Below are 71,098 nucleotides of genomic sequence, written 5' to 3' on the forward strand. Positions count from 1 at the left end.
TCTTCTTCTTCTTCTTCTTCTTCTTCTTCTTCTTCTTTAGATCAGCTTGGTTGCCAAAGGCTGCTGTTTTCACTGTTGCAAAGCCACCCCTCTGCCATTTTACGCTGCTGTTTACCACACTTGTGTGTCACTCTGGGGAAGATAAAAGCCTTCATTGCAAGGGGCAAAGTTGGGGTCAAGAACTGACTGTCGACTTGGCAACAAGCCCACTGAGCAGAGGAAATGCCTGACTTTTAAGTCATCCTTCCCCACACACAACACAACGAAACCTGATCTCTGAATGGGCAGCTTCCTTCTCATCAGTTTCAGCTTCTCAAATCAGGCTTCGCTCCTGCAAGCCTTGCGAATCCTAAACTGCAGTTCCTCCTTTTTTCCGCTTACTCAGGCTGCCTACTCACTCTTTTTGCAACCATAACCCACCACAACCTTGGCCGCAATCCATATCTATCCTGTATCTTTCCTATCGCGTCTTATGAAATATTGCATTTTGATGCATCCTCCCCTTCCAGATCTTTGAACTGACTTGAGACAAAGAATGACCTACACAAAACATACGTAAGGAGTCATGTTGGTGCATAATGAAAAAGAAAATGAAATCCAAAATCTGGGCAATACTTGTGTTAGGCCAACCAGAATGTCACAAAACACTGTACAGTATAAGCTTTCAGATTCTCCAAAACACTTAATCAGCACTCGAGTACCCTTTTTGGGGAATATATTTTTTTATTTAAAAAATTCAAACATTTTCATAATAGTCTTCCAATCAGATAGTAACATTGTTTCATAAATTGACTTCCCACCCCCCACTTCTGCAGTGGTTTTGCTCAAACTGCATTGTGTCTTTATCTATTACACAAAGCTTCTCTGTTACAATTATCATTTTTCTTCTGTTGCTGTTATCTCAAATCCTGCCCACGATTTCATTCAACCGTAATTTTTTTTAAATTCATTTTTTTATTGGCTTTAAATACAAGTTATGCACCATTAACATAACATTTTCACACATTAAGAAAAGGGTTCTTTTGAACCTCCTTCCTTGCCTCCATGGGTTCCAATTCTAAATTTTAGTCCTGCACATTTTACTGTAATCTATCTGTTATATAATCATAGTATCCAAAATCCATGTTACAAGGGTCATTGTATTCCTGCCAATGGTTCCTGCTGTTTACAGTGATCTCTTAGATGTGTTAGAAAGTTATTCCAGTCTTTTAAAAATACTTGGTCTTCCTGATTTCTGATCTTTCCCGTCACTCTTGCCATTTCTACATATTCCATCAGCTTGTTGTTGTTTAGTCGTTTAGTCATGTCCGACTCTTTGTGACCCCATGGACCATAGCACGCCAGGCACTCCTGTCTTGCACTGCCTCCCGCAGTTTGGTCAGACTCATGTTTGTAGCTTCGAGAACACTGTCCAACCACCTCGTCCTCTGTCGTCCCCTTCTCCTAGTGCCCTCTATCTTTCCCAACATCAGGGTCTTTTCCAGGGAGTCTTCTCTTCTCATGAGGTGGCCAAAGTATTGGAGCCTCAGCTTCAGGATCTGTCCTTCCAGTGAGCACTCAGGGCTGATTTCCTTCAGAATGGATAGGCTTGATCTTCTTGCAGTCCATGGGACTCTCAAGAGTCTCCTCCAGCACCATAATTCAAAAGCATCAATTCTTCGGCGATCAGCCTTCTTTATGGTCCAGCTCTCACTTCCATACATCACTACTGGGAAAACCATAGCTTTAACTATACAGACCTGTGTCGGCAAGGTGATGTCTCTGCTTTTTAAGATGCTGTCTAGGTTTGTCATTGCTTTTCTCCCAAGAAGCAGGCGTCTTTTAATTTCGTGACTGCTGTCACCATCTGCAGTGATCAAGGAGCCCAAGAAAGTAAAATCTCTCATTGCCTCCATTTCTTCCCCTTCTATTTGCCAGGAGGTGATGGGACCAGTGGTCCATAAATTACCATACAGCATATATTCAACACAAAAAACAGTGACAATTTGTTGTTGACAAAGGACAGCCGGACATATAAAAAGGTAAAGGGACTCCTGACAGTTAGGTCCAGTCGCGAACTACTCCGGGGTTGCGGCGCTCACCTCGCTTTACAGGCCGAGGGACACGGTGTTTGTCCGCAGACATTTTTTCCGGGTCACGTGGCCAGCATGACTAAGCCGCTTCTGGCGCAATGGAACACCGGCACCAGAGCAGCGCATGGAAACACCATTTACCTTCCCGCTGGAGCGGTACCTATTAATCTACTTGCACTTTTGGCGTGCTTTGGAACTGCTAGGTTGGCAGGAGCTGGGACTGAGACATGGGCCCATTACTGTCAGTAGCTTAGGGCCTCATCAAACTGAAATCCGGCCCTGTCTGCAAGTTTCCCGACCAGAGCAGTGGAAGAGCAGGTTTTTTCCCCTTTGGGGGGGGGCCAAGGGAGTGGGGCCCTAAACTATAGTTTGTTTAGCTGATATGTAAATCTGGCACTGTTTGCAGAACTAGTTCCTGAGCATGTTGATAGGTTGCCTGCATAATCAATTTCCTTCCATTTTTTAAAAAATTTGTTTCGACTGTGGCAGACCAACACGGCTGCCTACCGGTACCTGCATAATCAATGGCACATTTAAGATATCTCTTCTTTTTCTCCCTGCCGTGGAGAACGACAACATTGCCGTTTCTCCAGCGCCAGGGGAGTCCCGGTTCTGCGTCTTATCTGGAGGAGCGGCGGAAGCAAAGTGTCTTTTGCTGGAACTCACAGGCTGCTGGAACAAATTCCAAGATTTTGGCTGCTTGCCAGAGGAGGGCCTCAGAGCTGCTGCTGCTGCTGTTTCAAGGGCGTTTCCTCATGAGCTTAGACTGAGGCCTGGGGATCCGCACGACACTGGAAGAAGGGGGACACATATCCAAAGGGTGGGGTCGCTCTGGGAAAAAGAACCAATCTTCTGGCCCATCCAGTTCAGCGTTAAAGCCAAGAATGTGCCGTCGCAAGGAGTTTTGAAGCAGGAAGGGAGTGGTGGTATTCTATCTGGAGAACAAGGCTGCAAGCCTAACCCGGCTTCCTTCTCTGAGTAGGCATGGTTCAGGATTGCCCTGTTAAGTAAACCAAGAAGTGGAACTTCTGCAAGAAAAAGTGCCAGTGCTCAAGACTGCTTGCAAACAGCAGCATCTAACCCAAAAGCCCTTCTTTGCAACCCCAGACGTGAGGAAAGATGCTTGCTGTTGCTCTTTGGCAGTTAAGGAGAGGCGGGGGGGGGGCAGTGGTCCGCAAAGCTAAGCTCACTCACCCACCCCGGTCACCTGAGTATCTTGCTATGCTGCTGCGTTCCAGGGAACTCCATACCCTCCAACATTTCTCTGATGACAATAGGGACATCCTATAGGGAAATAATAGGGACCCAGGTGGCGCTGTGGGTTAAACCACTGAGCCTAGGGCTTGCTGATCAGAAGGTCGGCGGTTCGAATCCCTGTGACGGGGTGAGCTCCCGTTGCTCGGTCCCAGCTCCTGCCAACCTAGCAGTTCGAAGGCACGTCAAAGTGCAAGTAGATAAATAGGTACCGCTACAGTGGGAAGGTAAACGGCGTTTCCGTGTGCTGCTCTGGTTCGCCAGAAGCGGCTTTGTCATGCTGGCCACATGACCTGGAAGCTATACGCCGGCTCCCTCGGCCAATAATGCGAGATGAGCGCGCAACCCCAGAGTCGGTCACGACTGGACCTAATGGTCAGGGGTCCCTTTCCCTTTCCCTTTATAGGGAAATAATAATAATAATAATAATAATAATAATAATAATAATAATTGTACCCCACCCACCTGACTGGGTTGCCGCAGCCACTCTGGGGGGCTTCTAACATATATAAAAACATAAGAAAACAAACATTTTTAAAAAAAAACTTCCCTGCCTTCAGATGTCTTCTAAAGGTATATACAGTCAAACCTCGGCTCCCAAACAACTCCGTTTTTGAATGTTTCGGCTCCTGAACGCCGAAAACCCGGAAGTAATGCTCCGGTTTTCAAACGTTTTTCGGAAGCCAAGCATCTGACGTGGCTTCCACTTGAATGCAGGAAGGTGTTGCAACCAATTGGAAGCCACACCTTGGTTTTCAAACGGTTTCGGGAGTCTAATGGACTTCCAGAGCGGATTACGTTCGACCACTGAGGTTTGACTGTAGTTACTTGGCTCAGGGGTCGTGTAACTCCATACCTCTCCAATGTTTCTCTGAAGAAAATAGGGAAAAGTGGAACATTCCGGGATCAAATCAGAAACTGGAATGGCTTATGTAAATCCAGAACTGTCCCTGGAAAACAGGGACACTTGGGGCCTCTGTGGTCTGCTCCTTAAAACAGAAGTGGGGAACCTCTGGCCTGTAGGCCAAATTTGTCCCACCAAGGCATTACCCCAAACCACAGCCCCCTACTCCACACAAGGCTTTGTACGTGACATCAGATGTGGAACAGATAGAAATGCCAAAGGTAACATCAGTTTGGGACTGTCAGAGCTGCACAGAAAGCAGGATTGAACTCCCCGTTGAACGGCGATAACATTGCAATGTTCAGCTGGGGAGTTATCGCGATGTTGAAAACACAATATCGCCTGGCCCTTACACACATTGTGATTCACGATTAATTATTGCCAGCTTAAATATTATGAAACAATTATCATGGTGTGAACTTCAAACCAGTTTTGGACGATATATTGATCTATCGCCCAGCCCTAGTTTGCTTGGTTCCTGCACACCAGCAAATCACGCACAGAGAAGAAGAGTTTGGATTTGGAGAACATGCTGGCGCACCCAAACCCTGCAAAAAGCAGGAATGAGCTCCCCACGCCATCAGCTAACTGAGGAAAATTCAGTCCAGCTTGGTTCGGGTGTGGGAATGCCTAGAGTAGACCGTCTTGTGTTTGGGCAGATGGCTTTGTGGGATGTAAACAGGTGCAGTCAACTCACAACAGTTCCTAGAGTGTCCACATGGAGGACCACATGGAGGAACACCCGACCAGGTCGGTTTCCTGTTCCTCCACACATGCAAATGAGATGGGAAAGGTGGCAGATAAATTCACTGGGCAGTAGCCATTTTCCCTCTCTTGAACCACACACTTCGAGCAAGCAACATCTTAGTGAAGAGACTCTCTCTAGGCTTCCAGCCAAGAGAGAGAGAGGAAATGGAGTCTCACTTCATATAAGTGAACTTCACATGTATATACTGCTTTTACCTAAGCTAGTCTGCCTCTTGAGTTGTGCTGTATCTCAAGAAGCTTGTAAGTAAACTCTTTTTATACTTTTAAAAGAGCACTGTGTCGTGTCTTTTCTTTTAAGAGGGATAAAGGGGAAATATACCAGGAAATATACTTTATTCTAGAGGTTTAAGCAAACCTGCAAGCCGTTTTCTGCTGTGCATTGAAAGGGAATGTTACTCTGCTAAGTTTGGAGCTTGTTAACACAAGCTGGGAGAGGATATATTTAAGAATATTTCCTCGTCCACATTCCTGAACATTCCCACAGGCTTAAATATTGCTAGATGGTTTGGGTTCCTTATAGAGTTGCTTCGGCTCACCTGCCGGTCTTCCTCCTTGCTGCTTGGATTGCACAGATGACAGAAACAAACGTGATCATGGCATGTGTTAATTTGACCTTTCTCCGATGAAAACATTCCCCAACTTTTGCACAGATGCTCCGTAAAGGCGGCACTGACAACAGAGCCAGCTTCTTTCCACCTCCAGATATGATGGTGCAATGTTTTCTACCCAAAATATTGAGTTCTGCGTTAATCCTTTTAAAAAAAAAAGCAACACTTGGTTTACAAGACTGGTGTATAACAGCAGCATTGGGCTGCACCGTTGGCTGAGGAAGTGACTAATCAGCTGAGGAAATCCAGAAACTCAGTGCTTGCTGATGATTTTTATACACCGTGAAATTGTTTGATTGCATATGTAAACAGCTGCTCAGATACAGACTCCTCTAGCGTCTCGTGGTTCTCTATGGGTGAACCGATTAGGAAAATCGGCGTCCTGTATACAACTAGCAAACTGATCCGTATCGCAAAGCTCAGGAGCATTTAAGTACAGAGATGGCCTGGCATTTTAAGGCTGTACTTAGGAGGTCGGACTTGGTTACGTGCAAATGGACTAAAATTTTTTGCTATTGTTGTTGTCTTTTAACATAAACGTGGGTAGGTTTTCATCCAAATGAAGGGCTGTGTGTTGAATGATTGTGTAAAAGTGTCATTATTGTTTCACTGTACCTTTAAGAGTCAGGAAAGATTTAATGACCGGGGCTCTGCAGCTGTGGAGCAGCTCTACAGGTGTTGCTGTGAAGCTGATGATGCAGGGTATATCAGGGGTGTTGTGTGTTGCCTCTGTGCTGGGCATTTTCCCAGTGTGCTCTTGGTGGGTGGTTTGGTTGTGTGGGTATTTTGTATAAGCCTGATTTAATTTTTGTTAAATTTACTTTCTCCATTAAACCAAGCATTTGTTTAAGTCTTGGTCTCTATGTGTAAGTTCCTCAACCAGTTTCTGCTGATTTTGCTTTTAACCCTAACACTGTGATTTAATGCAGATCAGCTACTGTGCAATTTTAAATCCGAATTAAGTATCCTATCCAAAGTAAGTGTAACTTTTTTTTACAAACAGTATTTTTAAAAAGGGAATACAGTATTAAGCCTTCAGAGAGAGGGGGGGAGGGAGAGGGAGAGGGAGCAAGAAGCCTCCTTCGTAGAGGACTCTAAGGTTGCGGCGCTCATCTCGCTTTATTGGCCGAGTACAGCTGCTATGGTCTGAAGCTCAACATCAAAAAAACTAAGATCAAGGCCACTGGTCCCATCACCTCCTGGCAAATAGAAGGGGAACAAATGGAGGCAGTGAGAGATTTTACTTTCTTGGGCTCCTTGAGCACTGCAGATGGTGACAGCAGTCACGAAATTAAAAGACACCTGCTTCTTGGGAGAAAAGCAATGACAAACCTAGACAGCATCTTAAAAAGCAGAGACATCACCTTGCCGACAAAGGTCCGTATAGTTAAAGTATGGTTTTCCCAGTAGTGATGTATGGAAGTGAGAGCTGGACCATGAAGAAGGCTGATCGCCGAAGAATTGATGCTTTTGAATTATGGTGCTGGAGGAGACTCTTGAGAGTCCCATGGACTGCAAGAAGATCAAGCCTATCCATTCTTAAGGAAATAAGCCCTGAGTGCTCACTGGAAGGACAGATCCTGAAGCTGAGTCTCCAATACTTTGGCCACCTCATGAGAAGAGAAGACTCCCTGGAAAAGACCCTGATGTTGGGAAAGATTGAGGGCACTAGAAGAAGGGGACGACAGAGGACGAGATGGTTGGACAGTGTTCTCGAAGCTATGAACATGAGTTTGACCAAACTGCGGGAGGTAGTGGAAGACAGGAGTGCCTGGCGTGCTATGGTCCATGGGGTCACGAAGAGTCGGACATGACTAAACGACTCAACAACAACAACAACAACAGCTGGGTCATGTGGCTAGCGTGACTAAGCCGTTTCTGGTGAAACCAGAGCAGCACACGGAAACACCGTTTACCTTCCCGCTGGAGCGGTACCTATTTATCTACTTGCACTTTGACGTGCTTTTGAACTGCTAGCTTGGCAGGAGCAGGGACCGAGCAACGGGAGCTCACCCCGTCACTGGGATTTGAACCGCCGACCCTCTGATCGGCAAACCCTAGGCTCTGTGGTTTAACCCACAGCACCACCCGCGTCCCTACACAGAAGTATAATACCCAGTTAACATACTACAGTTCCCAGGATTCTTTTGTGTTGGGGAAACATGCTTTGAAGGTGCTTTTACTGTGTACAGCGCCTACAGCAGGCATCCCCAAACTTCAGACCTCCAGATGTTTTGTACTACAATTCCCATCTTCCCTGACCACTGGTCCTGTTAGCTAGGGATCATGGGAGTTGTAGGCCAAAACATCTGGAGGGCCGCAGTTTGGGGATGCCTGGCCTACAGTTGTGTCGACAGTAAAGCTTAAAGGTGTTTCCTTTGCCTTGAGGAATTCTGGGCACTCCCAGAGTTAAGAATTCCCAGCAATCCTTAAACTACAAGGGCCAGAATTCTTTTTTTTCTTATTTTTTAGAATTTTATTTGCAATATATGTATTACATACATACAAAAAAAGAAAGAAAACAATTGTATAATGGGGGCAACTGGGACAGCAAGTTACATTGACTTAACCTACGGCAAGACTAACATGTACCGAAAAGCGAAAAATAAAAAGGAAATTAGAAGAAAGAAAAAGAACCACAAAATTTAAAAAAGGAAAAAAAGAGGAAGAGAAAATAGAAAAGGAAAAGAAACCCTGTCTCATAAACTCATCTTTTTAAGAAATACAGCCAACCTTATTCCTAATATAAACCCCTATTTGGCCCATATCTCTGGGTTTATATTAGAGATATGAGCCAGAATTCTTTGAAGGGAAAGAATGTGCTTGAACGTGCTTTAAAGGGAAAGTGTGCACATAGCTGCGGTCTCATCCTGGGGGCAGCTGAGGTCAGATTGAATGAGGGGGTGGGAGAGGGACCCCTACCTAGCAACATCGAGTGACAAAGAAACACCTGAGGCAAAGTGGACGCTTTGATCAAACAGCATCAGGAACAGAGCGAGTTCTGAAAGGGAAAAAGACATTTGTCGCCAGCTAGGCATCCCGGCAGGGAGTCTGGATCGTACAGCAGAGCAGCAGGTGTGTTCTCAAGGTGGAACATTTCCATGTTAGTTGCAACATTGCTTATGCATCACTGGGGGATGGGGGAATAGGCAATGCATCGTGGAGGGGGAGAAAGGACAGGGTTTGCTTTTAAAAAATGGGTATCCTAATTTCTATGTATGGATGCCAATTTAGAGAGGACAATTGTTTATTATTATGGGGTTGTTCTTGTTCTCATTTCTATTCAGTATTTTGAGTTTCTGTATTTTATTTTGACATTGTGAACCACCCTGAGACCTTGTATAGGGCAGTATACAAACTTAATGAACAACAACAGCATTTAAAAAATTTAAACAACAACCAAGCCGTATGAAGAATGGTTGAAGGAGCTGGGTGTGCTTAGCCTGGAAAACAGGAGACTGAGAGGAGATATGATAGCCGTCTTCAAATATCTCAAGGGCTGTTCCATGGAAGATGGAGCAAGCTTGTTTTCTCCTGCTCTGGAGGGCAGGACTCGAACCAAGGGCTTCAAGCTCTATAGGCCGAGGGAGCCGGTGTTTGTCCGCAGACAGCTTCCGGGTCATGTGGCCAGCATGACAAAGCTGCTTCTGGTGAACCAGAGCAGCGCACGGAAACGCCGTTTACCTTCCCGCCGGAGCGGTCCCTATTTATCTACTTGCACTTTGACATGCTTTTGAACTGCTAGGTGGGCAGGAGCAGGGACCAAACAACGGGAGCTCACCCCGTCGCGGGGATTTGAACCACCGACCTTCTGATCGGCAAGCCCTAGGCTCTGTGGTTTAACCCACAGCGCCACCTGGGTCCCAATTTACGGTATGCCTTGTAGAATTAATTAATATTTATTTCCCAGAGCATTGTAGTATATTCCCCCCTTTATTAGAGGTTTTTTGTTGTTGTTTAGTCGTTTAGTCATGTCCGACTCTTCGTGACCCCATGGACCATAGAGCGAGATGAGCGCCGCAACCCCAGAGTCGGACAGGACTGGACCTGATGGTCAGGGGCACCTTTACCTTTACCTTTTATACCGTAAATTACGGAGTTGAAAAATAAGCAGAATTAGAACTATTGTTCTAGTTCTAGAATTGATGCTTTTGAATTAAGGTGCTGGAGGAGACTCTTGAGAGTCCCATGGACTGCAAGATCAAACCTATCCATTCTGAAGGAAATCAGCCCTGAGTGCTCACTGGAAGGACAGGTCCTGAAGCTGAGGCTCCAATACTTTGACCACCTCATGAGAAGAGAAGAATCCTTGGAAAAGACCCTGATGTTGGGAAAGATTGAGGGCACTAGGAGAAGGGGACGACAGAGGACGAGATGGTTGGACAGCGTTCTCGAAGCTACGAACATGAGTTTGACCAAACTGCGGGAGGCAGTGGAAGACAGGAGTGCCTGGCGTGCTATGGTCCATGGGGTCATGAAGAGTCGGACACGACTAAACGACTAAACAACAACAACAACAGAACTATTGTATTTTAATATTTTGTTGGAAGCCGCCCAGAGTGGCTGGGGAAACCCAGCCAGATGGGAGGGGTATAAATTATTATTATTACTACTACTACTACTACTACTACAAAATATTTTGAAATGTTCTCCTTTTTGCATTAAGGGTTTTTTATTTTATTTTATTTTATTTTCTCAATTGTGCAATTTTATATCTCAGTATCTATATGTGGCACTATGTTATGAATTGCAGTTATTCCCCAATCAGTAATTAAAATAAAATAAAAACACACTATATAATTTGCATACAGAAGAAGCAGCTTTTGGCTCAAACTCGGATCTGGAGAAAAGCACAGCTTCGCCCTCTTGTGGCTGCAGCTGGGAACTGTTTTCGCCCGGCTTCTGGGATGGCCTGCCCTCTTCTGGTGAAACAGGGAACTTTGTGAAATGACTCGAAGCAAATGATTATTAAATCCAGCCTCTACGAGGAAGTGACCAAACATTGCCAGCCTGCAAAACAAATAAATGAAAAGCTCTTGGGGGCCTCGTGGGCCTCGTGAAGCAGCCCACTGGATTTCTTTGCTTCTGAACACAGAGAGCTACTTAACCTACTCAATTTCAGCTAGCTCACACTAGGGGTGGCCAATATATTCATATATCATCCAAAACCGGTTTGAAGTTCACATTGTGATAATTGTTTCATAATAGTTGAGCTGGCAATGTATCGTGAATCACAATGGGTGTAAGCCATGCCGCATTTACATATAAGCCTAAACAAGCTGTAGCTTAGGACCCCACTCTCTTGGGGGCCGGCAAAAAAAATGAAAGGGGAAAAAAAAACTGGATTTACATTTCCAAAATATAAGATAAGTTCAATAATTACTTTGATAAAATGCATATTTTGTTATGTGCAAATGGCTTTACCGGTAGATACCTATTAGGTCCATAAGTCCCTGACCATTAGGTCCAGTCGTGACCGACTCTGGGGTTGCGGCGCTCATCTCGCGTTATTGGCCGAAGGAGCCGACGTACAGCTTCTGGGTCATGTGGCTAGCATGACAAAGCCGCTTCTGACGAACCAGAGCAGCACACGGAAACACCGTTTACCTTCCCGCTGTATTTATCTACTTGCACTTTGACGTTCTTTCGAACTACTAGGTAGGCAGGAGCTGGGACAGAGCAACGGGAGCTCACCCCGTCGCGGGGATTCGAAGCGCCGACCTTCTGATTGGCAAGCCCTAGGCTCAGTGGTTTAACCCACAGTGCCACCCGCGTCAGTAGCTTAGGGCCTTATTAAACCTAAATCCTGCCCTGTGTGTAGGCGATATCTGGTTTTCAACATCGCGATAACTCCCCAGCTAAGCAATGCAATGTTATCAGCAGCTAAACCTCACAATATCACCTGCTAAACACTGCAATGTTGTCACCAGCTGAATATTGCAATCTACCACAATGTCTGAAATATGGGCCGAACTACTGTATACAGAGGCGAACATGACAATGTCCGGATGACTGCGATTCCTAAGGGATCTTAAATGGTTACATGACAACATTATCAATCATCACACACTCTAGTTTCATCAGCAGGCAAGCCAAAATGCACCCCAACATGGACTTTTGGGTTTGGGCTTGGCTACCTAACGGTGGTATTCAAAACAATCCAAAGTACGGCGATGTGTCTTTGTGAATACAAATAATCTGGGATTGCCAGACTGCCAGCAGGAATGATGGAGGCAGAAGCAGCAGTGGCTGAAACAGCTTGCCATGACCATGGTACGTGTCGGCAGTAGCAGCGACAACCGCGACAACAAGCAAAGACTTGCGGTGGCGGCTCAATCAGTGGTAGCCTGCCAGTCTTTGTGGTGGTGGTGGGAGGGGCGGCGGCGGCGGCCATAGCTGCCAAGTTTTCCCTTTTCTTGCGAGGAAGCCTATTCAGCATAAGGGGAAATCCCTTTTAAAAAGGGATAACTTGGCAGCTATGGTGGCGGCGAAATCAGTGGCGACTGGCGAAGCCTCGCAGTGGCGACGGGAGCTGGCAGCAGTAGCGGTGGCAGCCTGCGAGGCCTTGTGGCTGCAACGAGAGGTGGTGGCAATAATGGCGGCAGCCTGCAAGTGAGTAACGGCAGCAGCAGCAGAGTGCATGGCTTTGCAGCAGTGACGGGAAGTGGTGGCAGTAGCGGTGGTGGCTTGTGAGGCCTCACGGCAGTGACAAAAAGTGGCGACAGTAACGGCGGCAGCCTGCAAGGCTGTGAGAGCAGTGGTCGTGGACTGCAAGGCCTCGCAGCTGTGACAGGGAATCACGGCAGTGATAACACCCTGCAAGGCTTCACGGCGGTGACAGGAGGTGGCATCAGTATGGTGGCAGCCTGGAAGGCCTTGCCGCGAGGACAAAACAGTGGTGGCCTGCGAGGCCTTGCAGCGGCGATAGGGATGGCAGTAACGGCGGTTGACTGCAAGGACTCACAGCAGTGGCAGGAGGTGGCGGCAGTAGCGGTGGCGGCTGTGAGACCTCATGGCGGTGATGGAAAGTGGTGGCAGCAATGGCAGCAGCCTGCGAGGCCTCGTGGTGGCGATGGGAAGTGGCAGCAGTCATGGCATTGGCCTGCGAGGCCTAGCCGTCATAGCTGTCAAGTCCGGGTCGTAAAGATCCGGGATCGGCAGCGCGCGCATGACCGGAAGTTGCGTGACGCAACTTCTGGTGGCGCTTTGCCCTTCTATGGGCACCAGAAAATGGTGGCGCCGGCGCCGGCAGTCGCTTCCGTGCATGACCGGAAACGCGTAAAAGCGACTTCCGGCGCCAGCAGCGCCATTTTCTGATGCCCATAGAAGGGCAAGCGCTACCGGAAGTCGCGTCACGCAACTTCCGGTCATGCGCGGAAGCGACTTCTGGCGCCGGCGCCGCCATTTTCTGGTGCCCGTAGAAGGGCAAAGCGGCCCCAGAAAAATGGCCACCGGGCAGAAGCCAATTAAAGGGAAAATACCGGGATTTTCCACCAAACGGGAGACCGCCGGGAAACGGTAAGAAAAAAGGGGTTTTCCCGGCGGATACAGGATACTTGGCAGCTATGCTAGCCGTGGCGACAGGATTTGGCAGCAGAAGCAGTGGTAGCCTGTGAGTCCTTGTGGCAGGGGCCTGCGGGGACTTGCAGCACTGACAAGAGATGACAGCAGTAGAGGCGTCCAACGCAGGGCCTTGACTGCGAGGGTCATCTAGTCCAACCCCCTGAAATCCTGGGTTTATTTTTAGGTCTCATACTGAACAGCTTTGATTTATTTTATGCCAAGAAAGTCGAAGGAGGATGAATTTCTATATATAGGATATTTTAGGATATATATTCATTGAAATATGGGGAAGCAGTATTGAAACATAGTACTTGTCGAACCTGAGAGAGAGATGAGTGGAAGTCAAATAGGAGGGGAGGAGATAAAGGGAAACAATTAAAGGGGATTAGAGGTGGAGAGTACTTGGAGTACCATGTTTATAACAATTTTGGGTTTGAATGACTGAAGGATTTTTGTGTGTATTTTCTTTTTCTTTTTTTCTCTTTTTCTTTTCTCTTTTGTTTTTTTCCTTTTATTTTGTTTTTACTCGTAATTCTTTTAGGGTTACGGGTATTATAATTTAAGTTGGATTTAAGTTGAATGTATGATTCAAGTTATATCCTTATTGTCAGTATGGTTATTATTTGATTCTTTTTTATTATATATGATTTTGTGTGTTATTATTGTTATTTCAAGTGTGTGTATGTGTTTATGTGTGTGTTTATTTTAATTTGAATTTCAATAAAGTTTATTTAAATAAAAAAAATAAAAAATGATTTTTTTGCCCAACATGGGGTTCTAACCCATGACCCTGAGATTAAGAACTGCATGTTCTAATGTCTGAGTTATGCAACATGCCCGCATTTAGACACATATGCTTTGCACATGATTAGAGGCACTCTAGCCAAAGCTACAAATACATCCAGAATATTTCTGTGGATGACGACTATTGTCTGTCCTCGTGTATATGTGCTATAACCTGCAATTTGGATTTTCTATCTGGGGCACAGCTGTAGTTTCAGTGAGCCAATCTGCACATCCTTATCTCATTTAGCACTGGTGATAAATTTTGCAGGGGCTGTTTGCATGGGGACCAATGCCAATAGATGTGTCTGCTTCCAGTTGGGAAAACACTAACATTTATTCATGAAAGATGAACCTGCTTGGAGAAATAAGAAACTAGACCCGACTGCTCATCCATTAATAAAAGTCCCAATGACTCTGCCAACAACATTTTAATCTCTCTCTCTCTCTCTTTCTCTCTCTCTCTCTCATATTTTGCCCTATTCTTGACAAATTAAAATTTCCCATTACAGAAAATCTTTGGACTTCTCTTGTCTTTGGCTCCATGACTCAGGCTGGCGGATATTAGCTGAGAGTTAACCATCTTAGCTCCGTTTCAATAAATAAATAACTCAGCTAATTGAAATACATAATATTATTAATTTATTATTTAGACCCCGCCCATCCGGCTGGGTTTCCCCAGCCACTCTGGGCGGCTTCCAACAGAAAAATGAAATGAAATAATCTATTAAACATTAAAAGCCTCCCTAAACAGGTCTGCCTTCAGATGTCTTCTAAAAATCTGGTAGCTGTTTTTCTATTTGACATCTGATGGGAGGGCGTTCCACAGGGCGGGCGCCACCACCGAGAAGGCCCTCTGCCTGGTTCCCTGCAGCTTGGCTTCTCGCAACGAGGGAACCGCCAGAAGGCCCTCAGTACTGGACCTCAGTGTCCGGGCAGAACGATGGGGGTGGAGACGCTCCTTCAGGACCGAGGGCTATATGTCACGGATAGACATTTTTAGGACATTTGAGTGGCAAGGCTGACATGATGCACCCCTCTTGACATGGAGTGGCAGGTGCCAGTAGGAGAGAGAGAGGCTGAGATCTGGCTTTAAGTGGAAACGTGTCTAAGGATGTCACAGGTGTTGTCTCAATCCTGCCTGGAGTTTTGCGCAGGTTGTGAGTAGAAATGCATTCTCCTACCCTCATTGCTCGAGTTCCCAAGGCTTGCCCTTGCGCCTGAGCTATGAACCCAGCCCCGCTCATCTTGCAAATTGGCTGTGCCTTCTTCGGAGCAGATAGTCTGCCTTCCCCACTGCAGAGGTGAAGGGCTGTGGGGAAGAATCTTCAGTAAATACTCAAAAACACATAATTGCTACTGCCCAGAGGCAGAGGGTGAGAGATAGGAGCAAACCAGCAGTAAATCGCACCAGGCAAGTTGGAGTTAACCCTTCATAATAAATAATAATAAAATATACCAGTGGCCTGTTATACAGTACTGAGTTGGGCGGGTTTCAGTTTGTTATTATGGGACGTATTTTGTGTTTTCCTATTGTAAACCATCCTGTGATCTTTGGTTGGAGATGCATACCCTCCAACATTTCTCAGATGAAAATAGGGACGTCCTATTCCATAATAATAATAATAATAATAATAATAATAATAATAATAATAATACAGTGGTACCTCTACTTACAAATAACTACTTATGAATGTTTCTACTTACGAATGGAGCTCCGTCCGCCATCTTGGATGCGGTTTAGATAGGATTTTTTCTACTTACGAATTTTTAGATAGGGTTGCTTCGACTTACGAATTTTTTCTCACAATGCATTCCTATGGGATTCGACTTACATTTTTTTTCGACTTACAAATGTGTGTTCGGAACGCATTAAATTCGTAAGTAGAGGTACCACTGTAATAATTTATACCCTGCCCATCTGACTGGGTTGCTACAGCCACACTGGACAGCTTCCAACCTATATAAAAACATAATAAAACACCAAACATTTAATAACTTCCCTATACAGGGCTACCTTCAGATGTCTTCTAAAGGTTGCCTATTTACTTATCTCCTTGGGTTGCATAACTGCACACCCTCCAACATTTCTCTGATGAAAACTGTGACGTCCTAAGGAAAAGCAGGACATTCCGGGATCAAATCAGAAAGCGGGACGGCTTCTGTAAATCTGGGACTGTCCCTGGAATATAGGGACCCTGACCTGTTTTCCAGGCTGCAAAATGGCAATAAAGAGCAGCATCCCAGCACAAGGCTGTTGAGAGGGTGGAAACAACAGAGGGTGAGAGATAGGAGCAAACCAGCAGTAAATCCCAGCAGGCAAGTTGGAGTTAACCCTTTATTAGCAAAAATGGGGATCTGCACAGGAGTGTCAGGTCAAATGAGCACAGCAACTCATCCATGGCAGGTCTTGCCCCCATGAAGGAGTTGCGGAGGCTGAAGGTCCCTGCCTCCCCATAGCTGCTGAGGTTCCCTCCTCTCCAGGGTTTATCCCAAGCAATCGGAGACCGTGCCTGCATGAAACCAACCTCTCCTCTGCCCTTTTTATGCCTCTCCTGGTCTGGGAGACCAGGGGAGACGGGAGCTTGTCGCACTAGGAAACGGAGCCCCACATGATTCTTCACCAGCCTGACTTCTCTATGCCTCTTGGCCTCCCCACTCTCCTCCTTCCACTTCTACTTCCAATTCTCAACTGCTCTCTGCCACAGACTCTCCCAGCTCACTCAGCCCTGTTACCCCTTCAGCTTCCGACACCTCCTCCTCCCTCTCTTCTCCCTCAGACCACATCCCCCAGGATCTGAGCCTTCTTCCCTTGGGGGGGGGGCGTCCCCCAGCTGGTTCCTCCCACCGTTCCTCTGCATCCAAGTTCCAACCGGTGCGTAGCAGCAAGGCATGCTGAGAATTTAAAAGTGTTGGAAAAACAAAACTCTATGCATGGCGACTGGAACACTCCTGCCACCACCACTACACCCCCCCCCCCGGTTCCTTCTCCATGTATCCTAGTAGGAATAGCTCTTTGGCACTTGGTGTTTTTTTTTAAAGCCGTTATTTGCAACCATAATGCATCCGGCTGCACTTAGAGTGCTTTTAAAGAGGGTGATTAGCAGCAAACGCTGCACTTCCTTAATGAACATCATTTCAAAGCCCTGAAAGAAGGAAGGCCAGTTCTGGCAGACATATAGGCTTGACTCTGCTGGGATGTGGCCCCGTTTTGACTTCTATGGGGCAGGTTAAGTTGAGAAGTCAAAGCTGTTCCCAGGGTGTGGCCGCTGTCACATGCTGACAGCTTCCAGGAGCCGCAGGGGAGACCTGAGTACAGGGCAGGGACCAAAGGTGGACAAACCACCCCAGAAGGAGCAGGATGTGTTCCCCACCAAGGGACTACCCCAGCCCTAGCACCCCACCCCACCCCACCCCAGGAACCTGAGTACTACCAAGATATTAGTAGCCATTTTTAAAGATCTCTCCTCCTGCTAGCTGTTCTTCCCACCTTTCTGACAGCCAAGGCAGACTCCCCAACCCAACCGATGCTAGAACAGTTACTCGTTCAGAGAGGCACCGGGCAGTTTCTTCTGAGGGCTGGCGATTCTGCACTGCATTGTTTGACCATGCCCAGCGTCATGAGCGATGCAGTAAAACTACCCACCTCCTCCTGGAAGGAGAGGAAGAGGCACAACCAGAGCAGTGACTCATGCAGAGACACAGCGGGCAGCCTCCTTTGAGATACAAATGTCCTCGGCATGTTTCCCATACCTATGCAGCACTGTATTTGTTTTTCTCACCAACAGCCGGGCTAATGGCAGCGAAAGGGGTTGCGAATTTTCAGATAATGCTCTAAATCAGAAAAAGGTAACATTTTCTGCGGGGGCCGAGGGCCTGCCGAGCGAGCACAATATATAGGATAATTAAATATTTTTAGGCTCGCCCAGCTCTCATGATTAGTTGCGTTAATTACAACCGTTTCCTCCCCCTCCTCCTCCGCTCAACGCTTTGAGAGAAGAGCGGCGCCCCCCGGTGGCCGAAGGAGGAAACGAGCGGAGGAGAAGTGATGGCGCCGCCGACCGGGAGCCTAGCGCGTGTGTTTTGCTCTTTTCTTTTCTGCAAATGTTTTGAGGATTTCTCTCTCAGTCTTTCTTTCTCTGCATCACTACGGCAGCTCTGTCTTGGGAGTGGCATCTCCCCCTTCCTTTTTTTTTTTTAAACACTCCACCTCCACCCAAATTCGGTGCTAGGGAAAAGGGAAAAAAACCTACTTTGCCTCTTAATTTCTCATTAAGGGGAAAGGAAGCACGTTGAGAGAGAGAGAGAGCACTTATTCCGGGGGGGGGGGGAGGCGGTAAAACAACAGGATTTTTTTTTTTTTTAAAGTGGGGTTTAGCAATAAATCCACATAAATGCTGGGGAGCCAGAAACTGATGTGCGTTTGCCCGTTAAAGCAGTTGCATTTTTTCTTTCCCCCACGTGGTGGCCCCGAACAGGGAGATACTGGGGGCAAAAAGAAGTACTAAAGGCCCCTGCAAGTTTCCCCCTTTCTTCTTTCCATGATCAAGCAGGGTTTTTTTTTTTAAAAAAAGAGGGGGGCATGGCGATTTTTTTTTCGGGGAGGGGGGCGGTTCTGCACTTTGGATGGAAGCCTCTGCGGGATAATTCCTAAACTGGGGCTGTCGAAGAAGCCTCATATATCCGAGATGCAGCGAGGCGGATGGAGTGGGGGGGGCGGGGGCGCGGAGAGATAGGAGCAACTCCTGGGGCTGAGGCCACTTCAGCGCCCCCCCGCCCTCCCCAAATATTTGAGGGTCCGCCTCCCCCAATTGATGGACATTGCCATTCAAATAGTGCGTTTTGTGATCAATTGCTTGGGGTCCGCCACCCCCCAATATTTTATTCCAAGCTGGCATCCCGGGGGGTGGGAGACATAGCTGCCAAGTTTCCCCCCTTTTTAAAAGGGAAATTCCCTTATGCTGAGTAGGCTTCCTCGTGAGAAAAGGGAAAACTTGGCATCTATGCAGTGGGAGAGAGCTAGCCCCGCTCCCCCGGTTGCGCATCAGCAAAAGGGACCCTCTGGACGCGCCGGCGGGGCTGGTCTGGTCTGGAGGACGCCTGCTCCAGGGCGCCGCCTGCTGGAGACGCGAGGGTAGGAGCGCCGCGAGGGGACCGCCGGCGAGACGGGGGCTCCGGAGGGCGGAGCAGGGGGTGCGGCATCGGGAGCCGGGAAGCCGCGGCAGGAGCTTGTCTGCCAGCGCGGAGAGGCAGGCGCGCGGGCGGAGACGGCGGCGATGTTGCTCCTGCTCTTCTCCCGGTGCGGGGACTGAGCGGCGGCCCGCGCCGTCTTGCCTGCCGGCCTTGGAGGACGCCATGGAGAGCCAGCTGGCGCGCTGCAAGATCGTGGTGGTGGGCGACAGCCAGTGCGGCAAGACGGCGCTGCTGCACGTCTTCGCCAAGGACACCTACCCCGAGGTACGCAGGGGGGGGGGGGAGCGAGCCGCCCGCAGAGGCAGCCACATCCGACGGGGCGGGGAAGCGGGGGTGAAACCGGGAGGGGAAGAGGCCGGATGCGCGGACGGACGGGGACCCCCGACGGTCGCGGTGGGTGGGTATTGTGGGTTCGGGAGCTGCAGCCGGAGAGCGGCGTCCAGGCAAGCCGAGCAGGGCTGCCGGTTGGCTAGCGGGGTCTCCGGTTCCTCCGAGGGGGCGGCCGGCAAGGACGTCGAAGGGCCGCAGCTCGGCGGGGTTAGCGCCCGCTTTGCGCTGCCGGGAGGTCCCAGGTGTCGATCCCCGACGGCAGCATCGTCCCTGAGGGCTGAGAGCCTGTGTTTTTTAGACGGTGCCCACTGGGTATGACGTTCCCTCGGATGTGACAGGAGACTGCGGGTTTGGGGGGTGTCTTCGGAAGGGATACTGCTCGTGTCACCTGTTGGGAGAGCCAGGGGCTAGATGGGAGAGGCAAAACACACAGAACCGAAAAACTCTGGAAGTGGAGGGTCAAAATGCAAGGGTTTGTGTGTGTCATGTGGGGTGTAAAATAGGTTTTTTTTTGGGGGGGCTGAAGGGACCTCGAGGGGACTCTCCGCACAGGGGTGCGGTTCAAGGCGCTCCCCCGGTTCTGCCATAATCGATTCCTTCATCTTCCAAGGTGCCACAAAAATCCTCTTTTTCAGTTAAGACTGACTTAGCAGGTTAGGTTAGAAAGAGAGTTTGGGGGTCTGGGTGGGGGGACAATTTTGAGAGGGGTGAAGGAGATCGAGGAGGTTCAAGTGAGGAGGCTGGTTCAGGCAAAGCTGGGAGGGAGATTTAGGGTTCTGTAGGGGGACTATGGAACTGAGGAACCGCTGGAACTTTAGGCGAAATGTCAGAAACCCGGAACAACCTGCCTTTCTGCCTATGTGAGGTAGCTGGATTTAGGGCAGAGAAGCTGGTTCCCTCTAGCTGAGGGTAATAATAATGATGACGATAATAATAATAATAATAATAATAATAATAATAATAATAATAATAATAATATGGGTAGCTTGCTACTAAGAAGCTACGTAAGAAACCAACTCTACCAAAAGGAATTATTGTGAAAATCAGAAATATTCTTTTGTGGGGGGCACCAAATTTTGTCCTTGCACAAAGTCGGCTTCCGCTGGGACTGAGGGTTGCAGAACTCAATAAAAGACTTAGTGCCTTTTCTCAGTGCCTTGGCTGAGTCCTGAGACACAACTTCATCTAAGCACCCAGGGAGGACTTCTCTTTTGCTTTTACTGGAACATAGCCAGGATCCCACACAAACCACAAATTAGGACGAAAGGACTTCCAGGCAGAGAGGCGTGCACCGTAAATATTTGCTTTCAGAAACAGAGCATTGCTTCTGGGGTCGAGGGGTCCGGCCGCGAGATCTGGGTTGGGGGTGCTTGGAGTAGGGGGAAAATGTTTCTCCCAGTCAGCAGGATGGCCCCTGATTCTGTGGTTTCATGCGTTCTGTTGTCTCCGCTGCCCCTCCCTTGCAGAACTACGTCCCCACTGTGTTCGAGAACTACACAGCCAGTTTTGAGATCGAAAAGCAGCGCATCGAACTCAACATGTGGGACACATCAGGTGAGTGAGGAGCAGGGGGGGGAGGGATTTGCGCTCGGGAAGGTCTGGGTTGAAACTTGGGTGGGGGCAGGGAGTGCTCTGGAAATGATCGCTGGGGTGGATTTTGCCTGTCCCAGTTGAGGTTTTTTTTTGACATATCCCTGTTTACCTAATGAGTGATTCCAGGAGTTTTAGCACCACTGCCATCCAAGGGACGGTTGATTTGTTTCCTTGTTTTTCGTGACCATTCTTAACCTCGCTTGGAAGAGCTTTCTTTCCTGGCTGCAGCCGCCTGGCTTAGAAGATTTGTGCTTTGAATGTGTTCGGGTAGATACTTTCCTTCCTTATTGTTTTAACTATTATTTATTTATTATTGGAGCATTAGTTAAAGCAGTGTTCCCCAAATTTAGGTCTCCAGCTGTTGTTTTTTTTGGACTACAACTCCCATCACCAAGTTGCTAGCTAGTCCAAAAACAGCTGGAGGGCCAAGTTTGGGAAACACCGAGTTAAACCACCGGCAGCCTTTTTAAATTTCTCCCACTGACTTCTACAAAGGATTATCAGATTCCCTTTTTCTCTTGGCTCCAGAAATCGCCGTCAACACTCGCACAGTGTTTTCCAGCATTCTCCTTGCATCCGTGTTTAGGATTACAGTATTATAATTTTACCCCAAGGCACAAGCCTGTGCTGTTCTCTGGAAAACCCTTTCCCTTAATCTCAAATGCGGTAAGGGGGAAACCTCTCTCTCTCTTGTATGACTTCGTATGTTTCAGCTAAGCACTGGTACTGCGCTCTAGTAAAACCTAGTTAAACATCAGGCCCTTTGGTGAGGGAGGGGGGAGCAGTTGTGATGAACTGGTGGTGAGAGAAAGACTCCTTGTATATGAAACAAAAAATAAAAAAACTCCTTCCAGTAGCACCTTAGAGACCAGCTAAATTTGTCATAGGTATATGCTCAGAGTTTGCTTCTCCCAGAGAAGTTTGCATCAGCATTACAAGGAGATTCTGCTGCTGAGACCTGCTTCAAATCCCATCTTGGATATCCCTTATATAAAATCCCCACCCACCCCTTAACTATAACACCGCTCATAAATCTCTCTAGATGATGTGGGCCTAGCCTGCTTTACCTACCTTTTTGAAAAGGTTATAGGGGGGGTAACATGATCTGGCTAAAATTGGGTGGAAATCATGATGTTGGAGCTTTCCAATTTCATTTAGGGACCCCTCCCTGCCTCTCCCCCCCCCCCCACCTCCAGTAATTATAGTACTGCCTTCCTATCCACTCTGTGGCCTCTTTATTTTTTGGTGTCCTGTTTCCTGGTCGCACCTGCCTAGCAGTCCCTGTGAGAAGGTACAGAATGAATTCTGAGATTCAGGGTGAGGCCAAGAATGAATGAGGCACAAAAAGCTCCGGATCCAAGGGCAGGCCTCGCCCCTGGGAGGAATGTAAGGGGAGAAGGGCCCGTTTTCTTACTCTTGTTGCCTGCAAAGAGGGAACGTTTAGTTCTTGCCAGCATTTTAGAAGCAGCTGGATCCTGGAAGCGATTCTGGGGGTTGTCTGGCTCAGCCTGGCTGCCTTTTTTATGCTTTTTGCCTTTTATTTGTAACCCCTTCCCCCCCAAACCCCCCTTTCTTTGTGGTTTTCCATATGCCAGAGAGGGATGCTGTGCTTCAGCCTTGATGCTAGAGGAGGAGGAGATGCAATGCTTTGGCCATGAAGTGTAGGAGAAATGTCCCCATTTTTTTGTTTTGTTTTGAGAGGGATGGAGAGAAGGATCATCCAAACTACTGGGGCTTCTTCTTTCCTCTGCCTCGGCTCCAGCTTTCGCATTTATTAACTTCGCAGCCTCGCGATTGGCACCGTCAGAGCCTTCCCCTTGGCACGGCACCCCCTCGCCTGCTTTTGTTGACTTGCGTAAAGGGCTCTCCTGTGTGCAGTGCAGCTGTGGCGAAATTGCCGGTGGCTCATTGGGAGGCTGCAGAAAGGCTCCTCTGTCTGGGTAGAGAAAAGAGCGTCTCTTCCTTGGGCTGTGGGAGGAGGAAGCCAGCAAACAATCCTCCTGCTGTGGGAGGCCAGAGCGCGGCGCACAAAACGATCACAAAGCCAACGCCGCAGATACGCAAGCGTTGTTTGGAGCTGGCGAACGCCCCATGGCTAACAGGCGAGCGAGATGCAGCCACAGACTCTGCAGTCTGGCCAAGTGAGGAGAGTCGCAGAAATGCTTCGTAATGGTTCAGCTAGGCTCGTGGCAAATGAACGGAGGAGGGTTGGTCTATCGGTGTCCTGTTAAGTTGTGTGCGCTAATGACTGAAAACTGCACTTGGAGATGAGAGGCGGCTTCTTTTGGCCAGGTGTTAGGGATGGTGTCCTCCATCAGCTTGGAAAGGGGTGGCCAACATCGATAGATTCCCAACTCCTAGCCACATGTGTCTGGCCCCAGGGTCCCCATCCCTGAGATATGAGCCAGGGTCGAAAGGGCTTCTTAATGTCACAGGAGGGGTGGCGCTGTGGTCCAAAACACTGAGCCTCTTGGACTCGCCGATCAGAAGGTCGGTGGTTCGAATCCCCACGACGGGGTGAGCTCCCGTTGCTCTGCCCCAGCTCCTGCCAACCTAGCAGTTCGAAAGCACGCCAGTGCAAGTAGGTAAATAGGTGCGGCGGGAAGGTGAACAGCATTTTCGTGCGCTCTGGCTTCCGTCACGGTGTCCCGTTGCGCCAGAAGTTGTTTAATCATGAACCACATGACCCAGAAAGCTGTCTGCGGACAAATGCCGGCTCCCTTGGCCTTAAAACGAGATGAGCACCGCAACCCCAGCCGCCTTAACCCTCCAGGGGTCCTTTATCTTTACCTTACTTCTGTAGTGGGATTTTTGCCTTTGAACGCTGACGGACACCCCAGACCCTCCAAGTATCCCTATTTTCCAGGGACAGTCCTGGATTTACAGAAGCCGTCTCGGTTTCTGATCTGACCCTGGAATGTCCCGCTTTTCCTTAGGACGTCCCTATTTTCATCGGAGAAATGTTGGAGGGTATGGAGTTATGTGACCCCCACGAGCCAAGGAGATAAGGATCTATACAACCTTTAGAAGGCATTTGAAGGCAGCCCTGTATAAGGAAGTTTTTCAGTGTTTAATGATGTTTTTATAGATGTTGGAAGCTGCCCAGAGTGGCTGGGACAGCCCAGTCAGATGGGCGGGGTATAAATAATAAATTTTTTGTTGTTGTTGTTATGATTATTATAATCATGGAATAAAGGTAAAGGTAAAGGGACCCCTGACCGTTAGGTCCAGTTGTGGACGACTCTGGGGTTGCGGTGCTCATCTCACTTTACTGGCCGAGGGAGCTGGCGTACAGCTTCTGGGTCATTAAGCCACTTCTGGCGAACCAGAGCAGCGCACTGAAACGCCGTTTACCTTCCCGCCGGAGCAGTACCTATTTATCTACTTTGACGTGCTTTCAAACTGCTAGGCTGGCAGGAGCTGGGACAGAGCAACGGGAACTCACCCCGTCGCGGGGATTCGAACCGCCAACCTTCTGATCGGCAAGCCCTAGGCTCTGTGGTTTACACCACAGCACCACCTGCGTCCCAGTCATGGAATAGGAAGCCCCTATTTTCATCAGAGAAATGTAGTGGGGTATGACACCCACGCTTGCCACATCCCAAAGGACTTTTCAAATTAGAAAAGGACTTTTCCTGTTTCATATGCGCTTTGCTGTGCAGCAAGGAAGGGGTTATGCTTCTGGTGGGATGAATGAAGCCTCTCGTTCCACCCAGGGCTCAGACATTCGTTCTAGAGCCCCTGCAATCCTGCTCCAGAATGGGTGGGTTTTCAGTCTGGTCCGGCAAAGCAGATTTGAATGCCCTTGGCTGGCTTGGAGCAGAAACCCTCTGAGATTTGAGCACTTGGATAATGGTGCTCACATACCCAAAGTAATTGATTAGGAACATTTCTGAGCACAGAAACTGTCTGCAAAGGAGAATAGGAGCTACAGCTGCTTAATTTATTGCATTGTAAGTGCTGCAAGTCTGGAGGGAGGGTGGCGAGAATGTAAAGGAACGTTAAGCCTTTATGCCAGGAACAGCAGTGGATGTTCTAATTCATGAGTAGGCAAACTAAGGCCCGGGGCCTGGATCTGGCCCAATCACCTTCTAAATCCGGCCTGCGGACAGTCTGGGAATCAGCATGTTTTTACATGAGTAGAATGTGTGCTTTTATTTAAAATGGATCCCTGGGTTATTTGGGAGGCATAGGAATTAGCTCATTTTTTCCCTCAAAAAAATCCCCCCCCCCAAAATAGACCAGCCCCCCACAAGGTCTGAGGGACAGTGGACCGACCCCCTGCTGAAAAAGTTTGCTGACCCCTGTTCTAATTCTCTGCCACTGTCTCTTGTTAAGGTAAAGGTAAAGGGACCCCTGACCATTAGGTCCAGTCGTGACTGACTCTGGGGTTGCGCGCTCATCTCGCATTATTGGCCGAGGGAGCCGGCGTATAGCTTCCAGGTCATGTGGCCAGCATGGCAAACCAGAGCAGCGCACGGAAACGCCGTTTACCTTCCCGCCGGAGCGGTACCTATTTATCTACTTGCACTTTGACGTGCTTTCGAATTGCTAGGCTGGCAGGAGCTGGGACCAAGCAACGGGAGCTCACCCCGTCCCAGGGATTTGAACCGCCGACCTTCTGATCAGCAAGCCCTAGGCTCAGTGGTTTAACCACAGCGCCACCTGGGTCCCTTGTTAGCGTTTTTTTAAAAGAAGGATTCTCGGTTACATCGCTGCTTTTATCCTGAAACTATTTTAAAGCGAATAGCGAGGAGGAAACAAGTGTAACCATTTAAATCCGTCCCCTCTTGGAGTTAGTTTTTCAACTCTTCCTTCCCAAATGCCTCCTTTGAGAAAGAAGCGAGAAGCTCCGGTCTGTTTGGAAGTTGTAGCGAATCCATAATCCCCAATAATGAAGGGGTCAGTTGCTGCTGCCTAGGGGCTCGCTCTTTTGTTAATGCTGAGGTTATTTCCGGGTTGAGTCCTGGCAAGTGCAGTCAAGTTTTGTGGCTCACCTTAAGCCTCCCTATTCATTCCTTCTTAAAATCTTGTTCCAGAGGCAAAACTGAGGACCGCGAATGGGTTTTGGAGCCACCCCAAGTGAAGCCCTTCTGGGCTTGGGTCTCTGCAAAAGTCCTCTCCCAGCCTTTATAAACACCACCACCACAACAACTGTCACTATTTCCATAAGGAAACTTTGATAGCCTTCTTCCTTCCCTGGCAATATGTAATTTGACATCCTTTGTGTGTTTGCTTGTGTGTTATATCACTGCATCACAGCTAGGGACGAGGGCGGATTTTGTTTGGTCTGCATTTTTAAGCAAGCCCACCGAATTCGTGTCTCCCAGACTAAAAGACACAGATCGGAACAGAATGATTCTCCCACTCCAGCGCTTCCCTGAATTTGATTTCTTTATTCCCCCTTTTTTTCAGCTGAGAAGTGTATTTTAGGATAAAATGCATTTAGAAATGTGTGCTTTGAGATAAAAAGATGAATTTAAATACGGCGGGGTTTTATTGGCACCGTTTTTTTAAAATGTTAACATTAAAGTGGAAACAGGCATGCAGATAAACTCATGCAAACTAGACCGATCCATTGGTCACTTCCTAATTAAAATCCCCCCCCCACCTCCTGGTAGCGTGTTATCTCTCCAAAGGCTTGGTCTTCTGGGAAGTGGCTTGCAGAGCTTCTCCCCCCCCCCCATCCCTGACCATATAAAGAACTGATGAGTAGCTTTGAATAGGTACCCGTGGTTTTTCTTTCCTTGCAAAGGAGGAATGCCATCTGTACTGTTGTTCTGTTCCGTTTATTCTCTCGCTCCTGATAGTGCCTTTACAGCCATCCTTCTCTAGAGACTCTGGTGAACAGTAGTCCTTGGAGGGGGGGGAGGGGGAGGATGACAGCACTGGTGGGGCTACAAATGGTTTCAGAGTCTTACGTGGGTTGTCTCGTACCAGTTCAGCCTCTTTCTTGCACCTCTTTCTGTCTAGCTCGGATCTCGTGAGCTGCTGTATGTGAGGCAAAGATTGGTTCCTGGTTCCTTATTCAGCACACCAGCCTGAAGAAGGGACTGATGTTCGCATGACCCTGTAACCCCAAAATAAGCTTAAGACCACCCCATATCATGCACCCTCCAGGACTGGGAATCAGAACCCTTTGATATGCATGCACACTAGGGCTGGGCGATATCTGGCTTACAGCATTGTAATATATCTCCAGCTAAAAAATGCAATATACTGCTGTTTTTTGTTTTTTTGTTTTTTGCATAGCGCACATATTGTATACCATGATTCACTATATATTGCCAGGTCAAAAATTATGAAATAGATTGTCACGATATGAACCAGTTTTGGACGATATATCGCCCAGCCCTAACACGCATCATGATTAGTGATATAAATTGCAAAACTGATATCACAATATGAACTTCAAACCAGTTTTGGACAATATATTTATATACCGTGGACCCAGGTGGTGCTGTGGGTTAAATCACAGGGTCTAGGGCTTGCTGATCAGAAGGTCGGCGGTTCGAATCCCTGCAACGGGGTGAGCTCCCGTTGCTTGGTCCCAGCTCCTGCCCACCTAGCAGTTTGAAAGCACCTCAAAGTGCAAGTAGATAAATAGGGACCACTCTGGTGGGAAGGTAAACGGCGTTTCTGTGTGCTGCTCTGGTTCACCAGAAGCAGCTTTGTCATGCTGGCCACATGACCCGGAAGCTGTCTGCGGACAAACGCCAGCTCCCTCGGCCTATAGAGCAAGATGAGCGTCGCAACCCCAGAGTCGGACACGACTGGACCTGATGGTCAGGGGCCCCTTTACCATTACCCTTTATTGATATACCGACCAGTCCACACACACACACACACACACTGTCCTAAAGGACTGCATTGAAGCAAGTTTCTCAAATGCATTGTGCCCCTAGGCCACACTGAGGAATAAGGGAACGTTTGTACCTTGAAATAAAGTCTTGGCCCACCCAAAATTAGACATCCCTCCCTCCAGAATACTGCTTCCCGCAAGGCTACCCAGAGTCATGTCCAGTGCTTTGGTTTTGCCCAGATTCCTGCCAGCTATGCTGCTCGTGTGCTGACAATTCCCAGTATGCCTATAAACGAATAAAAGATTGGTGTCTCTCTCTGCTCCAAAGAGGCTTTGGGCTATCCTGAATCATGCAGGCTTCTCCGAGATGCCTTGGCATCATGTCTGGCCCAGAGCTTCATTTTGTGCAAGTCACTTGTGATGTCCCTTCCATTTATTTCTCCTCCTTGCAAGCGCGCTGACAAATGCGTCCCTCCAGGAACGAGGCTCTGCTCCAGCTGCTGCCGCTGCCTCCGGCGGCAGCCTCCGTTTGAACAGTGAAAGGCAGCGCTTCTGATATCACAGCAGGCAGCCGTTTTAAAATCCAAAAGAGAAAGGGGGTGGAATGAAGCCGTCATGGTGAGCATCCTATCCTCCCCACAAAAGTAGCCAAAACCAAACCATCAGCTGCAAATGGAGTAGAGCAGGGGTCCCCAAACTAAGGCCCGGGGGCCGGATGCGGCCCAATCGCCTTCTCAATCCGGCCCGTGGACGGACCAGGAATCAGCATGTTTTTACATGAGTAGAATGTGTCCTTTTATTTAAAATGCATCTCTGGGTTATTTGTGGGGCATAGGAATTCGTTCATTTTTTTTCCTTCAAAATATAGTCCAGCCCCCCACAAGGTCTGAGGGACAGTGGACCGGCCCCCTGCTGAAAAAGTTTGCTGACCCCTGGGGTAGAGATTGGGGGTGTGGGCATTTTCCTATACAGCGGAATCTCGTGAACCCGGAAGTAGATGCTCCTGGTTGCGACCTTTGCCCTGGGATGTGAGGGGAAGTCGTGCACCAGCAGCGTGGCAGCAGCGGGAGGTGCCATTTGCAAAAGCGCGCCTCAGGTTATGAACGGTTTCGGGTTGAGAACGGACCTCCGGAACGAATTAAGTTTGTAACCGGAGGCACCACTGTATGTCTAGAACAGGGTTTCCCCAAACTTGGGTCTCCATCTATAATAATAATAATAATAATAATAATAATTATTATTATTATTATTATTATTATTATTATTATTATTTATACCCCGCCCATCTGGCTGGGTTTCCCCAGCCACTCTGGGCGGCTTCCAACAGAAAAATACAATAATGGATTAAACATTAAAAGCCTCCCTAAACAGGGCTGCCTTCAGATGTCTTCTAAAAGTCTGGTAGTTGTTTTTCTCTTTGACATTTGATGGGAGGGCGTTCCACAGGGTGGGTGCCACTACCGAGAAGGCCCTCTGTCTGGTTCCCTGCAACTTGGCTTCTCGCAACGAGGGAACCGCCCTCGGTGCTGGACCTCAGTGTCCGGGCAAAACGGTGGGGGTGGGGATGCTCCTTCAGGTATACTGGACCGAGCCCATTTAGGGCTTTAAAGGTCAGCACCAACACTTTGAACTGTGCTCGGAAACGCACGGAAACGTACAGAACCATCTACAGTTCCCATCAGCCCTAGCCACTTGTCCTGCTGGCTAGAGAACATGGGAGTTGTAGTCCAAAAACAGCGGGAGACTCAAGTTTGGGAAACCCTGGTCTAGAATGTAAAAGTCTGTTTTATTTGTTGTTGTGGTGGTTTTTAACCAAAACCCCATTCCACTACACAAGAGACCTGCTTAAGTTGGTACAGGTTTTCCGTGTGACAAGTGTTTGTGTTCCATAGGTGGATTTCATGGGAACGATGGGAAAGTGTGTTTCAGTTTGTCATTGCCGTTTATTTGCCTCCATCTCACTATGGCAGGAGTGGGAAACTCGAGGCCCTCCAGACCAGGTCGGACTCCCTCTCCCATCAGCCCCAAACATAATGATCAAGACCCAAAGGTCTCCACCCGTCCCGCTTCACGAACGGAGTTGTTGTAGCTGCTTCACTGTTGGGTTTGGTCGGGGATTGGTTTGGGGAGCTAAGGGTTTAAGCGAAAGGCACATTGTGGTTGAGTTGACGGAGGGATGTGGAGGATGACAGAGGACCAAACTGGGTGAGATCTTGAAGGCAGCCGTGTGGTTGCACTTCGCTGTCTCCAGTGTTTTTCTTCAAAATAACAGCCACAGGGGGCGGTTGGGAAATGTGGGGTGTGGGGAGGGGGTTTCCATCCTGCCCCTCTAAGCTGCCTGTAAGGGGGAGAGATTACAGAGAAACCCCCCCCTCTCAGCAGGAGCAGTTCGTCCCCAAGCAGCCATGAAAGCGCGGGGTCTGAAGGGGCCAGTCAGGAAGCGGAGAGAGAGTGCCAGGTCTCCGGCAGCATGGGAGAGCCCCTGCTCCACAGGCGGGAAGAGAGAGAGGCGGAAAGGGGGGACAGGGAAAAGACGGAGCGTAGACCCTTTCCCCCGGCACCGGAATTAAGGAGGAGGAGAAAGGGGAGGAGATTCACTATCCCGAGGCTGTTATGTTGGTCAAAGTCGCGAAAAGGGGCAGTGCCGGATTCTGAAACGGAATGAGAGGGCATGAAACCGACAGCTCACTACACTGTAAATAACGTGCACCAATAAAGACTCTGTTAAAGACAAGTATGGGGAGAGTCGTTACTCAAGAGTAGCCGTAACAACCTCTGACACTGCCACTTGTCTCCAGAGGGGAATTTCCCAAGGAAGCCTGACTCCATTGCACACCAATGTACCAGTCAATATCCTCTTATTTTCTTGGCAGCTTATACTTAGAAAGGGGGGGGGGCTGGGCACATTAAACACTCACACCTTTAGCTTGTCTAGTCTGGCCGTGTGTGTGTGTGTGTGTGTGTGTGTGTGTGTGTGTGTTTTATTGTCATTTGCCCCAAAGCACTGGAAATACAAAGCGGGTAAAAGATGCTTTTTACTGGAACAACATAGCTTGGTATACGATTATGCAAGCTAAAAACAACACTTCCTCGGGCATGAATTGATAATTCTACTTCCACGGTTCTGGTTTCTTTCCCTAGTTTGTGGAAAGTGCTGGAGGAAAAGTATAGCTAACCTTTGCATCTTTTCCCGGACTGCTGCTTCTGTGCTCTTTTTTGCAGAGTCAACGACACCCATTCTGCTCGGACCCAGCAGATTTGACCCCAAATTTCTATTTTCTTTTCTTTTCTTTAAAAAAGCATTGTGCGAGCTGCTGGCTCGGCGAGAGATAAAGCATTTGCCGGTCTCTGTTTTTCTTGGTGCCCTTCAGAGATTGGTGAAGAACCCGAAGCGGGGGGAAACGGCTTATCGATTTTTCTCTTCCTCTTTCCCCAGAGAATGTGCACGGCTGTTGAAATTGCTTGGATAAGGTCTGTGCTGATTGATGGATGCAAATCTTGGTGTGTGGAGAGCAGAGGGGAAGGGGGGGTGCCATTCGTCTTGGGCGATGCAGTGATCCTGAAAACGACATTCACAGGGACATGACTGGTGAGGGACGCATTGCAAGAAGATAGCAAGTTTCTGAGTGCGCCCCTGTTTTGATTCTGAGGCTGTGAATATGGGAAGTACCCTGAGGGTCATCTAGTCCAACCCCCTGCAATGCAGGAATCTGAGCTAAAGCATCCATGAGGGGTGGCCACCCAACCTCTGCTTAAAAACCTCTAAGGAAGGAGAGTCCACCGCCTTTTGAGGGAGTCGGTTCCACTGTCGAACGGCTCTTGCCGCCAGAAAGTTCTTCCCAATGTTTAGCTGGAATCTCCTTTTTCTTGTAAGCTGAATCCAGTGGTTCAGTTCCTGCCCTCCAGAGCAAGAAAAAGCAAGCTTGCGCCATCTTCCACCTTTAGAATTTGAAGATAACATTTGAACACCATAGGGGAGAACATCTTTGAGGATGTGCAGAGTGGCAACCTCTAACTACCAGAGACCAACCGCTAGCTCCCAAGGGCAGTTAGCCTTAGGTAACACTTCATGGCTTTTCAGGAATCAGTTGCTGGCCCAGTGGGGTAATGGAATAAAATTGCCTAGAGAAAGGAACCTACAGTAATGCCTTTTGGAGAGTTGTGGGTTAAATTGAAACGAGAGCTTGCATGAGCTGAGTGAGGCATAAAAGGCTTCTTGGGCTACTTAGCAGCGAGCAAAAAACCACTTGGCGCATGGTCCGATGTGCTCAATCATTACTTAAAATCATAGAGTTGGAAGGGACCCGGATGGTCATCTAGCCCAACCCCCTGCATTGCAGGAATCTTTTGCCCAGCGTGGGGCTCGAACCCACGACCCTGTGATTAAGAGTTTCTACTGAATGAGCTATAGTGGGTTCAGTTCATTCATTATTTTATTTCATAGAATCATAGAATCATAGAATCGTAGAGTTGGAAGAGACCACAAGGGCCATCCAGTCCAACCCCCTGCCGAGCAGGAAACACCATCAAAGCATTCTTGACATATGCCTGTCAAGCCTCTGCTTAAAGACCTCCAAAGAAGGAGACTCCACCACACTCCTTGGTAGCAAATTCCACTGCCGAACAGCTCTTACTGTCAGGAAGTTCTTCCTAATGTTTAGGTGGAATCTTCTTTCTTGTAGCTTGAATCCATTGCTCCGTGTCCGCTTCTCTGGAGCAGCAGAAAACAACCTTTCTCCCTCCTCCATATGACATCCTTTCATATATTTGAACATGGCTATCATATCACCCCTTAACCTTCTCTTCTCCAGGCTAAACATACCTAGCTCCCTAAGCCGTTCCTCATAAGGCATCGTTTCCAGGCCTTTGACCATTTTGGTTGCCCTCCTCTGGACACATTCCAGCTTGTCAGTATCCTTCTTGAACTGTGGTGCCCAGAACTGGACACAGTACTCCAGGTGAGACCAAGATGGGGCTTGTTTAGTTTGAGCTGGGCTTTCCTTTGCCCCGGACTCTGGTGTGTTTGTGCGTGAGATGTGATCCTTTGAAGCTGGAATAAGGAAATTTACCAAACATCTCATGTGGGATTGGGTTATGGCAGGTCACAATCCTGGTTCCCAGGCAGGCTTGAACCCCATCACCTTTCTCAAGGAAACTGAGCGCCGCCTAGAGCATCTTTATTTAGAAAGGCATCTTGCATCCTTTAAAAAAAAACACAAAAATCTCCAAACATGGAGAAAAGGCTTTGGCTCTGGAATTCTGCTGTGCAGCAAGCATTTAGCTCAGAGAGGAGTGTGGGAACCTGAAGCTTCTGATAAAGACCCCCCCCCCCCGGAAGTGGGGACATAAAGAATGTGGAGGAATGTTGATGAGATTAAGGAGACAAGTAGGCAGTTGGTAAGGGTGGTGGGGGGTGGGAGAGAAGGAGGGTATCCCTCTGGTTGCTGCTCACTCCTGACTTCACAGCTAAGGACTAGAGAGTGGGGTGTCAGGAGTATCAAACAGGAGTGGTGTTAACAGAGCATCATATACCCAGTTGCTTTTTTTTTCTGGGGGGGGATTGCCTTTCTCTCTCTCTCCATTCTCCAGTATGCGACGGGGGGAACTCACCATGAAGTTTGTTTGTTTATTGCGGACACAGTCACAGTGCCACACACGGGCATCGGTTAAATGTAAGATGTGATTAATAAACTCGAGCAGACGATGATCTGGATTAGAGGTGGCCACAACTTTACAACTTTATTGAAATACAGATCTAGGTGGGTTTTTGGGGTGCCCATCTGTTCTGGCTCCGCCAGACAAGGTTCCCCCCCCCCAGTTCCCGCTAAAAGACTAGCAACCCTGCGTATACCTCTTCTGTTCTCAAAATAGGCATTGCAGGGGGTTCGACTAGATGAACCTTGGGGTGCCTTCCAGTTCTGTGATGATCACAACCTCAGATTCAAAACAGGGGCGGTTAAATTTGAACTCTGCGCTTTGGGGCTTAGAAATAGCACCAAACTACATTTGCTGTCTTATTATGATGAAGAAGAGGCATTGGATGGTATGTTGCTAACATGCCAGGGGCTGCAAAAAAAAGTAAAGGTGGCTCCACGCTGCTTGGACCATAGTTCGAATTCTGGACTTTCCGTTCCTGCCATTTGCAGGCTGATGGAAGGAACCAGGTGTTCACATACATGTCCCATGGATTCCTTGAGTTTATTTGCATTGCTTTTTCATTCCGCCCCTCCTCCGATGAGTGGAAACTGGGGTGTCAAACCTGCTGTGGCTTTGCACGGTCGGTGACGTTCCTTGCTGGTTGGCACGAGAAGGGAGACACTCTTTTGCGAAGCATCTCGAGGCACGCAATAAAAACATGACAAGGGCAGGAACACAATGCGGCCTTTTGCAGCAGGTTTTTTTTTATCCTTCTCGGGGCCCCGTTTCTGCGAGGATACTGATGCCATGGCGGAGGGCAAACTGCGCTCCAGAATGTCGTTGGCGGTTGCAGAGTTTGTCCGTGTCTCAGCGGGGGCTGCTCTCGGTTGCCTGCTCAGAAGATAAATAGAAGTCTTCGCTCCCCCCCCCTACACACCAGCAATTTGAAATTTGCATGTGGCGTTGCCATGACATCACATGGGGAATCCTGGAATGGCTGCTGGAGCACAACCAACTGAATGTTAGCTTGTGGGAAAGCGATCGACTCTGCCACAATGCTTCCTCTGTGGAGCCTACCGGGGCTCGTAAGTTCCCATTCTGTTGGGCAGGGCAGGGGAGAGTCTGGAAGGATTCTCAACTCCCCGCCCCCCAGGTCAGGGCTTGAACACGCAGAAACCCAACAGGTGAAGTTTCACCCCCCCCCCACTGTGCTTCCATGCTAGGGAAATCTTGCCTTCCGATTTCTGCCCTGTTAAGCAGCTGTCGGCGGCTCCTGATCTGTTTCTGCACTTATTTATTTTTTAATAGTCGTCTTTAGGAAGACCTTTCTGCTTAAATATGCTCCCTATCCTTCTGGCTCTTCGTTCCCCTTTTGGGGGCATCTGGCAATGTAGGAGCTAAGTAGCTGCTCAGTCAAGCCAGATTCTGCAAAAGGTTTTCTCTCTCCTGCCCTTTGCTTGACAGCCAGATCTCAAGGATCTCACTTTATAAGGGAACATTCAGCCCCTTAGGAATGCAAGGCCTTGCATTTTTTTTAGTATGTTAAATTACTAGCCCTTATGGCTGCAGGGTGGGGGTGGGGTGGGGGTGTACCTGGGCAAAGCATCTGGGCAATGTCTTGTGAAAATGCTTCAAGGTGGGAGGGAAGCAATGGAAATGGCTTCAACTGGTCTTTGGAGCAGGGGCAGAAGAAGAATAAATTATGGAAGAAATGTACTGTGGTACCTCGACTTACGAATGACTCGACAACCGAATTTTTCAACTTACGAATGGGGCAAATGGCCGCATACTTACGAATTTCTCGACATCCAAATGGAAACCGCGGCGGTTTTAGATAGGGTTTTTTTTACTTACGAATTTTTCGATGGGGTTGCTTCGACTTACGAATTTTTCCGTTTCAAATGCATTCCCATGGGAAATTGTGTTTCCAGTGGCGCTTTTCGACTTACGAATTTTTCGACCTACGAAGGTGCCTTTGGAACGGATTAAATTCGTAAGTCGAGGCACCACTGTACTTGATTTGATTAACTTACTCAGGTTGTAGAATAGTGTCGCCATGGTGCAGAATATAGATACTTTTTCACTTGTTATTACTAGTTACTAGGGTGCTTATTGGGGGACCCAGGTGGCACTGTGGGTTAAACCACAGAGTCTAGGGCCACATGACCCGGAAGCTGTCTGCAGACAAACGCCGGCTCCCTCGGCCTATAGAGCGAGATCAGCGCTGCAACCCCAGAGTTGGACACGACTGGATCTGATGGTCAGGGTCCCCTTTACCCTTTACCTAGGGTGCTTATTGCCTGATCAAGTGAAATTTCCATGGCAAGGTGAAAAAATATTCTAAACACTGTACCTTAAGCATGCTAAGGATGTCCCTGAAGAGGCAGCCTCCCCTTAATGTGGATTTGAGGTACCCCACATTTTATGTTGTGGCGCACAGCCCTCGTTCCTTACGGTGACAATATAACTGATAGTGACCTTTGCACACACAAAAAAGAAAGAAAAGAAAAAGAATAAAATGAAGTATTGGGCCAGGCACGAAAAGGTGTGTTGCAGGGAGCAGGTGTGCCACTTTGGGTCGTACAGAGCACATTTGACTAGCACAAAGAGAAATCATTGGGAACCAATTTCAGCCTTGTGGAAGGAATTGTTGGGAGCTGATGAGCTGTTCATTTCCTGGCTTTATTCTCCCAGGAGGGGGTGTTTTTGTTGGTCTGATTTTATACTTTCCATGCGTGGCAGAAACGCTGGCAGGTGAGAACAGAGGGGAGCAAGTTGGTCCGGTGGGGGAAAGCTATCTGCATGGTAACTCTGATATATTCTTGGAGGACTTTGCTTCTGTTGAAATGATGGACAATTCCAGATCATTAGGGTACTGTTTCTGTGGGTTTTGTGGCTGCTCTGTAATGAAGCAGCTCCAAAAGCTCTTGTGAAAACAGCATCTGTCACGAGAGAGGGATGAGTGGTTTAAAAAAAAAATTAAAAAGGGGGGAGGCCTTAGCACAAGTGCAGATTACCTCCTTTCCATGCAAAAGTTCCCAGGTTCAATTCCCCCCCCCCCGGCATCTCTGGGTAGGGCTGGGAGAGAGCCCCTAACTTAAAACACGGGAGAGCTGCAAAAGACATTACTGAGCTCGACTGAACCAGTGGTCCATTCTTTTTTCTTTTTGGGTGGGTGAATGGAGCTCCGTGTGTGTTGAAAAGCAAAAAGAGAAAATTCCAAAATTATAGACACTTGGGATTCGTGTGAAATTCCATTTTAGTGCATGCTCCCTTCCATGGCATTTGCATGCACGGCCTGATTCCATTTTTGCACATTCCTCGCTTCTTGGTGTTCCCATGCACAAAGAAAAGCCTTGGGGGCATTCTGAACCTTGTGAGCTGGGAAGAGTCACCTGGCCCTGACTTTGTTGCAAGCTCCCAAGCAGACTCCAGTGGCGCAATCCTGCCATTTACTTATTGGGTCTCATTTCTGTAAGCTTTTGGCTTGGTTGCATGCTGATTCATAGCCCACTGGCAGACGTGCGGCTTTTGCAGACAAGCCCAAATCCGAAACATGCTGTGCCTGGCCGCAGGGGTAACGGTTTGCTCCATTTAGTTCTATGGGATGCAACTGTGTTGTGGCTTCACTTGCAGCCACAGTTAAAAGCTGGTTTGACTGCTGCTGCTGTTAGTGACTGAGTGGAAATCTTGCTGACTGGATAACGTAAGTGATGCTGCAAACAAGGGGTGTGTGGAAATCTCGCTCTGTGTTCCCGATCATTCCCCCCCATGCTTGCCTTTCTGCCCCAGATTTGCTCCCCCCCCCCCTGAGAACTATGGTCGGACCAGGATGGTGGAACACTTGGTGAATGTCTGTCCCTGTACCAGCCTCTTCCATCGTCAAGTTCTGGTGTCTGGTCACTGCTGTTTGTGCATCCATGGTCATTTGTTTGTTTGTTTTTGATACACAGCACTTAGGAAAAAATGCACAATTGCTTCCTCCCCCCTTTCCACCCGAAGCTGGATCACAGGGGGTATGCAGGAGGGCTCAAATTAGTGCCCTAACTGCATGTTGCTTGTTAGTATACAGACTGAGTAATCCAGGCTAAAAGAGAGTGATTTGGAAGAGAGATGCTTTCATTCTGCAGCTCTCTCTCTCTGGCAAGGTTTTAGCTGCTGCTCCTTAGTGAACTGGCCAGACCTTCACAGCGATTTTAATTGGCTCTTGGAGGTGTTCACACTCCAGGCCACTTCTGGTAAATCCAGGCTGACTGCATTTTTAGATAATGGGGTGGTGGATTTCTCCGGCTTGAGCCTGGGGACCAGTCTAGATTCTATGGACCCAAAGCCTGCTGGTTCTGCTTTTCCTTTGGCAGGTCCTGGCATGGGGACAATTGATCAGCTATTTCTCGTGCAGTTTTGTTTTGTTGGGGGTGTTGGGGGATAAGCTTGGAACTGTACATCCCTTTCCGCTGGGGGGTGGTGGGGTGTTCAAGGCTGGGGAAGGGGATGTGGACTAAAGAAGTGTTTGGGTACCTCCTGTCAATTTCGAAACTGCACGATGGTTCTTCAGTTGCACCGGGTTTTTATAGGAGCGTTGGGTTCGGCACATTGCTTTCCCTCGGCCTGATACAAAGCAGGCTCCCCCTCCCACCCAATCTGGAATGGAGTGTAGTGTTCAAAATTAGCCAGGCGTATTTTGCACCTGGCTATCAGCCACTCGTGACCAAGTGAAGATGACCGGGCGCCAGGATGGTGCCTGACATCTCCCACTATCTGGGGATCATTGGATCTGGACTGTTTTGACACACTAATACCCCACCCTGTAGAATTCTATCAGTTATATTTTATCTGCACAATCAGAATGAATTTCTGGAACCAAAATGCTTTTTTCTGCACAGCCTGAGCAGGAGCAGTCACCATTAAGAAAAAGATGTCGGAATAGACCAATATATACGTATGTGGATTGTCCCTGGATCAAGTGACTTTTCTTCTTTAAGTTCTCAAATTTCCTAACCTAGCTCAAGGTTGTCATTTCCGAGCACAACATTTCCGAGCACAATTCAAAGTGTTGGTGCTTACCTTTAAAGCCCTAAATGGCCTCGGTCCAGTATACCTGAAGGAGCGTCTCCACCTCCATCATTCTGCCCGGACACTGAGGTCCACCTCCAAGGGCCTTATGGCGGTTCCCTCGTTGCGAGAAGCCAAGTTGCAGGGAACCAGGCAGAGGGCCTTCTCGGTGGTGGCGCCTGCCCTGTGGAACGCCCTCCCAACAGATGTCAAAGAGGAAAACAACTACCAGACTTTTAGAAGACATCTGAAGGCAGCCCTGTTCAGGGAGGCTTTTAATGTTTAATAGATTATTGTGTTTTATTTTTCTGTTGGAAGCTGCCCAGAGTGCCTGGGGAAACCCAGCCAGATGGGCGGGGTATAAATAATATATTATTATTATTATTATTATTATTATTATTATTATTATTATTATTATTATTATTAGAACCAGGCAGATGTTTAACTGAGAATCAATCACAGTCAATCCATCATTTGAAAAATGAGGCTTTAGAGCCGTCTTGCCCCCAAATGGCAACTGGACATTCCGTTTTGGCGACTGTAACCTTGGTTTAAGGGAACCATTTGGCCCCTAGTTTACATACTTGAGTTTCTAACAAGGGGGAAAGAACTTCAGAGGCAGAGACTGAGCACAGTTTTGAAGCAGGCGTGAGCCACCACAGCCCCTCTTTCCCCCTAGGACATAAGTGACACCTGGGCTCAGATCCCAAGCCATTTGCGTAGGTCATGCAGAGCGGCTGTGAGCGAGTCGTTCTGCAGCAGCCTGGCGATCTCGCGGTGGAGGCAGAATGTGAAAACTGTTCAGTAGCTAAAATGTGCAGTTGAAATGAGAGCGATTGCTGGTAATGGACATAAAGGCCGGAGGGAAAGAATCCAATTCTTCAGAGGCAGCAACGTATTTTCGGTGCCCAGGTGCTTGAGGTTTGATCAGCACAGTGTCACCTTGGTTTTGACAGATTATATGGCTTTCATCTGGAGGAACCGATTCCTCGCATTATTAGAGCAGCTATTGAAAATGCACCTTTGGGCACGATCCAAGCCCTCTTATTCCTCCTGGACTATTCTGTGATGGAGTTGTGTTGGTGCAAGGAGGCAGGCTGCTTGACTTTTCTCTGATTTGCAGCAGTTTCTCTTTACCTGCAAAGTACTTTTGTTGGGGGGGGGGGATAAAATAAATATTTTTATACCACAAAATGCTTTTAAAGATATCGAGACGGTGAGCAGCTTAAATATCGCCAGTAAATTTACATCAGTTAAAAACCCACACTTGTTGTTTAGTCGTTTAGTCGTGTCCGACTCTTTGTACCCCCATGGACCAGAGCACGCCAGGCACTCCTGTCTTCCACTGCCTTCCGCAGTTTAGTCAGACTCATGTTAGTAGCTTCGAGAACACTGTCCAACCATCTCGTCCTCTGTCGTCCCCTTCTCCTTTCCCAACATCAGGGTCTTTTCCAGGGAATCTTCTCTTCTCATGAGGTGGCCAAAGTATTGAAGCCTCAGCTTCAGGATCTGTCCGTCCAGTGAGCACTCGGGGCTGATTTCCTTCAGAATGGATAGGTTTGATCTTCTTGCAGTCCATGGGACTCTCAAGGGTCTCCTCCAGCACCACAATTCAAAAGCATCAATTCTTCGGCGACCAGCCTTCTTTATGGTCCAGCTCTGACTTCCATACATCACTACGGGGAAAACCATAGTTTTAACTATACAGACCTTTGTCGGCAAGGTGATGTCTCTGCTTTTTAAGAATTACAACACACAGAATAACAAATCAATGGATCAAATACAGTGGTGCCTCACTTAACGAATGCCCTGCTTAACGAAATTTCCGCTTAACGAAAGGATTTTTCGAGCGGATGTTGCCTTGCTAGACGAATTCGTTTTATGAAAAATTCGTCTAGCGAATCGCGGTTTCCTATAGGAATGCATTGAAATTCAATTAATGCGTTCCTATGGGCAAAAAAAATTCCAAAAAATTTCAATGCATTCCTATGGGATTCGCTAGACGAATTTTTTGTTATAAGAAAAGACCCGTGGAACGAATTAAATTTGACTAGCGAGGCACCACTGTAAACTTTACTGGATCACCCCATGGCGTAAGCTTAGCTGAGCAAACCTGTTTTAAGCAGGTGCTTAAATTCCAGTGGAGTTGACGCCTGCCTGATAATTTACTGGGAGAACATTCCAAAGGGCAGGTGCCACAACACTAAAAGCCCCGGGGGTGGGGGGGGTGAGTTTCTTTTTAGATGCAAGGAGCGTGTGACTCTGCTAGCAGCGCCTATTCCAAGGTATGCAGCGACCAGGCAGGGGTATGTAAGGTTAGGTGATCCTGAAGATAATCTGATCCCAAGTCGCTCAGGGCTTTGTATGCTGAAAGCAGGATCTTAAACTTGTTCTGGTAGCATATTAGCAGCCCGTGCGGTTCAGCAATGGTGTTGCGTGTTGGCAAAAGGAAACATTCCTTATCAGTTGCAGCTTCTGGACCAGCCTTAAGGGAAAGCACTATGTTTTCTTTGCACCAGGAAAACCAAGACGTCAGGTATACATAGGGGAAAAATACGAGGACGCTGTTCCCTTCCAGAGGGATTGGTGCCTTTGGGAGGCCTTTTGGAACCAGAGAACCACAGCCTTTTCACAGCTCCGTTGTTTGAGCTTCCATGCCAACATTTTTCGCAGCTTTCCAGTTCAACTTTCTCCGGGAGAAGCTGCAGTTCCACCCTGCAGTGTTAGAAATTAGCCAGGCGCCAGGCGTGTTTTGCCGCTGGTGCGGTTCCGATTGTGACGGTGCAGAGGTCTCTGCATGCCAGGCCGGTGACTGGGGAAAGCAAAATGTCACTTAAGAGAAGGATCTGAAATGTTCCCCTTGAAGCTTGAGTTTGGGTTTTTTCCCCTGGATCGTTTTATTTGATGTTTAATGTGTTGTGGACCTTGAGATTTGTTCCTTGAAATATAAAGCGGTATATAAATGAAATGAATCGCCCTCATCACCCGAAAGTGCCAAGACATTCCATTACATAGCTGCCAAGTCTCCCGTTTTCCCCGGGAAATCCCTGTTTTTCCAGCTGTTCCTAGCTGAAAAAATGGATTTTTTTGTTTTCCCCCCGGTTTATTCTGGCGTGGTGGCCATTTTGGAACTGGGCTGAGCATGCTCAGAAGCGACTTTTGATGCTGCTCTGCCCAGTTCCAAAATGGCTGCAGTGCGACTTCTGGCGCGGCGGCCATTTTGGAACTGGGCAAAGCAGCATCAAAAGTCACTTCTGAGCATGCTCTGCCTAGTTCCAAAATGGCGGCAGCGCTACTTCCTGTCTGCTATTTCCGGCCCTGTCCCTTATTTCTCTGACAGCAACTTGGCAGGTATGTTCCATTATGGTGACCGTAACCTAGAGTTTAGGTGCCATTTGGTGATTAGATTATATATCTGAGTTTCTGGTACCACTTGTTGGTCTTAAGATGAGGGAGACATATGGTGCTGTGCCTGTTGTTAATGCTCCTGTCATTGTGTGCTGTGCTTCAGAGGTGAATCATTGCAAAAGCAATTAGGGCTCTCTCTTTGTGTCAGATTGGCACTGTGTGTCTGGATCTCTTCTCTGCTGCCCTGTTTGCTTGGAAGCCATAGCAGAATCTTTCCCTTGCTCCTGTTTCCCCATCCCCAACCTTGGGCCATACCTGCCAAGTTCCTGCCTGAAAAATAAGCGATCGGACCGGAAGTAGCAGACCGGAAGTAGCGTTGCCGCCATTTTGGAACTGGGCGGAGCATGCTCAGAAGTGACTTTTGATGCTGCTCTGCCCAGTTCCAAAATGGCCGCCGCACCAGAAGTCGCGCTGCAGCCATTTTGTAACTGGGCAGAGCAGCATCAAAAGTCGCTTCTGAGCATGCTCAGCCCAGTTCCAAAATGGCTGCCGCACCAGAATAAACCAGGGAACAGCTGGAAAAACGGGGGTTTCCCGGGGAATACAGGAGACTTGGCAGCTATGCCTTGGGCTCTTCCCGGACTTGGATTTGAACGTTAAACGTCTTTTAAAAGCAGCTACAGCGAACAGGGCTGTGCCTTCAGAAGCACCCAGCCCTCCTGATAGTGGCACGTTGAGCTCTGGGTAGATATGTCCGGGGCTAGTCCTATCATGCAGCAGGCAAATCAGGAGAGATGAGCTCCTGCGTCCCACCCACCTTTCTAATGCTTGGATTTTGTCAATTTGGCTCAGCGTGCGCCGTGGCCCCGCAGTCAAACTCTCTCTCTCTGATATTCTGGCACTTTGGCTGCCATGATCAGGTCTTGGCACAGCAAAAAGCTACAAGACGCCAAGAGCAAAAGTGGGCATCCAGGTCTCGCTGCTTCTGAACTGGAGCGGGCCACTGTCCCGGTGCAACGGACGGCACTATCTCCCAGAGCAGATGATGGTTTGGCTCCGTTCCGGGTGCAGAGTGCGGCAGTTCGTTGCAGTCCTTGGCCTTGCAAGAGAGTAGCAACTTGGATGAGTTGGGACTTTGCAGGCAGCTCTGCTTGGCTTTTGTAACCGGCTCCCCGGGTGAGGGTGGAACTAGACATTACGAGATGCACTCACAGCTGCTCCCCAAAACAGCCTCTGCCTTTTGATGTCTCCCCTTTCCCTGCCTGTGACATATGAAGTACAGCTGTGTCCCATTCCTTAGTGCCACACCATTCCACATGAACCCCACCTCACCCCTCTCAGTGATCGCCAGCTGAGATGGGGCTATGCAAAAACCCAGGTGGTCATGGATGTTGTACTAGATGTTAGAGTAGGGGTAGTCAACCTGGTCTCTACCGCCCACTAGTGGGCGTTTCAGGATTCCAGGTGGGCGGTAGGGGGTTCTACGCCACATGTTACTCCAGCTCTGGTGGACGGTAAAGAAATTTTACCATCAAGAAAAATGCATTAGTGGGCGGTAGGTATAAAAAGGTTGAGAACGTCAGGAGCGAGCCAGCAATAAATCACGCAGAGTAAGTGGCGTTAACTCAAGAGTGCCAGGCCTAAGGAACACAACAACTCTTCTTGGTAGGTCTTTCCCGCATGAGGCAGTTGTGGAGACGGAAGGTCCCTGCCTTCTCATAGCTGCCTGAGACTCCTGCTCTCCCGGGTCCTGCCCAAGCAATATGAGACTCCGCCAGCACACCTGTCTCTGCTCCTCTCATGTCATACCTCTCCTGGTCCTGGGAGACCAGGGCGAAGGGGAGCTTGTCACAGCAGAAGGGGGAGACACCCTGGCTTCTTCACCAGTCTGAGTCATCTCTGCTTCTTGGCCTCCCTCATCCTGCTCTCCTGCTTCAGCTTCAGCAATTCTGCCTCTGATTGTGGACTTCTCTCTGCCACAACCTCTTCCTGCTCACTAAACCCTGTTACCTCTTCAGCTTCCGGCACCTCCTCCTCCCAATCTTCTCCCTCATCTCCCTCTGACCACTTATCTTTGCCCCACCGCCAATCCCCAGGCTCTGAGCCTTCTTGCCGTGGGCCTCCCACGATTCACTTGCAATCCAGCCGGCCCATGACATTGAAGGGGAGATGAGAGCTAGGCACGTAGCTGCTGGTTTCTTGGCGGCAGCCACACGCATCTCATGACACCTTGCTTCACCCTGCACACTTTGTTCTGGTGTGGGAAGAAGGGCCCGGTGCTTCAGCACTGGAAACAGTAATAGAGTGCATCTCAGCACTTGGAGCATGCCTCTCCCTCGCCACCGAGTCAGCACAGTTGTTCATAATATAATTGAGATTGCAGGTCAGAGATCACATCCAGCTAGCTTCCTCCCCAGCCTCTTCCTTTGGAAATGCAGGACTGGTCATTTCTTGCTGGTAGTAGTAGCTGCTGTCCAGGAGGGTGAAGTAGCAAGTGCTCCCTTCCCTAAGGACTAATCCGGAAGGGGACATTTCTTGCTAACATAAGGGGAGGTTCAGAACAGGTCAGTCTGCGCGGTGAGGTATAGCCCGTTGGTTTGTCCCTCCCTCCGTTCGTCCATTATAAGCAAGCATCTGTTCCTTCTTCCCTCCCAAGAAGCTGAACTCTGCTCACGCAGCTGAACCGAAACCTGTGGCGGCAATGTCGTGCCACAGCTCCATTGCTGTCTAGCGAGGCATTGGCAATTTGTGCCTCAAATCAAAACGTTTGCTCCCATTTGCGTTGGATGCGGGTGGCGCTGTGCAGGGGCGTAGCAAGGGGGCGTGTAGGGGGCGGTCCGCCCCAGGTACAACCCTGGGGGGGTGACACTCGGTGCCCCCCCCGGCAACTCCCAAGCCGAGCCCCGCCGCCTGGTAAAAACCCTCGCTCGGCAGCTGGCTGCTTGCTCACTTGCTCAGCGCACACTTTGCTTCTTCCTGCTGGGGCAGAGGCGAGGGTGGGCCAGGGAGGGGCATCAGAGCCCCTCCAAAACACAAATGGGGGCAAACATTTTGATTTGAGGCTCCATAGTGATGCTGTGCATGCACATTATGGAGCGGGTTGCTGCTCCGGGTGTCCGAGCAGCTTCCTATGCCACTGGCACTGTGGTCTAAACTATAGAGCCTAGGGCTTGCCGATCCCCGCGACGGGGTGAGCTCCCGTTGCTTGGTCCCTGCTCCTGCCAACCTAGCAATTCAAAAGCACGCCAGTGCAAGTAGATAAATAGGTACTGCTCCGGCAGGAAGGTAAACGGCGTTTCCGTGCACTGCTCTGGTTCGGCAGAAGCGGCTTAGCCAAGCTGGCCACATGACCCGGAAAGCTCGGCCAGTAAAGCAAGATGAGTGCCGCAACTCCAGAATCGTCCGTGACTGGACTTAACAGTCAGGGGTCCTTTTACCTCTGCTGCGCAGGTATCCTGGCACCACTTCTATGTGATGAAAGCAAGGTGGGGGAATCAGCTTCAGGCTGGCCACCACCTATTCTAAACAGAAGGGATGTTAGTTCCATGGCCACAATGAATTTCCTGCATGGCACTTTGAATGTACAAATCAATATACGGCATCTGTTTATAACTGCCATCATAGCCAGTGTTAGAAACTCAGATATAGAAACTAGGTGCCGAATGGCTCCTTGAACCAAGGTTACAGCCGCCAAAACGTTTGTTGTTTGGGGGCAAGTCTTATTTTTCCAACGATGGGCTGACTGTGGTTTATTCTCAGTTAAACATCTGGCTGGTTCAAATGACGACCTTGAGGTAGCTTAAGAAGTTTGAGAACTTAAGGAGGAAAAGTCACTTGATCCAGGGACAATCCACACACACACATATATATAGACCTATTCCTACCTCTTTTTCTTAATGGTGACCTGGACCATTCATAACGTAGAAATATTCTTCAGAACTGTGAGCAGGGCACAGTTTGCTACAGTTTACTATAACATTGTTGACTGCTACTGCTCAGGCTTGCACAGAAAAAGCATTTTGGTTCCAGAAATCCATTCTGATTGTGCAGATAAAATATAACTGATAGAATTCTACAGGGTGGTATATTCGTGTGGAAAAACAGCCCCGATCCAATGATCCCCAGGTGGTGGAGATGTCAGACACCATTCTGGAACCCAGGCATCTCCACTTGGTTGTTGGTAGCCGATAGCCAGGTGTAAAATATGCCTGGCACCTGGCTAATTTTGTTTTTTTTTTAAAATATATTTTTATTAATTTTCCAATTAAAACCAATTATATCACATTCATTATTTCAAATTATACACATATATATATCAATCAAACCGAATGTTATGCCAAATCATCTAGAGAATTTTTTTTTTGGGTTCCCATGCTTCAAGAAATTGGGGATTCCTCGCAACCGTCCACTGCCGTCTTTTTTCTAAAGTTCAAATCGTCTCTCCAAGTTCATAATAATCCAGATCTTCCCCTTACAGTCACATAGATGTTTTCCACTTTCAACCGATTGTTTCCCAGCTGCTGAGATAAATATCAAACAAGGTTTCACAGATGTTCTTTCTCCTGTGTGGGTTAATCAGTCCAGCCTCCCCATAAATCTTCTTAGTCTGGAGCTCCCTGTTGCGTCGAAGCAGCGCCATCTTAAAAAGCTCAAATCACTTTCGTTTTCTCTCATAGCCATGTAGATTAACGATCTTTATAAAATTTACAGCTTTTCCAGGCAGAAGACCCAAACATCAAACCATAAACTCTTGGTAAATTAATGGATCTCCTTGCCCTATAGCTGAACTTAGCTTCAGGTCGCTGCTCCAATTCAAAGTGCGTCACAGCTCATAAATCCTCCGAACGCGTCCAGGACTCCTTCCGTCCGACTAGGGGGGGGGGCTTTTCTCATCGGCAACTCCACATCTTTAAAAAATATGCTCAGTAACAACAGTTTATAAAGTTCAACTCACACAGTCTTTTGCTTTCTTTCACTCCAAACAAGCCAGGACATCGCGTCTGGGAAGGTACGAAGTAACTCATATGAAGAAAAATAAAAAAAAACTCACTTCCCTTATCGCTCCGTCCCCATCAATCCTTCTTCCAGATGAAATACAGCCTTTGACTCCTCTCCCTCAGCAGCATAAATTTCTCAGCAGTAAACAGCGCTTCTTCCCCTCCTTCTGAAGTATGTCCATAGATTTAAGCCCAATTATCTTCTTTAACCATGGAAATCCCCGCCATGCAGATTAGCGTCCGGGAGTCCTGGCCCTCGTAAGTGCTTTTCAGCCCAAGCTCCCCCCACTCCATAAACAGTCGGAGTGGGTCTGGGGGCATCGCGGGCCAGCGGCCCCTCTCCGTAACCCCCGGAGAGGGTAGGGGGTTGCCATTTACTCCCCTAGCAACCGCCAAATTCCTTACGAAGGTCAGAGGGATGGAAAACAGGTCCGCCATTCCTGCCGGCGGAAACCGGAACCGGCACCTGGCTAATTTTGAACACTGCTCCCAGCCCTCTAAGACCAGTTGTTGTTTCCATTTTACAGATGGGAACCGGGTAAGCTATAATTTGCCCGTGGACACCCAGTGGGAAACGATGATGGAAGTGGGACGTGGAAATAGATATTCAGGAAAACCAACTGTCTATCAGGACTTTGGAGACTCTTAGACAGGGAGAGCAATAATTTTGTTGCGTGGCGATCCTTACCTTATTACCCTTGGTCTGCTTTGGTGGTCAAATGCCAGTTGTAGACCCTCAATCTTTTCTTAAGTGCTGGGTCACTTATGCTTTTTTATTCCCTGTCTCCTGGATTCCTCCTCTGCTGGGCTCTGAAACTTGAAGCAATTCTGGCTGGAAGGAAAGCAACCTTTGGAGAACACTTTGGCGGGGAAAGGGGTTAAGCCTTCTGCACTCGCGTTACTTCTGCAAACAGGGGTTTGAGAAACTGTGTAGTTCTGTCTTTTTAAAAAAAAAAAAAAAGGCATTGCCTCATTTTGCAGGTTGAGAACCTTCTGGGCCTACAAACTGGATAGAATGTGTTTTGTATCTTGTATTTCTTATGTTGGGAACCTCCCTGAAATCTACAAACGAAGGGTGGTATACAGATTAAATAAATAAATCTAATTTATTCAGGGCATTCAGGTGTGCACGCACCCCAGGAAAGTTGAAATGAACTGGGGGGGGGGGGAATGCTCAAGCAAACCGCATGCAAAAGAACTTAAATGCACATGTTTCCCAAATCCGATAGACACTCTTTGAAACAGTTTCTTAATTGTGAGTTGAGGAGCTTTAAAACAACCGCAATCTAAAACCAGGGTGTGTGGAGTTGTGCGTGGGCCACTTACCATCTACTGGAAACCATTTATTATTCAGTCCTGCAAATTCAAAATTTCCAGATTTTAATTTCAAAGAATGTGTCGGCTTTGTGTGGAATTCTGTTTGAGCTGTTAGGGGATAGGCCCTCTGAGTTAAAAAGGCCAAATGCCATGTATAATCTCAATACGGACAAGCTAATGTATGTGTGTTTCTCATGCAGGCTCAACGTACTATGACAATGTACGCCCCCTGGCCTATCCTGACTCGGATGCTGTTCTCATCTGCTTTGACATTAGCCGCCCAGAGACCTTGGACAGCGTCCTTAAAAAGGTGAGCCAGCTAGAATGTGTTGGGGAGTTTGGCATGGGGCAGGGGATGATATTTCGGTTGTGAGAGAACTGACATATTTGAAGAGACAGCGGGACTCCAGAATCACAGATGTGCCGCAGGCTCTAGGCTTTGGTTTCTGACATACGGTAGTTTCCCTTCCGGAGCTTGTGTTCTGGGAATTTGGGGGGTGGGACTCCAGGGGAAAGACTCTAGTCCTCAAGCCTACATAGAATATCTCTGACAACTTGCCGGCAAATGCTGCTATCCAGGGAGCGCTGTCCACGTGCGGAAAACAGGAGACTGCAAATGGAACAGCGACGCTGTTCTCGCACGCTGTTCTTCTCACATCTATTTGCAGAATATTCTGTGCCAGCTGTGGATTACGGCCAGCATAACCGAAAGCCCCAATTGTGCCTGGCAACATGGCATATTTAAATCAGAACGGCCGGAGCCAAGAGCTGTTTCTGTTACGTGACAATGTGGCTGAGGCTTTAACTTTATGTTGTTTTAGTTAAAAGTTCCCAGAAGTTGATGCCTCAGGACTTGGAAAGCACCTAGTCCTAACTGCATGCTCAGTGAGTGACCTTGAGTTCTGGACTTCTGGGTTGGGGGGAAACTAAGAGGGTTTTGAAATTGGCTATCTCTGCGCCTTCCGGCAAATGGTTCCTGTTCCCATCTTTACCCTGCACTGCTCACCTTTGGTCTGTCTCTGCAGAAACCCTCCCAGAGGCTTTGAGGGGAACGTGTGGAGGGTTTTTTGAAGCTTAAAGCAAATGGGTGTCCCCTAGGACTTCTTTTCCGAACAGCTTTCTGCTTCCCTCCAGTGAACACTGCACACTCAGGCTTGTGTGGCAGAAAGACCTCCTCAGGTGCTGCGAAGCAGAAATCAAGGGGTGTAGCTTTTTGATACCAATATAAATATGGGAGGTTTTGAAAGCGGAGTGTTGTGCCTCCGGGCTGAAATGTGAATGCGCCGGGGAGGGGTGGGGAGCCCTCATAATTGCTGCCCGTTGGGTGCAAAACTGGAGTTGGCTGCTAAATAGGAACCGGCTTTTGATTTCCCACTGAGCTTTGGCTCCACACGGCTTGTAAGGCCAGAGGGGAACGGGAAGCCATTTGACACTCTTTGAATAAACAACTTTGTAGAGACTTGATTTCTACTGAGCTGAGGCTCAGTGGAGCCACCAAGGTGACCCAAATTCTGTGCCAGAAATCTGTATGAACAATGCAAATAATCCCGAATTTTCCCATTTGTGCATTCTGCTTCTGTTATTTGCCGGTGGGGAAAGAACCCCCCCCCCCAAGATTTATTCAAGGCTGTGTCGCAGTCCCCATCACTGACGGAATCCTCCTCAGCCCAACCCCATAACACTGGAGACTTTCCCACACTTTGAAGTGTTTTCAGCCTCACGGGCTAGAAACTTGCTTTTATAGCTGGTGTTTGAAGCAGGGATTCTTGGAATACTTGAAGTATGTTGGCCAATACCCATTTCTGTTCCTGGGGTGGTGCAACAATGAAGTCATGGAATGGGCGCAGCAGCGAAAAGAAAAGGAAGCCTTGGAGTATATGCAGAGAGCAAAGCCATCATCGCTGAGCAAAATAAGCCAGACTCTACCAATATATTATTTAGATACCCAAGCAGCCAGGCACTGTGCGAAAACTGTTGAAAGAGAACATGTCGGAACCTGAAAGCTTTACAATTGAAATCTTCCGCTTGTAATCTAAATTTTGCAAAGGGGTAGTGTATCATTTTTATGTGCTGAATATCGGCAAGCAACGCCCTTTCCTTTCCTGGAACACTGCTTTTCTGTATTGTTGCTGATTTATGGAATGTGGCATTGTATGGGGGAAAAAAACATCGCCAGTTGTATTTTGCTGCTCGTCTAAATAGCAACAAGTGTTGTGGCAGAGAGCGCTTTGAAAAAATGGCAAATGGAAAAGGCAAGAAGCATAATGGAGATGAGAGGTGTGGGGAATTGGCTGGACCGAAGAGGAGTAGTGGGAGCCCCAAGGGAAACCCCAGAGGAGGAAGGATCAGAGCCCAGGGATTGGTGGTGGGACACGGAGAAGAAGTCAGAGGGAGAATTGGATGCTGAAGGGGCAACAGGGTTTAGTGAGCAGGAAGAGCTGGTGACAGGGAGCAGTTCAGACTCAGAGGATGAAGCAGAGGAGGCTGCTGAAGAATCTAGGGAGTCCCCCTCTTTGGCTGCGACAAGCTCCCCTCCCCTTTGGTCTCCAAGAACGTGCAGGATAATGAGAGCAAAACAGAGGCCAGAGGTGCACAGAAACAGTTTGAGACTGCTTGGGAAACATCTGGGAGAGGAGGAGCCTTAGATGGGGTGGAAGGAAGGTCCTGGCAACTGCTCCATAGGGGCAAGACCTGCTGAGAAGTGTTGCTGAGTTGTATGCCGTTTCCTTGACTAAAGAGTTAACCTCATTGACAACGGAGCTTTGCGTCTCTCGTGCTGACCTGCGTCTGACTCCAGCCCTGACGGCAGGTGATTGAGCCCGTTTTTCTAACCCCACTGTTCTTTGTTTCCCCATTCTGTTCCCTCACAGTGGCAGGGGGAGACGCAGGAGTTCTGCCCCAGCGCCAAGGTGGTTCTGGTGGGCTGCAAACTGGACATGCGCACCGACCTGAACACTTTACGGGAACTCTCCAAACAGCGCCTTATCCCCGTCACACATGAGCAGGTGTGTTGGTCGTCGTCGTCGTTTTCTTTAGAGCCTGTGCTCACTGTACGTAAGCCCCAGACTCAGTGTTAGGCCTCGATTTCAAGATACATTAATAAAAATGGAGACTGGCTCTGAGCAGGCGAAAGGTGCATTTCAAGTAAGTGAGAGAGGAAGTCCTTGGTGCCAGAAGATGTAATAATAATAATAATAATAATAATTTATTATTTATATTTCTTTATACCCCGCCCATCTGGCTGGGTTTCCCCAGCCACTCTGGGCGGCTTCCAACCGAATATTAAAACAGTACAGCATTAAACATTAAAAACTTCCCTAAACAGGGCCGCCTTCAGTTGTCTTCTAAAAGTAAAATAGTTACTTATTGCCTTGACATCTGCTGGGAGGGCGTTCCACAGGACGGGTGCCACTACCGAGAAGGCCCTCTGCCTGGTTCCCTGTAACCTCACTTCTCGCAATGAGGGAACCGCCAGAAGGCCCTCGGTGCTGGATCTGTAGGTGTGAGGCAGGCTGCCCACCCCTGCTTTTAAAAATTGATCATTGGCCTTGAGATGATAATAATAATAATAATAATAATAATAATAAGAAGAAGAAGAAGAAGAAGAAGAAGAAGAAGAAGAAGAAGAAGAAGAAGAAGAAGAAGAAGAAGAAGAAGAAGAAGAAGCCACCTATCTGACTGGGTTACCCCAGCCACTCTGGGTGGCTTCCAGTAAATTAAAACACAGTAAGACAGCAAACATTAAAAACTTAGGGTTCAGAAGTCTGAAGGATGTATAGATTCTTGCACCTGACCTGTGCAAGAATGTATTGTCCCAGTTGACTACAAGCGCCCAGTGCATGTAACCTACGTTTATCTTCTCTGGTTTATGCATTTGTGTGTGTATGTGAACTCCTTCCCCCCAGAAGTGTTTTCTGGCAGGAAATGAGTGGAAGGCAGGAAAAAAGAAAAGGACTGCAGGGCAGGTAATTGCAGGTGATGTGAGCTTAACAGCCCATGTGCTCAGGGCTGCTAATTAATCTGCAAAACGGGGGGAGGGGGGGATGCTTTCCCAACCCATATATGGCCACGTTTTTAAAGAATTCCTCTCTATCCTTTCTGTACTGCAGCCAATGAAATGAGCAGGACAGAAACCAAGGTGAATAAAACCCCAACCCCGTAGGTTCAAGCAGTATCAGGCAGGAAGGGACAAAGTGCCAGAGTCAGTGCACTCTGCAATGCTCCTCTTGCACTCCCCCCTCCTGGGGGGGGGCAGGGGCAGAGGGGAGCCGAATGGCAGCTGAGAGCGTTCATCTCTGCCTTTCGTGCCAACCCAGCAAGGCAAGCGCTTAACCTGGAATACTGTGTCCAGTTCTGGGCACCACAGTTCAAGAAGGATACTGACAAGCTGGAACGTGTCCAGAGGAGGGCAACCAAAATGGTCAAAGGCCTGGAAACGATGCCTTATGAGGAACGGCTTAGGGAGCTGGGTATGTTTAGCCTGGAGAAGAGAAGGTTAAGGGGTGATATGATAGCCATGTTCAAATATATGAAAGGATGTCATGTGGAGGAGGGAGAAAGATTATTTTCGGCTGCTCCAGAGAAGCGGACATGGAGCAATGGATTCAAACTACAAGAAAGAAGATTCCACCTAAACATTAGGAAGAACTTCCTGACAGTAAGAGCTGTTCGGCAGTGGAATTTGCTACCAAGGAGTGTGGTGGAGTCTCCTTCTTTGGAGGTCTTTAAGCAGAGGCTTGACAGGCATATGTCAAGAATGCTTTGATGGTGTTTCCTGCTTGGCAGGGGGTTGGACTGGATGGCCCTTGGAGTCTCTTCCAACTCTATGATTCTATGATTCTATGACATTGTTTTGCACTCCAGCACCCACAAATCCCAGCCTTTTTCTCACCCCTCCCTAGTTTTACGCACCAGCCCTTCCTCCCTTGCTCGTTTTGTTATATATATTCTTTTAAAAAAGAAGCACTTTGCTCTCTTTCTACCTTCTAGGGAAGAAAACTAAAATTAACTGCTAGCTGTGATGTTAAAGAAACACATGGAGTTAGCAGCATCTAGGGGAGGTGTGAGCGGAGAGCATTTGGTGGGGGGGGGCTCCGTATTAGTGCTAGGAGTACGGTTACTGTGGTTTTTTTTTTAAGAGGACGGAAGGGAGCAGATCTTGGCAAAATCAAGGGGGAGGCTTATGAAACCAAGGTGATGGGGAGGGGGGGAAGCAGAAGAACAAAATACAGGGCCAAGTTCTGGCATAATGTTTTGGCGCTTTTCTCCCCACCCCCTTCCCCCCTGCACAGGGAAGCATTTTGGCCAGGCAGTTGGGTGCTGTGGCGTATGTGGAATGCTCTTCCAAGGTTTCGGAGAACAGCGTACGGGACGTTTTCCACGTGACCACCCTGGCGTCCGTCAACCGCGTCCACAAGCACCTCAAGCGCAGCAACTCGAAGCGAGGGTTGAAGCGGGTGGCGCAGTTGCCTGCTCAGACGGACTTGTTGACTGACCCCGAGATCCGCAAAGACCGGGCCAAGAGCTGCTCGGTGATGTGAGAGGAGGAGGAGGAGAAGGAGGACCCCCCCCCAAGGGGCTGAAGCGGAGCACTGCCTGTCTTGTTCATATCTCTTTGTATAGTATTTGGTCAGGGGGAGGGTCTCTGCGCCATTCCCCGGGATGTAGGCCTGAGGGAAAACAGGCAGCCTTCCCCCGGAAAAAAAATGTTTCTGCCTGAAGCCGCAAAATGCTATGCATACAGTGACAACGTCTGGATGTGGGGCTAGTATTGCACAGGACACAGAAAATGCTCAGGTAGCGGGTGACCTCCGAGGAAAAGGAGCGCCAAACTGCGTGAGGCACAGATATCGGGGGCAGCGGGGGTGGGGGGGATGGGCAGAAATCTTCTTATTCTCTTCAGAGCAATTATTTTGGAGCTAGCGTACGATGTGTAGGTTGCCCAGCCACTGGCCTCTTTGTACAGCCATGGCGTGGGGCAGTCAAGCCATGCCTTTAGCATGTGTACATGTGTGTGTGTGTGTGCGTGTTTGTAAATTGTATGCGCAAGACGAAGTGCGGGGCTAGCGCTCCTGCGCAGGTCCGGTCATGGAATAAAGAGCTGCGGATGGGCTGGCAGAAAAGGGTGGTCATTTGAGAAGACAAAATGGCGGCGGGCGTGGGTAGGGTGCGCGTCGGTTTGGCAAAGGCGGGAGGAAGATGGTAGCGGAGACTGGGGTGGGATGAAACGCTTTGTAGGGGAATGGTGAACAGAAGTGCATTTAAGGCCTTGGACCATGGGGTAGCTTCACTAATGAACAGGTGAGGCACGGCCAGGTAGGTGGCTGGCAGGAGGGTTGGAGAGGTCAGGAGTCATCTTTCCTCACAGCATCCTCTCAGCCACACCCTCTAGTGCCTTCAATCGCAGGACATCCGTGCCTCTCTCATTCGCTTTGTATGATTCAAGAGATGGGAGAGGGAGAAATGAACCTCTCGGAACCACTCCAGCATCACGGGAGAAGGCCAGTTCCCCCCCCCCTGTTGCTGTGCCTTCATCCCTCTCTTGTTGCTTGAAATGCTTTGGACCACTGCATTGAGGTTGATGCCAAAGCAGAGGTTGGGTGGGAGTCTTTCCGTCATATCATTTCCCTGGGGGGGAAAGGAGGGGAGGAGAAGGAAGGGTGGGTTCACTTCTGTACCACGGGTAGTAAATTAGCCATGGCATTGTTTTGGCAATTTATTGCTGCCGTTGGCTTTCAGTTCTGCGGCGCTGCATGGTTTTGGTTTGCGCCAAAGAGAAGCCATTATTTCTTTTTTTTCTCAAAACACATTTGCCTCTGAAGTCTCTCCTTCCCACTTTGTAACTGGGCGACGCTGCTTTGGGGGCAGTGGAAACCCAGGCACGTTCATCGGGAGGTATGGAAATGCCGCCATGCAAATTCCCTCTTGAGACGGTTTGGAGAAACGGACTTGATAGACAGGAGCACAGCGTACGTGTGTGTCAAGAGGCCAGGAAGCAATGTTGCATTAGCATTCATTAAGGGCCCTGGCAGAGAGTGAGGTCGAGCCACGGATTGTTGCCAACGGACAAATCTGCAATGATTGGAAGAGGAGGAGGAGAGGGAGAAATCTGCTGACTTTTGGCCCTGGACCAGAGAAGTGAACAGAAGTGGCTGTGTGTGTCAAGCAACCTCTTCTTGCAACTCGAAATAATAACTCCAGGGGACTTGTTCCATGCTCCCTAATATATCTGGGAAGCCAGCTTTGGGGTCGGGTACCATTTTAGGTTCTTGATGGGTGTAAAGCTCGTTCTTCCTAAAACACAAACTGATTTAATTTTCGCCGTCACCATTAACTTTTCCCACCCTCTGGTGCCACCGAAGGACTTTTCTCTGGAGTGAATGCATGCAAAGCTCTAAGGGGAGGTGGTGACTCTGGGGTCCAAGTGTGATTTGGTTGTGTGGGAAACGACCTCTGCATATGCTCAGGTGTTCTAGGACTAAGGAAAAATAAAACAAAACCTGGAGCAGTAATGTGCTTCTGACTTAAGGGATTTTGGTGACGGAGCCCCCCGAGTTGTAGACTGATCTCATACCCTCCAACATTTCTCCGATGAAATTAGGGGAAACACTGAAGGTTTTTTTTTTAAAAAAAACCCTATACAGGGCTGCCTTCAGATGTCTTCTAAAGTTCGCCTTTACTTACTTATCCCCTTGGCTTTGGGGTCACATAACTCCATACCCTCCAACATTTCTCCAGTGAAAACGAGGATGTTCTAAAGAAAAGTGGGACATTCTGGGATCAAATCAGAAAGCGGGATGGCTTGTGTAAATCCCTGGAAAATGGGGGCACTTGGAGGGTCTGTGATTTACCATGGCAGCACCCATTGAGATCAGGGGGTGTCTAACCTATGACCCTCCAGATCAGGCATTCCCAAACTTCGGCCCTCCAGATGTTTTGGACTACAATTCCCATCATCCCTGACCACCGGTCCTGTTAACTAGGGATCAGGGGAGTTGTAGGCCAAAACATCTGGAGGGCCGCAGTTTGGGGATGCCTGCTCCAGATGTTATCGAGCACCTGGAAGAATGCAGGCCACAAGCTCGCCAACCCTGCTTCTTGGTCTTTGTTTGAGCTAGGCCTTGAGTGTATCTCTGCTTGTGACGAAGGAGGGGGGTCTCCATTTTCTACCTCACCTCTGAGCAGCCAATGCCTTGTCCACACACACACACCATGACTTCAGGACTCTAGAGATTGCAGCGGCTGTTTTCTACGCTTGGTAGCCAACGCTTCTCGGTTGCTTCTCCCTTTCGAGTTAGCGGGCTGAGTGCCGCAGTTGCTCTGGCACCAGGGGATCTATTCACAGGCAGGATTAGCCAAGGCTGCCTGTTCATCCTCTCTGCCAAAATGAAATGAAAAGGGCACAATTGTTAACTGCGCTGGGTTTGAGGACAGCGGCTCCATTGTCCTGGCTGGGCAGCAGCTGGTGTTCCAGCATATCCCTTCCAGCCTGTGCTTGGTCTGGGATTTCAACATGGGCTTATCTCAGGCCACGGTTGTCCATGAGGCCACCATGGAGAGGCCCAAACCCCACACATCTAGGCCTTCATTGGTAAAAATTGCATGCGTGTGTGTGCGCAAGAGAGGGGAGGGTACCCGGATGGAGGGTATGGAACCTTTAATCCGCATATATTTTGCTAGAATGGAGAATCTACTGAGGGAAGGAAACCTCGACGATCACCGAAAGATTTTGAATTTGATAGAAAAATAATAATAAATTTCCGGGCTGAGGTGTTTAATTCCGTTTCTCTTCCTCCTCCCCGCTCACTCCTGCATCCCCAAATGTAAAATGTTTGGGCTAATTTGGCAGTTAGCAAGTTTTGTGTGTGTGTGCGGTCGGTTGCTTAGCCTGACCTGCCCGCTAAGCCAAATAATTCCTTGGAGCTTAGGTATTTTACCGTCTGCGTATGATGATTATTAGGCTTCTAATACATAAATTGCCTCCCCTGATGAGATGTAAACCTTATTAAGAGAACAATTCTTCCTCACAGTTGTGTTTTTCCTCCTCTCCCTCCTCAATAGCTCCTTGCGCTGCTCCATATTCGGTCCGCACTGGGAAACATGGATGCTGAAGGAGACGTTTGCCAAATACTCGGGGTTGTTGTTGGTTTTTTTGTCACTAGATTACTGGATGCAATTCCTTTGTCCGATGTGGTCAGCTGTGTTTTGTAATGCAAAGCCTTGGCACAAGGGCCCTTTAAGAAGCTGGAGTGCCTCTGAGCATGGGAAAATGTACCTAGGATTGTGTGCTAGGGGTTCTGGGAGGTGCCTGTCCTGAATAAAATAATAATGGCTGCCTTTCTTCTCCTTGCCCATGGCTGATAATGAACTATTAAGTGATGGGCACCTTGGAAGTTAAGAGTAATACATTGCTGCGGTGATTTTTCCTGTCAGGAAAGGGAGCCTTCATAATTTATTAATCCTATTTTTAGCATAATAGTTCTGACCATAAATGAAGCTCACTAAAGCAAATTTATTAATCATTAAATAGCATCCTCTCAGCTTGAATAAAAGCTTCATAAACGCCCAAATTAACTAGTAGTGGGGCCCTGGGCATGGGTTGAAATTCAAAGGCTCCTTTTTAGGGGGGGGGGGGACAACCAACTTCTCTGGTGCCAAGTTTGTGAAAGCTGGAAAGACAGGCAAGGCATTTGTAGTCATTGAAAGGAGATTCAGCCATCTCTGATGGTAATCTACCTCAGGGATTATCCCGAAATGTGTTTGAACATAATTTTAGTCTAGGTAACCTATGACTCTCCAGATGTTTCTGGACTACAACTCCCATAATCCCTGGCCATTGGGTTGCTGGGGCTTTAATTCAGCAACACCTGGAGGGCCAAAGTCTGGGGCCACCTTCCTCGGAATAGTCTACCCTGGACTCTGTTTCTATGTTTACCTCACTTCCACCTGGTTTTGCAAGAGTCAATGGAGTCTGGTGGGTGGGAAGGAAGAGCTTGTTTTTAATTCCTGAAGATGTTCCTGGAACGTGTGCAGAGGAGGGCAACCAAAATGACCAAGGGCCTGGAAACCAAGCCTTATGAGGAGCGGTTGAAGGAGCAGGGTATGCTTAGCCTGGAAAAGAGGAGACAGAGAGGTGATACGATAGCCATCTTCAAATACCTCAAGGGCTGTTCCATAGGAGAGGGAACGAGCTTGTTTTCTCCTGCTCTGGAGGGTAGGACTCGAACCAAGGGCTTCAAGTTACAAGAAAGGAGATCCCGATTAAACATCAGGAAGAACTTTCTGACAGTAAGAGCAGTGAGACGGTGGAACTGTCTCCCTCGGGAGATTGTGGGCTCTCCTTCCTTGGAGGTTTTTAAGCAGAGGTTGGGCGGCCATCTGTCATGGATGCTTTAGTTGAGATTTCTGCATTGCAGGGGGTTGGACAAGATGACCCTTGAGATCCCTTCCAAATCTACAATTCTATGATTCTAAGTAGTGGTGGGCTTGAAGTCTACCTGCCATGACGCTATGGCTGCTGCCTTGGTGGCAACCCTGCTGCTTCACCCGCAAGTGTGTGGTTGTAGCTACTTGGCAACGTTGCAAGGTCCAGGCAGGAGCCCCGCTTCCAAAGTTGGAGAGCAAACAGACCTTGTTTATCAGCTTTTGCTTTCTGGGGGTTTGTTGCTACTGGAACGATACATAACGCTCCGCTCACAAGTTTTATCTGCCTGTCGTTGCTAGGCATTGCCCCGAGGTGCAGAAGGAGTTGGCTGGGGATCAGATGGCTTCCTTCAGCCCTTTTCTATAATCCCCAACAGAGAAGTGTTTGGGGATCAGGTTTATGGAACTGGAAGAGAGACCAAAAGGCTTGTCTGTCCAGGACTTAACACCCACATAGGCTAGTAGTCCATGAAAGCCGGAAGCCATGAGCTACAAGTGGAGAGTAGGAATCCTCTTCTTTAAAATGCTGATCTCTCCAGCAGTTTTCTTAGTCACGTGGCTTATTGCTTATCTAGACAAAAAAAAAAGCTGTTGACATAATTCCCAAGTGGATTTTCTACCTTTGCAGCTGCAGGGAAAGCTGAGCAGGCTTTTTGCAGGGTGGGGTTAAAGCAGCAGAATGAAGGCTGTCCTCATTCGCTGCAACATGGCATACCTTACAGCATCTCTCCAATGAAAATAGGGAGGTCCTATTCAATAATTATAATTTTATTATTTATACCCCGCCCATCTGACTGGGTTGCCCTAGCCCAGGCATCCCCAAACTGCGGCCCTCCAGATGTTTTGGCCTACAACTGCCATGATCCCTAGCTAACAGGACCAGTGGTCAGGGACGATGGGAATTGTAGTCCAAAACATCTGGAGGGCCGAAGTTTGGGGATGCCTACCCTAGCTATACACATAATAAAACATTAAACATTTTTTTAAAAAAGCTTTCCTATACAGGGCTGCTTTCAGATGTCTTTTAAAGGTTGTCTAGTTACTTATCTCCTTAGCTTAGCTCCATGCCCTCCTTTTTTCCAATGAAACAGGAAAAGTGGGGCATTCTGGGATCAAATCTGAAAGTGGGGTGGCCTCTCTACATCTGGGACTGTCCAGATGTATTGGTATTGGTGGAGGTTGGGACCATGCCCAACAAAATTTGCTTTTCCCTTTGCAAAAGTTTCTTACGCTGGTGATTCACAGCATTAACGGTCGCTGTGCCAGCTTTTCGGAAGAGTTCGACCAAAGCAGAAACTTCTTGTTAATAGCTGTGGCTGCCATTTTCTTTTGGGAACCAAAGAACTCAAAATGAAAGACCTCTAAGGTTCCATCCTTATTTCAGACATTGTGATATTGGTATATCATAATGTTTAGCTAGTGATATATCGTGTTGTTGAAAACCAGACATCGCTCGGCCCTGCTCTCCATCCCATTTGGGTATTAGGACCTAGGGAGAAGTTAATAATGGTTTGCTAGAGGGCATAGTGGTGAGCAGAACAGAATATCTTCTGGGAGCCACAGGAAATGAGAATTTATGGTCAAAGTCCCCTTTCTCCTGGGCTCCTGCAGGACATTCCATAACCTTTGGGGATGTAGCAGAGCAGTACCATTCCCAACAGACATGATTCACTGTTGGCAGAGCCTTCCATCAAAGGCTGCGGCTGCAGACAAACATGCCAACTGTATATTATTTAACACAGGATCTTGGCTGGACTCCCGTTTCCCATCATCGCTGACTGTTGGCCATATTGGGTGGAGGTGATGGGATCTGGGAGTCCATCAACATCTGAAGGACAACCACGGTAGCGACCTGCTGGTTTAGCCAGATGTAGACAGGCACATGTGGATACTCCATAAGGGAAGCAGGTGGGATTGTGGTTTAAACCACTGATCCTCTGAAGGTCAGCAGTTCGAATCCCCACAACGGAGTGAGCTCCCGTTGCTCAGTCTCCCAGCTCCTGCCAACCTAGCAGTTCAAAAGCATGCCAGTGCAAGTAGATAAATAGGTACCGCTGTGGCGGGAAGGTAAACGGTGTTTTCATACACTCTGGCTTCCATCACGGTGTTCTGTTGCGCCGGAAGCGGTTTAGTCATGCTGACCACATGACCCGGAAAACTCTGTGGACAAACACTATCTCCCTCAGCCTGAAAGCGAGATGAGTGCTGGAATCCCATAGTCGCCATTGACTGGACTTAACCGTCCAGGGGTCCTTTACCTTTTTACCTTGGACACTCCATAAATGTATTCTATGGGTGCAGATCCACTCCTGGCAGACATAGCCAAGAGAGAGTGCGCAGTGATATCCAATGCCAAGCATCTTAAGATGCTCAAATCACACATTGTCCCAGCCAGCATGAAATAGGAGCTGCAGGACACCCTTTCCCTCCCTCCCTCCCCACCCAAAATGCTTTGTGCCATGAAAGAAAACAAACAGGGCCTGCATGTTCCCGACTGAAGCAGTTTTATCTAAATAAAAGCAGAGAGCCCCACATGTTTGTCAGGGTTGCGCCAGCCTTTTTCCAATGGATGCTCTGGAATGATGGGACTATGAAAGACTGAGCTCCCTTTGGGGATAAAAGCCAGATTGGTCCAAAGTGCCACCTGGTGTCAAAAGTAGTGTTGTGTGCTTTGGATGGTAGCAATTCCAACCAAAACGTATCATTTTAAGACATTTTAAGAGAACATTTGGCCTACAGCTCAAATGGGGCACCTAATTTAGGTCCTGAGAGCAAGGCTGTGCAGTGGGGGGGGGATTAAAGAGAGCCCCCCCTCCCCCCAAAAAGCTTCCAATGCAGTTTCCTTCTTGATGTACTGCAACACCTACAAAATACCCTAGTAGGACGAAAGAACTTCGAGGTTGAGGGTCAGGTGGTGTCTTTTTAAGAATGCGGGGAGGAAAGCAGAGGCGAGCCCTTGCTGGCATATTTGAAAATAGGAGCAGGGCTGGAGTAAGAATGGAAAGTAACAGCTGTGGATGCCATCTGTACGTTTTATAAACTGCCTCTGGAATTTGCCCAGGCAGTTAATCCGTCACATGGAGGGCAACAGTAAATGCTTGTGAAGAAGCACCTCGCTGAGCAAGCCTGGTGCAGTTTTGCAAGAAGTTGTCGTCCCCCACTCCCAATTTAGTAAATCCTCAAGACCTCGATCATGGTGATTTTGGACAAAACAACGGCACCCTCATTACTTACCGTTACTAAAACAGATTAAGAAACAAAACGGGGGTCCAATTAGCACTCAAAATTGCAGGTTTGCAAGTTTCTGAGGCTCAGACGGACACAAAAACAGGGAGAATCATTTCCCCGTAAGGTTGTGCTGTTTTTGTATTGTATACTTCTTCCATCTTAAGGTGGTGGTGGCAGAAAGTTTGCAGCAGGTGCTTAAAAGTGTTACCGCTCCGTGGGCAAACGCGTGCTGGCAGAATTAAGGGCTGAAATGGATCTTCCCCACTTCCAAAGTCTCTGTAGCCAGTATGGGGTTCATTTCTGCCACTAACTCTTTTCAAGGATACCTCCGGAAGAAAAGTGTAAAATGTTTGTTTGGAGAGGCTACTGAAGTTAGCAGTATCCGGCCAAGAGCCAAGTAAAAACCAAGTCCTAATAGCACGAGCCCTGCCTTTTTGTGAGCTTACCCATGTTAAACCAATGAAAATATGGATACTAAACACCCAGACTTAAGGTAAAACATTTGTGGGTGCCCAGGCACACACACCCCCAGGGTGGTAAACAGGCACAGGCGAAAACCTTCAAATGCAGAGGGACACTGTCTATATATACAGTTAATCTATCCTTCTTTTTGTTGCTTCAGGTGTTCTGGGGCAATTGAGAGGTCTAGCCACCTCTATCTCTCACCTGGCTGCTGTTGTTGTGTGTGCTTTTAATGGGGGTGTTACAGGTTCCACCAACATGCTCTGACCCTAGAGCAGAAAGCAGAGAGCTTTCCCTCTGCTATCAACCACTCCACAGAGAAAATACTAATTAACCAGAGCCTGGAGGGAAAAAAAGAATTCTTCAAACCTGGCATGCAACACCCACCTTTCTCCTGTCTCCCACCTGACCCGATCCATGACAGCAGGCTTGCACCCTGAAGTGTGAAACAACATCAGTTCTGCCTCTGCCAACATACCCTCCAATATTTCTCTGATGAAAACAGGGATGCCCTTTTCAATAATAATAATAATAATAATAATAATAATAATAATAATAATAATAGCATTATTTATACCATGCCCTGGGTTGCCCTAGCAACTGTGGATGGCTTCCAACATACAGTGGTACCTCGGGTTACAAACACCTTGGGTTACAAACACTTTGGGTTACAGACTCCGCTAACATGAAAGTAGTACCTTTCCCTCAGAACTTTACCTCAGGATGAGAACAAAAATCGCTTGCTGCCGGCGGTGTGGCGGCAGTGAGAGACCCCATTGGCTCAAGTGATACCTCAGGTTAAGAACGGTTTCAGGTTAAGAACGGACATCCGGAACGAATTAAGTTCGTAACCAGAGGTACCACTGTATATAAAAACATGACAAAACATTATACAATAAAAAAACTACCCTATACAGGGCTGCCTTCAGATGCCTTCTAATGGTTGTCTAGTTACTTATCTCCTTGGCATGGGGGTTGCATAACCCCATACCCTCCAACATTTCTCTAATAAAAATAGGGATGTCCTAAAAAAAAAGCAGGATACAGTGGTACCTTGGTTTAAGTACACAATTAGTTCCGGAAGTCTGTACTTAACCTGAAGCGAACTTTCCCACTGAAAGTAATTGAAAGTGGATTAATCTGTTCCAGACAGTCCACGGAGTACTTAAACTGAAGCGTACTTAACCTGAAGCGAACTTTCCCATTGAAAGTAATGGAAAGTGGATTAACCCATTCCAGACGGGTCCACGGAGTACTCAACCTGAAGCGTACTTAACCCGAAGTATGAGTGTAATTGGTTCTGGAAGTCCATACTTAACCTGAAGCGTACTTAACCTGAAGCGAACTTTCCCATTGAAAGTAATGGAAAGTGGATTAATCCGTTCCAGACAGCAAGCAAGGATATGCATAGCAGGGAGGGCAGGCTTTTTTTTTTTTTAAGAAAAGCATAATGATGGGAGTTGTGTTTCAGCAACATCTGGAGGACCAAGAGTTCCCCCCCCCTCTGACAGAAAGTGGTGTCATGTTGCAGGAGACAATGGAGATCAGCTTCCAGGTGCAGTAGGCAAAGCTGAAAAAGATGGACTAAGTCTGACTGAGGACAAGGCAGATTAATGTGTTTAGTATAGAAAAAGGTGGGGGTAACCGGGAAAAAGGAAAGGGGGAGCAGGAAGCAAAGAGGGTGGGAGAAAAAGTTTAATATGTGTGTTTAAAAAAAATACAAATTGCAAATATTTTTGTAATTACAAAATTATGACGACAAATCCCCAAAACTCTGCAAACACCGTGTTTCTCGATCACAGCAGATTTTTAAAGTATGTATTTCTCATAATAGTTTTTAAGCTTTTAAAGTTGTATATTGAACTTGCCTCCCTACCTCTTTGCTTCCAAGCTTAATACAGTCACCTTAACGAACTATATAAAAAGATCTACCTGAATTGCAGCTAATTCCACAACTCTTAGCTATCAATAAGACTTCCATTCCAAGCAGAAGAGCTGAAATGAAAGATGATTACTTTCTGGTTTGTGATGACTTATTAGAGCAGGGCTTGCCGATTAGAAGGTCGGTGGTTCGAATCCCCGTGACAGGGCGAGCTCCCCGTTGCTCAGTCCCAGCTCCTGCCAACCTAGCAGTTCGGAAGCATGTCAAAGTGCAAGTAGATAAATAGGTACCGCTCTGGTGGGAAGGTAAACGGTGTTTCCGTGCGCTGCTCTGGTTCGCCCGAAGCGGCTTTGTCATGCTGGCCACATGACCCAGAAGCTGTACGCCGGCTCCTTCAGCCAATAAAGCGAGATGAGCGCCGCAATCCCAGAGTCGTCTGCGACTGGACCTAATGGTCAGGGGTACCTTTACCTTTGCCTTTTACCACCCCCTTGGCGCAAGGCTCCTTGCTGCTCGGCAGCTGCACGACAGCACAAAGTTCAACAGGTGCAGCTGTCCCCCACCACAGCACTTCTGTGGTCTTGCCATGAATAAAAGCCATTGATTGATGATGAAGTCACCGAGAGATGAACTCTCTCTCACACACACGCAGACGCAAGAACAGAACAAGAGGTAAAAGTGACTGTTAGATTTGTTTGGCTGGCGTAATGACACGGGTAAAACAATTTATGCAACCCACCCCATCTATCCTGCAGTTGTTGGGCCCCAAATCCTCACGCAGCCTTGCCACCCAGACACTCAGCCGGTTTCTGCTGCCGTATAAAGGGTGACGTAATGTGGAACAAGTGCAGCTAACCAGGCCCTGCATCTGACGGCCGCCTGCATTGCACCGTTTTCCTAACCTTCACTGCTGCAAGCCTAACATTTCCCAGGGAGGGTGCGCACGAGAACATTTATTTAGTGCACGGAGTTCATTAGCAGCTGTGGCTGAGAGAGCAGGAACAGCACGGTGGCGGCGGCTACAGCAGCAGCAGCAGCAGCAGCAGCAGCAGCAACAGCTGCTTAGACACACTGAGTTATTTCCACGCAATGTATTGCTTCTATCTCCATGGCACGCCGCAGAACACTCTGCTTAGCCATTTCTGAGTGCAGCCTGCTCCAAGATGTTCCATCTAACCTCTTTACCATTATGACAAATGCCTCGGTGCTTATTTAACAGACCAAGGCTTCCCGGGGCTCGTGCCTTCCTGGGTTCCCTGCCTAGTCCAGTGTTTGATCCTCAGCGTGGCTTTCCTGCTACGTAGGGGTAGGAGGATCCCCTACAAAATATGCCTTCGCGTATGAAGAAGGCATTCTTTTCAGATCCTCAGAAGCACGGGCTGGGAAAGGCTTTGGGTGCAAAATGCCTTGCAGAGAACCAGCAAGAGCGGATGGGTAGGCTGGAACTCTTGAGAAATAGAAATAAAAAAATAAACTCCAAACAATCCCCCAATTCAGGGAGCCTATGGATTTATTTGCTTGCTTGCTGTGTTTTCATCCTGCTTTCCAGACCATGATTGGCTCCCAAAGCATCTCACATTAATTGAGGGAGGCAGAGACATGTCCTTGCAAACAAACAAACAAAAAAACACAAGAGGGACACAAGGAGTGGGGAAGAGGCAGAGGAGAGCAACCAGTCCTCAATGGCCAGGACAAAGTGGAGGATGGCTATCCAGTTCAGGCTGGGCTGATCATCTTCCTTTGCTAATGATCTTGCTTGAACCAGCACTCACTGGTAGGGCCGGAGTGTCCCTTCTTCGTCTTGGTTCTGCAGTCCTGGAAGAACAGGCATCTGGAACAGTGTACTTTCTGGCAAGGAGGGGAAGGGGAAAGCATCTCTGGCTGTGGTTTCCTACTGGCTGTGATGGTCTTCCTGGGAGGCAGTGGGAGCATGGGCGTACCCAGCATGGGGCAGTGGGTGCAGCTGCCCCCCTAGAAGCAGGGCAGCTGGAGAGGACAGGCAGGGATGCTGCCTGCTGTGCTCCGCCTCAGCCTGCTTGGCTGAGGCGAAATGGCAGCAGCGGCAGCGAAGCTGCCTTCATCGAGGGAAACCTGGACCTGGACCTGGGCTAACTTCAGCCCACACTCCTTCAAGTCACAGCGAGCACAGCACAGAAAGTGCTGCCCCACAATACTCCGTGGCACCTCATTTGCAAATGAGACCTCTCTTGCCTGGACCTCTCTTGCAATGGGTCCAGATAATCAGTCTTGTTCAAGAGTGACTGGAGTTGACAGGCCACAAGCCACTCAAGCACACTGCCCAAGCAGGGCATAGCTTACGACGCACAGGACACAACTGACATGCAGAAGGTAGCCAACCCTTGGCATCTCCTGCTGCTAGAAGGAGAAGCAGGGGCAGACCCTTCAAAACACGAGGCCCTGGAGATCCAATTTCAATTGGGCTAGAGCAGGGATGGAAAAGCTTTGGGACTCCAGATCCTGTTGATTTATATCAGGGATTGCCAGCAGGGTGCTGTCGGGATGAGACTACATCTCAATTCCCATCATATCTGACACACTGAACATGTGGGCTGGGATGCCTGTGCCTTCCCACCCTTGATATTGGATTCCAATAAGGGTAAGTAGCTCTAAGGGTCATTTGCCCTCCTTTTTAGAGGTTGCAGCTCTGTGCTTTGAACAGCAGTAGTACAGACAGGGACCCAGGTGGTGCTGTGGGTTAAACCACAGAGTATAGGGCTTGCTGATCAGAAGGTCGGTGGTTTGAATCCCTGCAACGGGGTGAGCTCCCGTTGCTTGGTCCCAGCTCCTGCCCAACTAGCAGTTCGAAAGCACATCAAAGTGCAAGTAGATAAATAGGGACCACTCTGGTGGGAAGGTAAATGGCGTTTCTGTGCGCTGCTCTGGTTTGCCAGAAGCAGCTTTGTCATGCTGGCCACATGACCCGAAAGCTGTCTGCAGACAAACGCCGGCTCCCTCGGCCTATAGAGCGAGATGAGCGCCGCAACCCCAGAGTCGGACACAACTGGACCTGATGGTCAGGGGCCCCTTTACCTTTACCTTTTAGTACAGACAGGTACCAGCAGGTGAACATCCCTCCTCCCCCTTGCTCCCAGGCATTGAGATATCACGGTGGGAAAAGCTTCGGTAGTTGATTTCTTCCTGTTGTGCAAGGAGGTTCTTCCATGAAAAAGCAACGAACAGCCGAGTTGCTAGGAAGCATCTCTTTTTAACATGCCACTGGGCGAATACACCAGTTGCTTACTACCCCACCCAGGGCCAGCTGCTCCCTAGCTTGCTCAACACAGCACTGAGATGGGCTGCTCTGCCAAATGCCAGAGGGCCCAAAGCAGAGGCGGTTTTAATGGGAAGACTCGCCCTAGGAGGGGAAATGTGCTAGTTCTGTGGCACAGCAACTGTCCGTTAGAGATTGCATGCTTCTGGCACATGCTGGCTCTCAGGAGCGGAGACTCAAAAAACATTGGCCAACTCAGCAAAGGGTCGGGTGAGGACCTGCAGCGGCAGGGATGTGCATCTCTGTTCTTAAGAAGAAGAAAAACAATGGTACTACTTAATTCTCAGGTGGCGAATTAATTCTCAGGGACCCAGGTGGCGCTGTGGTTAAACCACTGAGCCTATGGCTTGCTGATCAGAAGGTCGGCGGTTCGAATCCCTGTGACGGGGTGAGCTCCCGTTGCTTGGTCCCAGCTCCTGCCAACCTAGCAGTTCGAAAGCACGTCAAAAATGCAAGTAGATAAATAGGAACCGCTACAGCGGGAAGGTAAACGGCGTTTCCATGTGCTGCTCTGGTTTGCCAGAAGCGGCTTTGTCATGCTGGCCACATGACCGGGAAGCTATACGCCGGCTCCCTCGGCCAATAATGCGAGATGAGCGCGCAACCCCGGAGTCGGTCACGACTGGATCTAATGGTCAGGGGTCCCTTTACCTTTACCTTACTTAATTCTCCTCCAGTGTGTATATGCAACCTCACAATACTTGCATGGATGGGTCCCATCATTCACGGGCAGCTCCATCAAAGCCCAGATCAGTTGTGGAGTTCAGAACAGCCTTTCTAGAACCTTACCATACTCAGAGTGAAATGCAGAAGTTAGGGCAGATTCCGAGTGGAACTTGACAGTTCTGCCCAGATGATCTCCAATGGGTGATGTAGCAGTTGCAAGATGCAGTTTGGCTGGGGAGGCCTGAATTCCTATCCTCGTTATAACGCTCAGACCCAGCTTGCAAAGCACATTGAGCTTCAAGAAAAGCATCGTCAACCAGCTAAAATGCGACCTTTAAACTTTTGATTAGAAATGCAAACAACCTTGCCATCAAAATGTTACCATCTAAGCTGTGGGAATAAAGTAGGAATCCCATCAAAAGGGGGAGGGGGAGGTGTCCAGACTCTGCTCCCCCCCATCCTCTGACTTTCTTCATGCTAATCGGTCACAAACAGTAAAACTTGAAAGCCTCGTTATCACTCCATCCACTTGCCAGAGCAGGGAGGATCTATCAGTTACTCTAACATTCTGCTAGATGATGTCATGATTCCTCCTCAGAAAAAATGTCCTAGAGCTATGTGCCCCTGTGTTCCAATGCTGCTCTGTCACTGCTTGTCACCATGTGCCACTGCTGTGTTCTGTACAATTCCTATCACATTGTGTTAAATTAACTTTTGTTACTATCCGTAATCAATATTGGTTCTCTATCAATCTACTCTCCCATTTTTCTATTTACTACACCTTGGAAATGTAGCCACACAGGTGCTTAGAACTGTTTTGATGCCACTAACACAGGTGTGGGGGATCTTTGGTCCTCCAGCGATGCTGAACTACAACACCCATCATTGCTGGCTATTGGCCGTGCTTCCTAGGGCTGATGGGGACGAAGGTGGTGCTGTGGTCTAAACCACTGAGCCTCTTGGGCTTGCTGATCGGAAGATCAGTGGTTCAAATCCCCATGACGGGGTGAGCTCCCGTTGCTCTGTCCTGGCTCCTGACAACCTAGCAGTTCCAAAGCACGCCAGTACAAGTAGATAAATAGGTACTGCTGTGGCAGGAAGGTAAACAGTGTTTCTGTGCGCTCTGGCTTCCGTCACGGTGTCTTGTTGCGCCAAAAGTGGTTTAGTCCTGCTAGCCACATGACCCAGAAAGCTGCCTGTGGGCAAACGCTGGCTCCCTCGGCCTGAAAGCAAGATGAGCGCCGCAACCCCATCATAGTCCCCTTTGACTGGACTTAACCATCCAGGGCTCCTTTACCTTTTGCTATACTGGTCTGGACTCAAGTGGCAGGGAATGCAAAGCAGTCTTGTTAACAGACCAGCTTAAGGAGTATGCCATCAGGTTTCATAGAACTCTGCACAATAAAGAGTTCTTTAAAACTCAAAAGCTTCCACCCTTAGACAAATGCAATTTGGTCCAACAAAACATGTTCACAGGTTGGCAAAAAAGCGGGGTAACCAAGGAGAGTTGCTTAAGGGCAGACACACCCTCCCTGCCCCACCTCTGCTGGCTGGAAGCCTGGTACATCTGTAGCCCCTTGAGCACTTCTGCCCCCGCACCCCCTATTCGTGGCACATGCTGCCAGGGCAGGATGCCCAGGTGGCTGTCACTCATGGAGAGATGGGACTGTTTCATTACTTGCTGCTAGTCTGGCGCGCGCACATGAGTCACACTCTGGCTGGCACTGAGTGCCCAGAGGCTGGGTGGGCCGCCAAAGCCAGCCCCAATGTGATAGAATGGCTTACCTTTCCATGTGTTGGGGGTGGAGGGGAAATCTGGAAGCTGTTTCGTAGATCTATTTTTACACACACACCCCTGCCACTCCTGGTAAATTACTTTTGAAGAAAAGACAGGAGTTGGTTTCGTTGTTGTTTAGTCGTTTAGTCGTGTCCGACTCTTCGCGACCCCATGGACCATAGCACACCAGGCACTCCTTCCTTCCACTGCCTCCCACAGTTTGGTCAAACTCATGTTCGTAGCTTCGAGAACACTGTCCAACCATCTCGTCCTCTGTCATCCCCTTCTCCTTGTGCTCTCAATCTTTCCTAACATCAGGGTCTTTTCCAGGGAGTCTTCTCTTCTCATGAGGTGGCCAAAGTATTGGAGCCTCAGCTTCATGATCTGTCCTTCCAGTGAGCACTCAGGGCTGATTTCCTGAAGAATGGATAGGTTTGATCTTGAAAACTTGAAAGCTGTCTAGGTTTGTCATTGCTTTTCTCCTGAGAAGCAGGCGTCTTTTAATTTCGTGACTGCTGTCACCATCTGCAGTGATCAAGGAGCCCAAGAAAGTAAAATCTCTCACTGCCTCCATTTCTTCCCCTTCTATTTGCCAGGAGGTGATGGGACCAGTGGCCATGATATTGTTTTTTTTTTTATGTTGAGCTTCAGACCATATTTTGCACTCTCCTCTTTCACCCTCATTAAAAGATTCTTTAATTCCTCCTCACTTTCAGCCATCAAGGTTGTGTCATCTGCATATCTGAGGTTGTTGATATTTCTTCCGGCAATCTTAATTCCGGTTTGGGATTCATCTAGTCCAGCCTTTCGCATGATGAATTCTGCACATAAGTGAAATAAGCAGGGAGACAATATACAACCTTGTCGTACTCCTTTCCCAATTTTGAACCAATCAGTTGTTCCATATCCAGTTCTAACTGTAGCTTCTTGTCCCACATAGAGATTTCTCAGGAGACAGATGAGGTGATCAGGCACTCCCATTTCTTTAAGAACTTGCCATAGTTTGCTGTGGTCGACACAGTCAAAGGCTTTTGCATAGTCAATGAAGCATGGTCTATGCAAAAGACTATGCAGGAGTTGGTTACTTGTCCTTTATTCCTAGTTTATGGTTACCAGATTTTTTTTTCAATTAATCCGGGGACACTTTT

General features: G+C 48.4%; 1 protein-coding gene across 2 annotated transcripts; it reads left to right on the top strand.

Moving 5' to 3' along the window:
- Window positions 1–19,080: 19,080 nt before the first annotated feature.
- On the top strand, window positions 19,081–54,343 carry RND2 (Rho family GTPase 2). 2 transcript variants are annotated; one of them, XM_035134318.3, is made up of 5 exons: window positions 19,081–19,409; window positions 20,942–21,029; window positions 48,422–48,531; window positions 51,092–51,226; window positions 53,513–54,343. In XM_035134318.3, the coding sequence occupies exons 1-5, from the start codon at window positions 19,308–19,310 to the stop codon at window positions 53,759–53,761; spliced, it is 684 nt and encodes a 227-aa protein (XP_034990209.2). In that variant the 5' UTR covers window positions 19,081–19,307; the 3' UTR covers window positions 53,762–54,343. The 2 variants fall into 2 exon arrangements, with proteins under 2 accessions (XP_034990209.2, XP_088512529.1); XM_088656403.1 differs by lacking the exons at window positions 19,081–19,409; window positions 20,942–21,029 and adding an exon at window positions 36,116–36,261.
- The last annotated feature ends 16,755 nt before the right edge of the window (window positions 54,344–71,098 follow it).

The sequence above is a fragment of the Zootoca vivipara genome, chromosome 12, assembly GCF_965207765.1.
Source record: "Zootoca vivipara chromosome 12, rZooViv2.hap1.1, whole genome shotgun sequence".
NCBI lineage: Eukaryota > Metazoa > Chordata > Lepidosauria > Squamata > Lacertidae > Zootoca > Zootoca vivipara.

What these genes read in the sequence shown, in the direction of transcription:
- RND2 (XM_035134318.3), top strand. Translation starts at nt 19,308, where the DNA reads ATGGAGAGCCAGCTGGCGCGCTGCAAGATCGTGGTGGTGGGCGACAGC. An exon ending in CCAAGGACACCTACCCCGAG is followed by an intron (nt 19,410 to 20,941) that starts GTACGCAGGGGG and finishes CCTCCCTTGCAG; the next exon opens with AACTACGTCCCCACTGTGTT. An exon ending in TGGACAGCGTCCTTAAAAAG is followed by an intron (nt 48,532 to 51,091) that starts GTGAGCCAGCTA and finishes GTTCCCTCACAG; the next exon opens with TGGCAGGGGGAGACGCAGGA.